At 34.5% G+C, this 72,089-nt stretch overlaps 1 protein-coding gene across 1 annotated transcript; it reads left to right on the top strand.

The window, feature by feature from the left end:
* Positions 1–20,586: 20,586 nt before the first annotated feature.
* Positions 20,587–68,256, top strand: LIN2 (Coproporphyrinogen III oxidase). The gene is made up of 8 exons (XM_089825406.1): positions 20,587–21,321; positions 50,269–50,344; positions 50,576–50,670; positions 51,223–51,306; positions 66,596–66,683; positions 67,334–67,458; positions 67,611–67,709; positions 67,838–68,256. The coding sequence occupies exons 1-8, from the start codon at positions 20,818–20,820 to the stop codon at positions 67,904–67,906; spliced, it is 1,140 nt and encodes a 379-aa protein (XP_089681532.1). The 5' UTR covers positions 20,587–20,817; the 3' UTR covers positions 67,907–68,256.
* The last annotated feature ends 3,833 nt before the right edge of the window (positions 68,257–72,089 follow it).

Here is a 72,089-nt window from a genome sequence, read left to right as displayed (position 1 = left end):
TCAACTTGCAAGAATGTCCTAGTAAAAATGAAGAAATAAAAAGTTAGTCAACCAAAAAATTTAGAATTGACATATTGCACACAAAGTAGATTGGAAAAAAAAAACATACATCACTACAAGTCTTGTTAGTTAACAGATTTTCCTTTGCTGAAATGATTGACAATTACTTGACTCTATGCCACTTTCTACAAGGGATTCTATCGCTAACAATTGAGCTATTTACGTAGAACTAGACTCTCTGCATTTATAGGTGTAACTTCCTCTAAAATGATTATTTAATTAGTTCTTATTATTAAAGAATGATTTTGAAATAATACTTTTCACCTGAAAGCATCAAAAGACATAAACATTCCACCATAAACATTGAAAGGAATGCTACAAATCTAAGATAATTTCACCAATAACAAGTCATCTAATAAAAGTAAAACAACTTGATTGGTTGCAAAGATCCTTTATAATGTATATTGCACTGAAAGTATTAATAGAAAAGACACAAATCACTACCACCTATAGTTCAATTCCACTAAAATCAAATACATGCATTCAAAAACCAACTGATTCTAGAACCGCAATTATTCGATATATGGAACCAATATTTTTTAGATTTTTTAGATTTTATTGCTATCAAGTCTTTAATAGTAATAGAAATAATAATAAAATTTCAATCTAAAAACTAGAGTACTAACCACCATAAACTCTTCAAATCAAAAATGTATAGCCACATAGGACTCATTTAATTTTTAAAACTAACTCCCTTAGAGTATCTTATCAAAAGAAAGTTCATAAATGAAAAATATAAAATCAATTAAAGATAAAGCCCTATTATCTCTTCAATAATTGGAATGGTCTTCTAGCTGGTGGTTGAAGCAGAGGATTCTTTGGGCTTCTCCTGGGTTGTCGACGCTCCACATGTGTTGCTCCACTCCTTGTATAATGTCATGAATTCCATTAGGACCTATTCATTAGGCATCGTAAAATGATCTATGCACTACTTCCATATCTCCTTTTCCTTTTGTATATGCATCATTTTCTTTTCATGTAGTTCAACATGGTCATGGTAAATTATCAACATTGAGTCAACTTTGGACACCCTCAAAAAATATCTGACTGACATAACCTTAGACTCTTTCAAGATATGCATATTCTCTTTGAAATGTTCAATTATATGTTTTGTGTTCATGTGAGCCCTTTCTTCATTTTCCATTAATTTAATATCTATGCACCTTATATATTTTCTCATAAGATCTTTAATACTATCTAATTCCTTAACAAGTATGAAACATTTTTCCATCTGCTATTCTATAACATAGTTCCTCCATTCTGCATTTTCTTTGGAGACAATTTTTTTTTTGCCATCAAGTCTCATAGCCATTTCCTTTTCCAAGAACTTCATTAGACCATACAGCTAAACTTCTTCCATACCCACAATTTCTTCATCCCAATGATTTTCTCTTTCTCCTATGCATCGAGCTCTTTTTTGAGTTCATTGGTAACTATAAGGGAATGTGTGTGGGTCTAATCAAGGATGAAAATATAATCAACTCCTTGGGTGAAATTTTCTATCCACTCATTAACCATTTTGGACACCATTCTATCCCTTGGGATTTCATCAAAACGTTTCTAGTTCAAAGGAGACTTTACATCTATACTCACAAGAGCTTGGGTTGAGGAAAAAGGTTCTAGACATTTTATTGTATGAATATACTCAGCCATTTTCTTTAGACATTAGTTAAAATCCCTCTTATCTTTCCAATATTTCTAGATCATATATGATATAATTTTGTTTTAGATTAATGCAAAAATAGGTTTTGAGGGGACCCGAAACTCCTTACAAAAACATAAGATATACGAGAAGGATCACTAGGTTTTACAAGGACCTGAAACCTGAAGTTCACAACAAAGCATAAAAAAAACCCAAGATTTACAAGGACCTGGAACTAGAAAAATTTTAAACAAAGTACTAACCCAAGCTTTACAAGGACCTGCAACCTAGAGTTAAAACTATAAAAAGCTAGAAACTACAAAAAAATAGGAAACCAGAACCAACAACCCGACTCTAGACCAGACACCTACAAACCATACCAACAACTAAATTAGTTCTTTAATTACCTTAGCTAATTCCTTACCATCCTTTGATGTACTCTGAAGGATATCTTTTGCATCAAAACCAAAAGCCTCAACAACTACCTTCTTCATACTCTATCTCATTCTATCCTGCAATACTCTTGGCGATACTAGAAAATTATTGCACACCTTTAGGAGAAATATTATGCAACACTTGAAAGTATTGCACAACAATAGTGAATTCTATTGTGTGACACTAGTAATGTATTGCACGATAGTAGTAAATTCTTTTGTTGCTAGAGTCAAAAAATTTCATATCCATTGCCTTGGGGGCTAGGCCTAATCTACCTTTTTGACTTTGAAGTCCTATAGCAATACGTTATCACAACACTTGTCTATGGTGGGCTTAAATATGTTTTGCACCTAGTGTCTTGTATCTTCACCAACTTCCATCATGGCCTCCACCTTAGGTTTCTTAATTTTGGGAGTCTTGTTGAGGTATGTTCTTACCATATCCTCAATAGGAACTATCACATGTACGACATTGTGTTTCTTATTCAAAGAAAGATCAAGCCATCTGGGAGTGCTCAAGGGGCCATTATTCTATGACATTTGGAAATTAGTTGAATTTCCCAATTTCAATGTTCCAGGGGTGCAAGATTCCAACTAAGGTTACTTGTCTTCTTTTTCCATTGTTCCAATTAAAAATTTTATTCTTGGGTCTTAATAATCTTGTGTGTGTCTTCCACAGCCTCTAGGTCTTCCACGTTTGGGATATCTTTGGACTACTTTTTTCTCTTTTTGTTCCTTCAATGAATGCTTCATGTTGTAGGTTGGACTTGAACTGGGTCTTGTTCCTTCACAGAAAGTTCAATTTCTAGTTCAAGTTCACTTGTAGAGGGACATTTAACAACTTTATTAGTACAAACTAGTGGAGGTTTTGAATTTGATACTATCACTTCTCTCTAAGGTATTGCTTCAACATCATTTAATATCTCTTATTTTCTTTCTCTTATCCATTTCTTAGTTCTTCATAAAACATTGAAGACCCTCAATTGTGTATTGTTTTCTTCTTTCTTTCTCTAGTCTACTTCATGTATAGGGAGAGATTTGATTTGTTCTAAGTACTTAGGATCTCCTTCCTCCTCATTTTATGCCTCCTTGAATCCTTCAATGTTCATCTGCAATCTAAGGGTGACAATTTTCCTCAAAGTGAACCTCAACCAAAGCCTTCTTCTTACCCCAAATTCATCAAGACAATCAAACCAATAATCTTCAGATTGAGGTTCATGCATAAATTTTGGGTTTACATTGAAATGAACTTCTGCAAAACCTTTGTTTTCAAACCTAAGGCTCTCTCGGTACAGTTTCAAATTCATGAGTTTAAACTTGGGTTCAAGGTTCAAAGCATCTTGTACTAATTTACAACGATAGTATCCCAGTTCAATGGGAAATACAAAGCCTGAACCTTTCTTGGGATTGAATTTTTTATCCACCTGAACAACTTGTCTATGAATTTCAATTAACACATACTTGTCTAAACAATATCTGGGAAACTTTAATGGATGATCTTCAAATCCTACCACTCTTAAGTAGTTGAACTTTGGGAATTGAATGAAAAACCTCTCGTAAATCATAATTAATTGCATGAATTCTTTATATAGATTTTAGTTATCTTTTTCCTTTAGTTCAAACATGAAATGTGCCAAAATTGTATTTTGAACCCTTCTAAAGTTTTTTTGGCTTCCTTTTTTGTTGCAAATGAAGATGGTATTCATTAAATTTCATGCATTCAACCCATGGTACATGTGGAAAACCTTCTCATTCTTTGAAACATGCCAAGGTATAGAACATATAAGTGGTCTTGTAGAATCCTTCCATGACTGCAGCTTGAGCTACCTCCTCATGCAACCGGTCTGCAATTATTTTGACCCAATCTACATATCTATTTTCTTCAAGAATCACCTAGATGAAAAAGTGCATCCACTCTTCCCAAAGGAAGGCATGCTAATTGCCCTTCACTCTGTTCAAGAGAAGGACCATAACTCTAATGTCTTTAACCATGTACTCCTTGGTCAAAGGTTTTGGTAGATGAGAGCCTTCTTTCTCCAACTTCAATAACTAGTTTCTAGCAATGATACTATTAAAGTCTTTCTTTTTCATGGAGAACTGGAAATGGGATAGGCTAATGGTCCAATCTTCATATGTTTCCAAAGGAGGAATCCTCATGGTGGCAATGATTGTTACCTTACTTATTCTAACCAATATCTCATGTGTATAGGTTTGAATGCACCTTTTAGCCACATCCTATAAGTTTCTACACTCAATTACTTACTTTGGATAGGGCATCGCATCAGGAAACCCAACAACCTAAATTAATCCAAATTCTTGGGCACTTTATGTGTTCTTGATTCATCCCACAACATTTCAATAGTTTCATCAATCAATATTGTATCACCTAACTTTCTAAGGAAACTGGTTAAACAAGTGGTTATGTTATGTTTGGGAATCTTAGGCCTAGACAAGGACATTTTCATACTTGATAGAGAACTACTAGAAATTCACAATATATGGAAAGGTAAAAACAAGAAAACCCCTAACTATAGAGTAGGGAACTCAAAACAAGAAAATACAGAGAGGGGTTTTGGGGCTCACGAGTAAATTTTACTCCACTTTCCTGAGAAGAGGACAATTTTACCTTTCCTTTTCTTTGTCACTTGCAAACACCAAGGTACTCATTATACAATAAAGCTTTGAATAATTATGATGGAAAGAAAATGAATTATAAAATTTTACTTGTAATATGCTTGATTGTATAATGGAAAGCTGCACTAGTTAGATGACATGCCACTAATTTAATTTGAATATAAATTACTCTCCACACATACAAGTTTACTTCCCCTAACACCTTTTCCAAATAATCATTAAATGTGTGTCTTTTCACTTTTCATGCGTACCAATTCATGATGACCACTTTCCACATGTATGTAGGAAACTTTTCCTTACTCATGAACTTTGAACCTTGAATAATGAAAAGAGATGTTCAAAGGTTCAAGTTCATTCACCATAGGGATTACAAAAGAAGATACTTCAAGTATTAGACATAGAAGACTAAATACTCACTACGACTCTATGAACTTTGAACTATGAACTATGACAAGAAAGGTTTGACAATTAAACTTCACAAAGGGTGGGTATCTTTATGACAGGGATAGGAGAAGCTTTATATATGGTCAATCAGGTTTCGTCATGAGTATTGAACTTTGAACTTTAAACCTCAAAATTGAAATTCAAGTTCAATCGTCATAACATGCTCCTGACACGATATAACAAAGGACAACAATGCAACCAACGTGACACTTTAGAATGATGTTGAACTTGAATTTCAAACTCTAAAAGGTTCAAGTTCATGGTTTAATGACTTAGAGTAGCTCAAGGATTTACCACAATTACTTAGTTTTTGGCATGAAAAATGAGTGGGAAACAACTAGCTCCAACTAGGGACTAGGACTATTCTAGACTAGGAGGAACTTAGTATCTCTAGTTTGCAATGGACAAACAAGACAAAATATAGGAAAATACAACCAAAAACTCCTACACCTAAAAAACAACAAAAAATTATGTACATGAGGAAAAACTTGTTTAGAATTGATAAAGCTTAAGATCTTGTCCATTAAAAGACAAGAGAAGTTCAATACCATCCGCATACTTTAGTTTGAAAGAATTAGGTCCCAGAACTCAACCGGTCTTGAAAGGTTCCTTCTATAGTGACTTAAATTTTCCATGTCTGCCTCGAGGTTCTCTCTATTTATCCCAGAGCAATACCTTAGATCACTTCCATTAATCTTTTTGGTCTATCTTTGTGATTAAACATCCTTTTTACTCTTTCCTGATGGTAAGTAATATGATCAACAATATTTTCTCATTTTTCTTTAATCAATGAAAAATACAAAATTATTTTCTTTAAGACAATTAGGAACATGTCTCCTTCAATATCCTTTTGTAATTTAGTTGTCGATAGTTCTAAAAGAAGAGATATTTGATCTTTAAGACCATACAACAATTCAAATGGAGTCATCCCGATAGCCCATTTCAGAGATTTCCTATCTACCCATAGTGCTTCATACAATTTCTTGCATCGATCCCTTGCCTTTTCATCTACTAGTTTTTTCATTATAGAAATCAAGTTTTTATTAGTGGATTTGGCTCTCCCATTTTATTGAGTAAAATAATCTGAGGAGTGTAATAGATGAATCCCTTAATCATAGAAAAAATTATATCTCCTTTGATGAGAAATTTTAATCTTTATCTATTACTATTTTTTATGGTACTCCAAAGCTAACCAGGATGTTCTCTTTCAAAAAGTTACAAACCACTTTAGAATTTGTTCTCTTCATCGATGACTCCACCCATTTTGCATGAAATAGTCCATGACAGTCAATATGTAGGCATGACTTGCACTAGATATAGGGTCAAGAGGACCAATAAAATCCAATCCCATTATTTGAAAAGTTCTTCAATAATTACTAGTTTCAAAGGAAGCAATTCTAATTGCGGCTTTTCAAAGAACAAATTTCATTTCTCACATTGGGCCACTCATTTGTATGTGTCCTTGAACATTCACAACTAATAATAACAATTCTATAGTATCTTGAAAGTAGTGACGATTAAAGAGTAGTGTCCTCTGCATGCCTCATTATGAAAATATTGCAACAACTATTCCTTTTGATCTTTATTCACACAACAAAGGAAAATCCCATCCAAGCCTTTCTTGTATAGAATGTCATTTACTATTACATACTTCGTAGCTTTAAGTCTTAAGCTCCTCTTCTCTTTAGCAAACATGTTCTCGTAATATTCTTTTTAGGTTAAGTAATAAACAACATTTGAAAACCCAGTGTTTGTTAATCCTATGAACAAGGATATCAACACCTCCTCCTCCTTCTCCTCCTCCTCTTCTTCTTCTTCTTTCTTTTTTCAGATATCAACCAACTTAACCCTTGTCCATGTACTAACTTGGTGGGCTTTATCTCTAAATCAAACTCTTACGCCTTCAACATCCAAGTAGCTCTATTCCTCAGTGCTATTTCTTGTTGAGTCAAGATGATTGAAATTGTCGTATTAGGTACATAGAAGACATAATAGGTATAGAGGATGTAGTGCTTGAATTTCTTCATAGCCTTGACCGTTGCATATGCCTATTTTTCTACAAGTCAGTACTTTAGTTCATTTTTTTTCAAGGGTACACTCACTTCTTCATTCTTCTGCAATTACACTCCAAACATTGTATGTTTAGAAGCATAAAAATATTATCAAAGTCCTTTCTAAAGTACAAATGTGCCAAAGTTGGCACTTGTGCTATCATCTTGTTGACTTCATCAAATAACTTGATTGCTTCTTCATTCCACTTGAAGGTTTTCTTTTTACTAAATAGATCCACCATAGGCCTCATAGTCTTTGTGAATTTGAGATTTATTTGGTCAGAAAAGGATTGTATCTCACTCCTTTTTAATGAAAATTATAATTTCTATACTTCTCTTACTCTCTCTGGGTCGATCTTAATTCCTTCTCTAAACACCAAGTGCCCCAGTAAATTTCCTTCAATTACATAGAATACAAACATCTTAGGGTTAAGTGATATTCCATGGTCTTTGCACCTCTGGAAGTCTGCTCTTAAATTTGGAAAATGTTTCCTTCTCCATTTTGAAAACATGGTCACATCATCTAGATAGATTACAATTATCTTGTTAATAAAATGGACAAATGATGAGTTCATAGCAAGTTCAAAAGCAACACATGTGCTTATAATTCCTTGGTTTCTACCTCAAAGGAGTATTTCTAGGCTTCATGGTATGTGGTGCTAAAATAAGTCGTGTTTGAAATTCTTTAAGTCTTCATATGGCCAAGTGAAAACACCCTTGAATTCTTTCAACAGCTCCAAGAACCTCATGCTCTCCTCTGAAGTGCAACAAACAGCCAAGCTTATGAACTTAAGATTTTTCTCATCACCAATATTCACCTTCTCATAATCACTAGACTTGCTTTTATCTTGTTCAATGGGCCAAACAAAAAAATAGTCTCTTCGATCAAAAAGACTTTCAAGAGGTACTAACCCCTTATGGATATGATTTCCATTTAGTCGAGTGATCTACTCTTCACTTTCAACTCTTAAATCTGGAAAAAATTCATAAGAATATGAACTTGACCCTTCAAAATAAGTGGAATAATATAATAATAGCCCCCTCCCCCCCCCCCTATATAAATTCATGCACAAGGAAGTAGAGGCAATTTTTTTGCATTCTACAAGAATGAGTTTACATGAGTGTCATCATTGAATACTTACCACGATTTGCAATTACCAAGTATACTAGGTTAATGGAAAAGATCAATAGTATAACAATCATTTTCACATTTGTGATGTGGAATTAATAGAGATTTTGATCTTGCTAATGCATGTACTCTAGATATGAACTATTTGGAAATGAATTCTATTGAGAATGCCTTGATCCCTTCTAGTTCATCCCATGTTTTATTCCTATAATGTTTTAATCTTTCATTTTTAAACCCCAGAGAGGTTCCTAACATGTTTCATGATCAACTCAACATCTCCTTGGGATTTCAGCAATCTAATGCCTCTTATTTTTGTCTCTTCTATTCCAAGAACAATGCTTCATACTCAACCATATTGTTGGTGTTCACAAATTTGAGCTTGAAAGAGAAGGCTATTTTTTCTCTAGTAGGGGATATCAAGACCACTCCTATGCCTGAACCAACCAAAAAACAACTACCATCGAACTCCATGACCCATAATCTATCTTTATCTAGAGATTTTGAATCAACTACATCATCTTCAAGCATAGTTACATAGTTAGCATAATCAGATTCTTGGTATAGAATATGTGACCTAGGGTCTTCAGAGCGGAACACCATGTATTTGGACTTTGTCTCAAGTTGTAAGGTAAACTTTTGGTTATCGATTGGGATCATGGCTTGGGACCAGACCATTTTTATTTCACCCCTAGGTCTCTATAGAAAGTTCTTAGCAACATACCATAACTTCTGAGTATGTCAACAACTAAAAAAGTTATTTTTAGCCTTTTTCTAGAGAATTTTTCCAATGATACTTGAGCATCTTTAATTTTTCCATTAAAGGAACTTTCTTGGAGTCCATTGAATAGCGTTTATCATTATTTTTTTCAAAGGTAAGTCCAATGCTTTAGATATGGAGGAGGGAACTATATTGTCTACGATTCTAGAATCTATAATACATTTTTTTGGTTTATGAGCATGAATGGAAAATAATACATAAAATGGTTTTGGCTTATCTTTGGAAAGAGTAGTGAATGTTGAGGTCTTTAAGTGAATCGTTGGTTCATCATCTACCATCTGGTTTATCTCTGGGTTTAATGGAAGATCAGTAGAAGATACAATATTTACTTCGCGAGACTCAATTCTAGGTGAAGAACCCTTAACATACTCAATGAGTTTATCTAACTCACTAGTGGTGTGTATTAAATATTCAACAAGAGATATTTGTATCTTTGAAGATTTACAAAATTTAACAATGTCAAAAATAGGTTCATGTTCTGACCTTTTCAATGTTTGAACCTTTGAGTGTCGAGGCTTCTAAATCCTTAGTTAGGGTTTAAAATGGGTCTTTTAAATATTGTGGATAAATTTCAAATATGTTAAAATTTGATTTTTCTATTAAGAATATACCAAGCCCATTTCATAACATAAGTCCCCTGATTAAATAGTATCCATAAAATATATATAGTTGACACTCTTTCTATAAGTAATAATATCAATGTCAATTAATACTCCTCATCTTATTGCCCCTACTATCTATAGGGCTTCGAGTGAGCCATCCTTCCTAAGATATTTTTGGTAACTCCATAGGAGATGTAGTTAGGTTTCCATTTTATAGGGTCTTGCATCACCATTCATGACCATGGCAACAACCATAAGTTCATCAGTTCTTTGCAAGAAAATAGGCTAGAAATTAATGGGTAGTTTGAGAGATTGAATCTTGAGACACACCCATCATTGGTTTGTTGATACAAGGGGAGTTTTAGATCAAGAGGAAGAGATATTATGATAATAGATCAAGTATTATGATGAGAAGGGATTATTCCTTATTGGCAATCTGTCTCCAAGCCAATAAGTAAGCGGAAGTTGGTCATGAATTCTATATGCAATTACGCTTTTATTTCTTGATCACCTTAGATATTGGGGCTTACTATATTGTATTTGCTAAAGTTGAGGAAAGCTCAACCCTACAACTCCCAAGAATCACTACATGCAAACACTTGTCATAGAAAGAGAGGAGCAAAGCTATGGAGGTTGGAATTCACATATCCATAAGAGAGGAGACATTCTTGATGAGAAAAAAGATAAATTTATATTCAATCAAAAAGTGTTGTTACAAACATAGATCTATCCTTTTAAATAAGATTAAAACCCTAATAATAAACTAACCTTGTATACATGAGAATAATTATAAAATATTTAATTATTATATGCCTACAATTTAGCTTAAGTAAAATAGAGTTAATAAGATACCACCTTATTACTCTAACAACTCCCCTTAAGATAAACTTAGGGAGTAGCTAAAAACCTAGAAACTACTACTGAAAGTAAATTTGGGTCCTGGTGATAAAGCCTGATGTGGTACCCAAGCACAACCAAATATATGTAAATAAGAGAAATAGAGAAAACCACATGGGAAAAGACCCTACTCCAAGAAGAGATGGAAAGAATGTTGGAAACTAGTAAAGGACTATAGAATCCTCCAAACTAGTGAATGTTCTAGAAGATAGGAACACAAGGATGATCATGAAGAACACCACTAAAGCATAAAGAAGTTGTAAAGCTCTATAAAAAAAGTAACTATTGATTTGGAGAAGCTCCATTGGAATAGAACCTAACTAGGAAAAGAGGACTATAATCTACATGAGTGCCCTTAGAAGCCACTACTTGAATCAAGAGGCACATAAAGGAAAACAATTGAACTAAAAGATACATATGGCATCAAATAGTAAAGCTTGAAGAGTTGATCAATCGAATATGGAAGGTTGCAACCAAAGTAGGAATGAAAAGAAAAATGTCTATATAGTAAATGATCCATCTCACTGAAATGCATAGGTACATAGCCACTACATTTTCCTAGTACATAGGATATTGAATACATAGTTCACTCCATCAAACCAAGGAAGTGTAAGAATGAACAGAAGAACCCTCCTAATGCAAACAAGGGTGGGATGACAAGTAAATGGGAAAATGGGCCAAATGAATTGTATGTGAAGGAACCACGATCAAGATGCACATATAAATACGTAATAGTATATTGAGGTGATAAATCTTAGACATTCCATGAGTCTAATATCATGGAAGGAACACTCATTGACAAAGGAAGATGACAAACAAAGATAAAACATCAACCCCCATGGCACATTAATTAGATTAGTGCATGTAATATAAGGCACATGATATGGTAGATTTCCAAGAATACAATAATATGCATGACTATCCTCAAATGACACTACTTGAATCAAAAGACAAAATAAGCCAAAACAACTTAAACAAAAAATACAAATGCAATATGGTACTTTATCTTAATATGTTTGTAAAATATATAGCAAAAAGATGTCAACAAATATCAAAAGAGACATAAGGCTAGTACAAAAGATAGTACAACCCATGACAAGTCGTATGAAGCAATGAAAATGATCCTTGGACATGAAACAACCAAGATATCTACTAGAATGCAAAAATGCAAAATAGTGAATAGAACGTACCTGGAGCATAATCTGACAAAAATACTAGCATCACTGCAAAGAGCATGAAAATACCTTTCCAACAATATAAAGAATTTCCAAATGGGAGATTAGATTCTCAAGATATGTCTCTTATAGTGCAAAATAGAACTCTTGATCACTTTAACAACAAAAAAGATATAAAAATCATGAAACCTAAAAAATATCTATATCATTACGACGGGCTAAGAACCATCTTTCCTATAGTATCTCGTTTGTGAAAAATGAAGACCATATGCCTAAGATATGAGGAAAAAAATGAAGGTAGGTCCAAATAGAGCCATAAGGGCAAACAATTGTGATGATGCAAGTGTTGATGTCAGTAAGTGACGAGCCAAAAAATTATGGTCAAATGGCTATTGTGGTAAAAAATGCCAAAAAAGTAACCCCACATTCCAAAAAACACTCGATCACCAAAAAAAATGGGGTCAATGTTAGAGAAAATTCTGGTGGCCATAAATCAACATGTATTTTAAAATAAACTATTGGCACGGCGTTTGAGGCAGATAGGACTATTGACGTCACAGAGTTGCTAACATGGCAACGAACATGGCATATCCCATACATTGTGGGGCCTCCGCAAAACATGTGAGGCCAAAAAGAATGTATGGGAGACCCAAATAAAAACTTTGGGGCCCATGTTGATCTCCCATGATGGCATGAAGAACTATGGTAATAGGGTGAAGACAAATCCATAATCCTACCAATGTGAACGTAGATGATCTTGAGGCATGATTCAAGTTTTACATTCCAAAGGATGGAAAACACTAAGAAATATTTGTTGTGGGACCTCTAAACCACCCACTCAAGGGCCAAAACTATCAGGCTGAGAAAAATAACCACTGATCCTAGGCAAAAACTGCCTAAAATTTGCCCATCAAGCTCCAAGAGTGCCAATTTTTCCATGTACCTTACGACAGGTGGTAGGGTTGTTCAGGCAACACTTTCCAAAGAATGAAGGGTCCCATAGGTCACACAAGGTACTAGGCTTGATGGGAATTAAGTAGCCTCCAATGAAAAAACAAGTGCAATCACAAACAAAAACTATGCCAAACCAAAAAGAAGGGCATGGGTACTTGATGCATCCTATAGGGGCTCGTGCCTCCACAATAATCATGTCTCCATAAAAACTAACCAGCACACTAAATAAGGTGAGCTTTGGTAGCAGATGCATGCAGACCAATAGTGGTGTAGTACATGCGCTTCTCTAAACAATAGGTTTCATTTCCAAAGGAGGTGGCCTATTGACATGGTTAGCTCTGATAGTGTGTTATGCATAGGCGTAAACCTTTTAAATCACCTCCCAATTTGTTTTAAAAAAAAAAAAAACAAATAAAAAATTACTCAACTTTTTGAAAAAAAATCATGTGCGTGTTGAATAATGTTTTTACAAAAAAAAATTACCAAACAAAAATTGGATAAAAAGTAAATATTGTTGTCACCTCGATATTTGTGCTTACATATTATTTTTTTGCCTAAAAAATAATGTTGTCTAAAATGAACGAATTTTATATGGAAATGCTTTTTGGCGCTCTGAGCTCAACGATGGTGTTCATTTGGTCTCAAAGTGATCCAAAACGAAGGCCACCTAGATCTAACACAAAATTCTCTCTAGAAATTAGATTTAAGTAAGGCCAAATCTCTCATGAAGAGAACTAGGGCATGAAAGTCTACAGCTCTAATACCATGTTGAATTTGATGAAAGCTCAACCTACAACTCCCAAGAATAACTTGCATGCAAACACCTATTATAGAAAGAGAGGAGCATAAGCAATGAAGGCTTGAAATCTGAGATCCACAAAGATGAGACAATCTTGATGTGCAAAAATAAGTATTGCAATTGTATTGAATGAATGAATACTTACAAAGAGATATAAATAAGGTGTTTGCATGCAATGATTCTTGGGAGTTGTGGGTTTATCTTTCCTCAACTTCAACATGGTATCAAGACTTTTTGGTTTTAAAGCCAATAGTTTCTAATATCTTGCACTTTGGAAGACGTTTTTGGCCTTTCACAGACAATTTTTGCCCTTTGATATTTCAAACTTGGATAGTTTTTGGCAACTAGATTTTATTTTCGGCATCGACCTCACATTTGTTTATGACCAACTTCCAACATCTTTGTCTTTTTTTTTGGTGATCATATATATTTTTTGACATGTAGGGTTATTTTTTTGGCATTGGTTGGCCTCAAAGGTTGTTTGACCATCAAATTTGGGCTTGTCTCTTGCTGATGTCAATGCCTACACCATCTCACTTGTTAGCCCTGTTGGCTCTATTTAGAACTACCTTTGGGTTTTTTCTCAAATTGCATGTGTATGAACTCTATTCTCCTACAAACAAGATATTGCTAAAAAGCTTGTAATGAGCATGTCGTGACAATATAGGTATTTTTCATTTTTTATACTTTTTTATGATTTTTTTTCTGTCAAAGTTAGGAATTCTATTTTGCACTCTGAGAGAGATATCTTGAGCATCTGATCTTCAATTAGAGAATTCTTTATATCATCAGAAAGTTCTTTCTATACTCTTTCCAGTGATGGTTGTTTTTCCAAATTTTGCTCTAGGTACATCCTTTTTCTTTTTCTTTTTCTTTTTACATTTTTATGGATATCTTGGTTGTTTCATGTTCGAGGATCATTTCCTTTACTTCAAATGATTTGTCTTGGGTTGCACTATCTATTGTACTAGACTTATGCCTTTTCTAGTCTTTGTAGACATTTGTTGTATTCAGTTTTGCAAACACACTGAGATGAAGTACCATGTTCCATTTGTATTTTAATTTCAATTATTTTTCCTTGTTTTGCCTTCTAATTCAAGTAGTGTCATGTGTGGGCACTGATGTAGATTATTGTATTCTTGGGATTCACCATATCTTGTGCCTTATTGTACATGTACTACTTTGATTAAGTGCCATGGGGACTGATGTTTTGCCTTTGTTTGCTATCTACCTTTGTCTAGTAATTTTCACTTATGTGACATTAGCCTCGTGACATGTCTGAGATTGATCACCTCAATACACTACTATATATTTATCTATGTATCTTGATTGTGGTTCCTTGACATGCATTCTATTGGCCCACTTTTCCAATTACTTGTCACCTTACCCTTGTTTGCATTAGGGGGGATTCTTTTGTTGGTTCTTATGCTTCCTTAGTTTGATGGAGTGAGCTATGTATTATTATTCATTCCTATGTACTAGGCGGATGCAATAGCTGGATACATATGCATTTTGGTGAGATGGATCATTTACCTTATAGACACTTTTCTTTTCGTTCCTACTTTGGGTGTAGTCTTCCATGTTTGATTGATCATATCTTTAGGCTTTAGTGTTTCATTTCATCTGTATCTTCAAGTTTAGTTGTTTGCCTTTGTTTGCCTCTTGATTTGAGTAGTGTCTTCTAAGGGAACTCATGTAGATTATAGTCTTCTCTACCTAGTCAGGTTCTATTTTAGTGGAGGTTCTTTAGATCAATATTTACATTTTTTACAAACCTTTGCAACTTCTACATGCTTCAGTGGTGTTCTTCATGATCATCCTTTTGTTCCTATCTTCTGTGACATTCTCTAGTTTGGAGGCTTATGCAGTCTTGCTCTAATTCTTTCAACATTTTTTCCATATCTTCTTAGAGTATGGTTTTTCCCATGCGGTTTTCTCTATTTCTCCTCTCTGCAAAGATTTGGTTGTGATTGAGTACTTCATTAGGCCTTGTTGTTGAGAACCAAATTTACTTTTAGTAGTAGTTTCTAGGTTTTTAGCTACTCCCTAAGTTTATCATAAGGGGGGGGTGTTAGAGTAATAAGGTATTTTCTTATCATCTCATAGGCCCCAACGAGAGAGCACTAGAATTCTTGTGTTGGAGGGCCCTTGGTAATAGCGTTGATGGGGAGGAGCCTATGGTCTCCAAAAGAGACCATGAATATGGTCTACAAGAAAACAAAACCAACCAATCATTACAAAAGTCAAAATGCTCATTCACTTAAAAGGCCAACCATTCACCAAAAAGACTATAAATTTCAAAAAAAAAAAATGCTCCCTACAAATAAATAGGTGCAGGCCCTAATGAGATCAAACATACATGACTCTCCACAAAAAAGGACGCAGTGAGAAGACTCCTATTGGAAAATGCACAAGCCTACATGTGGAGTACAATGTAGGGCTTGAGAGGTATTCTTTCATGTGCTCAAAACAAAAAAAATATTTTTTTGTTTTTGATTTTGTATAAAAACAAAACCAAAATACTATGATTTTTGAATATGCCTAGTAAATAATTAAAAAAAATTTGAAACAAAAATTATTTTATCAAATTTTTAAAATATTCTCACCTTGTGATGCACACCCAAGTCGTACGGCCTTGGTGTAAATTTCATTTTCCTCAAATTGCAAATTTATCCAAACATGACAAATTGTATGTGGAAATGAGAGTTTTGGGTGCTTTGAGCTCAATGATGATGTTTGTTTAGGCTTAAAGTGACCCAAAATGAAGGTCCCTCCATATCCAATACAAAATCCTCTACAAAAACTAGATTTGAAAAACAAAGTTGAACCTCTCGTGAAGAGAATAGGGGCACAAATATCTAGAGCTCTGATACCATGTTGAAGTTGAGGCAAGCTCAGCCCCACAACTCCCAAGAATCATTGCATTCAAACACCTATCATGAAAATAGAGGAGCAAAACTATGGAGGTTGGATTTCATAGATCCATAAGAGAGGAGACATTGATGAGAAAAAAGAGAAATTCCCATTCAATCAAAAAGCATTATTACAAAGAGAGATCTATCCTTATAAATGAGATCAAAACCCTAATAGGAAACTAACCTAGGTTGTATGATAATAATTAATAAAAGAATTAATTATTATATGCCTTAAGTTTAGCTTAAGTAAAATATAGTTAATAAGATAACACCTTATTACTCTAACAATATCCATTCAATTGCTTCTTTCAATCACATTCTAATTCACCTTCGAAATGGTAACTTATTGCATTTCCTTTCTTTTTATTTGTCCCTTCATCAATTTCCCTTGCACACACATTATCTTCGCTTATCCCCCCATTTTCATTGGGGAATCTACATCTATTTACATTTATAAAACCTTAATTCTTATCCCTTTACAAACTTATTATTGTTTCTCACCTTATTTAGTAACTTTATATCTCCTTTTAAATTTCATGCATATTATAGAAGGGTGGGACAAATAACCTTCTCTTGCTATTGGTGGCTACCTATGTTCTAATTATGTTCTCCCCTTAAATATTTCTTCTACCCACCATCTTCTTTATTTTCACCTATTTCTTGCAAGCTTTAATAGGTTTGTATACATTTGTATAATAATACTATAATAAATGGTGGGTTCCACCCTTATGTTACCTACCTTAGATATCATTGGATTCCTTTTACACTGATTCGACTTGACAGTTTCTTTTTTCTTAATTCATGTGTGATTCTCTACATACTTTGTTTACTCCTTTCTTCTTATCACCTCCCAAATGTCTTCACTTTATGCATGGTTTTCCCACATTTCCTTAGTTGCTCCATAGTTTTTATTGGAGGAGCCTTATGTCTCTTGCAATCTCCATATAGGGTGGAATGTGTGTGTGTGTGTGTGTTTGTGTAATGGGTTGAGGTGCTTATGTGGCATATTGTACAGTCACGACTTTAAGTGACTTCTTTGTCGGCAAGTGTGGGGCACCATTTCCCTTACAATTATATTAGCACCACTTCTTATGTAATGCTCTCAATCAGTTAGGTATTTAATTAGTATAAATGAATTGATTATTATTATTATTTCTTCATTTATGTCTTCAATCATGGACATGTTAGGGATTAATTATAAACCTTAACAAATTGATAAAATAGATCTAGCTCTATCCATTGCTTCCTTTGATTATTGATTATAGTTTATTACTTTATATCCAATTTAATTTGATAATCTTTATTTATATATTTACTTCTAAATAAAATATTGTGTGTGTGTGTGTTGTGGCTATTATACTAATTCATGTTATTAGATAATATTCTACTATTCATCATATAATTATATCCTTGTATACATTATAAATATTCTATTATCTATTATTTTGGGCTCATGACATAAGCATTGCTTGAACCTTATTTAATTTCTCAGCTTTTCTTTCCCTTACCCATTTCTCAATTCTTTGTATAACATTGAACGTCCTGAGCTATACATTGTCTTCTTCTTGCTCTAGTTTGCTTTGAGTGTAGGGAGGCTTTCAATTTGTTCTAAGTACTTAGGATCTACTACCTCCTCATTCTTTGCCTCCTCGACTTCTTCAATGTTCATCTGCAATCTAAGGGTGATGATTTTCCTCATATTGAATGTTGACCATAGTCTTCTTCTTACCTCAAATTCATCTAGACAATCAAACCAGTAATCTTCCACTTGGGGTTCATGCATTAATTTTGGGTTTACATTAAAATGAGCTTTTGTAAAACCTTTGTGTCGAACTTGAGCCTGGCTTGGTACAGCGTCAAGTTCACGAGTTTCAAGTTGAGGCCGAGGTTTAAAGTGTCTTGGATCAATTTACAATGATAGTGTCCCAGTTCAATCGGGATTACAAAGCTTGAACCTTTCTTGGGCTTGAACTTTTTGTCCACCCGAGTGACTTGTTTGCAAATTCAATTAACACATACTTGTCTAAATAATATCTGGGCAACTTTAATGGCTCCCCTTTAAACCTTCTCACTCTTAAGTAGGTGAACTTCAAGAATTGAATGAAAAATATCATGTATACCACGATTAACTACACACTTCTTCAGAGAGCCTTTGGTTCTCTTTTCCTTGAAGTTCAAACACCAAACATACCATAAATGTATCTTGAACCCTTTTGAAGTTTTTTGGGTTCCTTTTCCACTGCAAATGAAGATGGTATTCATAAATTTTCATGTCTTCAACCCATGGTTCATGTGGAAAACCTCCCCATTCTTTGTAACATGCCAAGATATAGAATAGATAAGAGGTTATATAGAATCCCCCCATGCCTATGGCTTGAGCTAGCTCCTCATGTAGTATATCTAGAACTATTTTGGCCTAGTCTACATACCTATTTGCTCCAAGTATCACCTAGATGAAAAGTACATCTAGTCTTCCCAAATGAAGGTATGTTAATTGCCCTTCACTTTGTTCAGGAGGAGGACCATATCTCTAACGTCTTTAATAATGTGCTTCTTGGTTAAAGGTCTTGGTAGACTCCTTTCTCCGACTTCAATAACTAGTTTCAAGCAATGATACTATTATAGTCTTTCTTTTTCATGGAGAATTGGCTATAGTATAGGCTAATTGTTTAGTCTTCATACATTTTCACAAGATGAATCCTCATGGTGGTAATAACTATTTCCCTACTTATTATGATCAATAGCTCACTTGTACAGGTTTGAATGCACCTTTCAGCCACATCATATATATTTCTACACTCAATTAGTAACTTTGGATAGGACACTACTTTGCCTTAGGAAACCCAACAACCTCAATTAAGCTACTTTTGAGCACTTTCTCTGCAATAGACCTGAGTTTTGCATTCTTGATTCAACCCACAACATTTTCCATATTTTTATCAATCAACATTTTATCAACTAACTCTAGGAGGAAACACATTAAACAAGTGGTTTTGTTCTCTTTTGGAACCTTGGGCCTAAACAAGGACATTTTGGTACTTGACAAAGAAATACCAGAAATTTATAATAGATGGAAATGAGAAAACTAGAAAACCCCTAACTATAGAGTAAGGAACTCAAAACAAGAAAATTATACAGAGACGGGATTTGGGACTCACAAGTTAATTTTACGCCACTTTCCTAAGAAGAGGAAGATGTTACCTCACCTTTGCTTTGTCACTTGCAACCACTAGTCATGTAAAGATTATGTAGTAAAGCTTTGAGTGATTATGACAGAAAGAAAATCTATTATAAAATTTCACTTGTGTGATATGCTTGATTGTATAATGGAAAGCCACATTGATTAGACAACATGCCACCGGTTTTGAATGTAACTTACTCCTCACACATACTAGTTTACTTCCACTGACACCCTTTTCGAAAAATCATTAAATGTACGTCTTCTCACTTTTCATGTGTACCAATTCATGATGACCATCTTCCACATGTAAAATCATTAAAGGTTGTCACTTGCGCAATTGAAGATAGGATCACATCATCTTAGGTGTGAGATTTATAGCTATGTAGACAATACCTAAGGAAACTTGGGAAGAAATAATGTCCATATTTTGCAAATAAGAGCAATAGAAACAAAATGACACCTTCATCATAGAATGCACAACTTACAAGGATATCCATACTCAATTATTTGACAAAATGCACAATTATTTGAGGAAGGAAATATCAACACAAGGACTAATTTTCTTGTCAAAATTAATAGAAAGAAGTCCAAGATAGGAAAAAGAATGAAGATAAATTAAGGATGTTTTTCTTGATTCTAAAGACTATTTAGTCTTGTAGAACCTTTCCTTCATTCACCATTTTATCTTCACCTTAAAAAAATACAAATAAAAAATAAATGAATAAATGATTAACATGAATTGACATAGTGATAGAGAACTTGCTCTCTTCCTTCTCTTTCCCTTGTCTTCCCAAAACATTAATTAAAAAAGACATTTTAATTCAAAAGCTAAATATTAACATTAAATTCATTTTAATTTTTGAAATTACACGCTGGCATATACCTCCACCTAAACCAGTTGCATTCCGAGTCCTGAAGATAGGGAGACTGTCAGGACTCTCAATCAAAACTTTGAAAGGCATTCTAACCATGGGCTTATCCGCACCCGGATTGAACACGCAGATTCATTCCTACTTACTGAAACGAGGCTCTCCAAACACAGATAAATTCTAGTGTTGACAAAGCTCATTGGAGTAGTTCTAGATTCAACTTCATTGCATTGATCGCTGTTTATTTTCCCAAATGTCGAGCGCCTTAGCCGTTTCTACAAGATTTTACCCCTCAAATCGCTTGTGTTCAAATCGGAGGAGCGGCAGCAGGCGCAATTCAAGGTTTACAGGCAGTAACATTTGTGTGAAGGCAACTGCAATCGAGAAAGAGTCGGTCATGGCGGAAAAACCAGAGACTTTTCTGCGCCAGACGGAAGAGTGGGACGTTTCTGTGCGAGCGCGTTTTGAGAAGACGATAAGAAAAGCGCAGGATGAAGTGTGCAGCGCGGTGGAGGCAGTTGATGGCTCAAAGTTTAGGGAGGACGTGTGGTCGAGGCCCGGTGGCGGTGGCGGCATCAGCCGCGTGCTACAGGACGGCAATGTATGGGAGAAGGCTGGGGTTAATGTCTCTGTCGTATATGGAAACATGCCCCCGGAAGCCTATCGCGCCGCCAATCCTGGAAAGGCTAATGCCAATGCCAACACCAATTCCAACAAATTGCCCTCAATTCCTTTCTTCGCCGCTGGAATTAGCTCGGTCAGTTTTTTTTTCCCTCCTTTAAATAGTTTTCTCTGTCAATTGTTGGATCAAAGACATGGCATCCACAAAAAACGCTTTGTCAATCTAGAACAGTCTTTGGTCAAAAGATTTCAACATTTTTCTCTATCAATTTTGAGATACAAGACATTGCATTTTTCTGAAAATCTTCCGAAAATTTCAACATTTGCCCTTCCCTATAGCATTTTTTTATCAACAAAGATTCAAGACTTTACATTTACTTGAAAAGCTTTGTCAATCGTAACGAGGCCTTGGCCGACAATCTTCAGTAGTTTCCCTTCCCTTTGGCTTTTACTTTACTACCAATTTAGAGATGCATTACCTATTGCTGTCCTGAAGAAATCAAGAAGTTTGTCCGTGAGAGATTTCATAACATCGTGTGGACAAAGCACATGGGGAGAAAAAAGTTCCACTATGTTAAGGGATTTAATCCCAATGCTTGTCACGAGGAAAAAGCGGATATCAAGTGGAAGGCCAAAATGCTCATAGCCCAGCTTAGGACTAGCCCTCACCACCTGAGATGCGAGATGGGAAGATGGAGAGTGCCAAAAGAGGAGTGGGAAGATAGGATCTGTCTATATTGTGACATGGGAGCCATTGAAACGGAATATGACTTTGTCATGGAATGCCCGATGTACAACGACATCAGGTCTGGGTATTCAGAGATATTAGAAAACAACAATTTAAGCCACCTCTTTGAGAAAAAACAGTTGTATAAGACCGCAAACTTGATCATCAACATGCACCAAAGAAGAGAAGAGTTAGTCAAAGAGTTACAGCTGGATTAGGTTGTAGTTAGCAGGTGGGTTCCACAGGGTGCTTTGGCCTTGTGGACGTTATTAAAATCCTTCATATCATATAATCTCCGACGGTTACTAGTGTAGTGAATAACTCCAAAAATTTGAAACTAACAGTTATAATTTTTCTCCAGAGAGACTTGGAACTTGTGGATCTAAGAATAAGCATGACTACACAACACAAAGTATTGATGCTTCGCAAATAATTTCATCTTAAACAAAATTGAAGGCAACAAATTTGGAGTTCTGAAACAGGTTACTTTTAAATGAATGTACCACTTTTTATACACTTAAATTCTTTGTTCTTCTTGCATAGACAAGTGCACATTTTTTTAGTTTGAAGGCCAGAATCCAAGACCTCATTTATTGGGATAAGTTAACTGTTATATGACCACTGTTAAGTTTGATGCCCGTGCTTTGCACACGATGCCCGTGCTTTGCACACATAATTTATAATGCAAACCAATTTTATATTAGGAAGGGGAATTACAATTGGTATCAGAGCATACTCCTCCTAGACCGTGAGACAAGCCTGCTTTAATCGCCATCTAATTAGGTTTAACTTTTCAGCCGTTCTTCTTAAGTTGGTAAAAAATAAAATCAAGTAGGCCAGCGTTGCATTTCTATATGTATGCACACTTAACTACATGTCTAACATGAACATTCATAATCTATATGTACTTTTCTACGTGTATTCTTTGTGCTTTTATGTACTGTTTCATGCCTTACATGTCTGACATGTATTTATTAATTTAAGTGTATTTACTATTGCTTCATGCTTTACGTGTCTGATGTGCATTTATGTACTGCTTCTCACCTTACTTGTCTGAAGTGTATTTAAGTGTATTGCTTCATGCTTCCTGTGTCTAACGTATGCTCATGCCTTATGCATATGACTCATGCCTTACATGTTTTCATGTGTAAGATTTATGCCTTGTGTGCATTCAGGTATGTGATTCGTGCCTTGTGTATGATTCATACCTTATGTATATTCCTGTCCATGATTCATGCTCTCTATGTGTATTTGTGTGTACGCTTCATGTTTTGGGTGTATTGTTCACTTCTACTTGCGTGCCTTCCATGGATACTCCATGCTTTAAGTGTACACTCCATGCTTTACCTGTCTTTATGTCTACACTCTGCATCATCTTGAATCTGTATGCTTGTTCCATGTATGTCGTATTTTTAGTGTGATTATTTGGTGTGTGTGCTTTGCATCATGTCTGATATGTTTTGATAACTGATTGAAAGGCCATATCCTTGCATTCAAATTAAGATAGGGTGCATGTCTCAGATTATCAAGGCTTTCCTTTGTGCAAACATGAGTTTCATGGTCTTCTAAATAACATTGGTAAGGCTATAGTAGAAACAACTTAGGGATTGTTGAACATGACAATGGCAGGAAGATAGGAAGGAAAGTGTGAGAATTCAAATGCTCGAACATCATGAAGTGATAGCATAAGATCTTTTCATGAGTATAGTAAGTTGCCTACAAATTGTCATAAAATGTGAAAGGAAATTTGTTATATAATAGCCATACAATCATGACAAACAATAAGCAATACACTACGTCATAGGACAATAACCGTGGAATCATGTAAGAAACAGTCTATAATAATTATCATCCTCTAGGACACACCCTTGACAAGAGAACATGGATTCATATAAAAAATCCACAAAATCAGTAACTACATCTCTCCAAACAGGACAGAATCAAATCAGAAAAGGGACACCCACAGAATATAATGAATCTGAAATAATAACCAACTTTAGGCCCCCATATTTATTAACAAATACCAAAAGGGATACCCACAAGTGCTAAGATTACCAAATTGTAGAAGATAAATCACACACCACAAGAGATATTGATGGCCCGAAATGCTCTAAAATTCAATCTATGATGCAAAAATAGGATAAACCTTGAGATAGGGTAATATCTTGAAATTATTCTTATGGAAGAAGCTACGACATGTCATTATCTTCATGAGATCCCAAACACACATCACACTCTTTTGTATATCCTTACAATGATGTTAACCTTCTTTACATAGGCCTCTTATTAATGCAATGGAGGAGTCAACAACCAACCCATATAAGCCTGTTATTTATCTAATATAATTCATATTACAATTTAACTAATTTGAGGGATGTGTCCTGCATTGTCAACAAATCCATGCCCCATATACATTATAATAAAATATACTTAGCTACATAATATGCTCCATCCTTGACATGTTTCATCCTTGAAGATGAAACATAAGAAGATAAACAACAAGATTGTTGCAAGTCTTTACAAACATTTGTGATCTTTGTGGTGGCTTTAGCTTGTCAATACCTAGATTGCATCATTGGTTACATTTTGTAGTACGCATTCGATAACATACTGCATTCATCCTTGAAACATAAGAAGATAAACAACAAGATTGTTGCAAGTCTTTACAAACATTTGTGATCTTTGTGGTGGCTTTAGCTTGTCAATACCTAGATTGCATCATTGGTTACATTTTGTAGTATGCATTTGATAACATACTTCATCATAGCATGTTCCCTTATTTTTCCATGTGCAACCGTCACCTCTATGATTCCATTAACCATTCTAATTGTGCCTTTGGTTTCATGTAGATCCAAATTGGTCGACTTGTTGATTCCATGTATTATCATTCCTCTAAGATGGTTTCTTTTTATGATTCTTGCCTCTCATAATAACATAAACTCCTATATATTGCACTCTTTACTATCCATGTAACCTTTGATATTTGTTTTGCTTACTTTTTATTGATAGGCAACTGGACGAAGCCTAGACTGATTATTAATATTTGTTGTAATTAATTATTATTATAATGTGTTAAGCTCGAGTGTACTTGAACCTAAGACCTCCCACTTGAGAGGCTCACAAGTTACCGATGTGTTATAGGCTCTTGGCTTGTTTTACTTGCTTTGTTGACAACCAATAAAAGGAACAAAATTTTCCTCCTTTTAAAAATTTTTCTTCTCAACATCTCCTCATGTTTGTCCTTTCATTACTATTGCGTTCACATGACCCCTGTGATTTTTCTCTTACCTATAAGGTGATATTAACTTACTATTATTCACAACTATACACAACAAGTTAGCATAAAAATTGTAGCAAAAAATGAGAGGAATCAAATACACAAACAACACAAATAATTTGGATAAACGTCCCTCAATAAAACCCCAATCTGGGGAAAACCAGTTTTCAACTCTGAGGTGTTTTATTAATATGCTTAGAAAATTGCTATTGAGTAATCGTTACAATTGTTTGCCTAGTATCGATAGTACTGCCAGTCTCCCCTCTGTCACTTGTTTAACTGCTAACAATTTCCTCTTTGTCAGTTGTTGAACCCCCATCTGGAACTCAGAAGATGGAAGTTTGTTCTTATTACACTGCCTCTTACCCAGTTTTCCTATACAACACCTTAATACAATAAATTATTTATAGTCTACATAATCTATTGGCTCCTCCGCCAAACTGCCAAACTGGGCCTTGTTGATAGTTCATGAAACCAATTGTTTGTTTGTTTGGTTCATGAAAATTTATTATTGGTCCATATATAGTGACTTGTATAGAACTACATTATATTTAGTGTGGGAGGCATCTAACCACTTTACTACAAATGAGACATAAATACCTTGGGACCTTTCTTTCAAAAACAAAATTTCTCAACCATTAGACTAACACAAGGGAATGATCGAGCTGAGGTGCTCAATATAATAGCAGCCTTTGGAAAATATGGGACACTATTCTTGTCTTGAATTCTGTTGCAACCTTCAATCTCAAATCCATCATTTCTCTCTTTTCCGATCTATTGCGGATGTCTTATGACATCTTTGTCAAGGGTGGGAATTGTGTTGGGAATTATTTTTATTTTATACCCTTGTAATATCCTGGGAAGAAAAATGAATTGTGGTTACAAACAAAACTTTGGAGAACTTGAATCAAAAGATGCAAACAAACTCTAGTCAATTTTCTAGGAGAGGAATTCAAATGGAGAGGTCAGTTATAAATGTAATCCTATTGGACATGTAAACGAATATATTTGATTATAACCTTGTTTTGAGTATCACCTTAGAGGAATAAATTCACCTTGTCTGGGACTATGTATCTCGAATCTGTTAGTTTATCAAATCCACATGGGATTGCTACTTATTAAAATCCAAATGTGTACACAAACAAGGATAAGACCAACTAGACCAAATACTTACAATTGAATGATAAAACTATGCTACATTATATAGTAGTATTAAATCCTCTGAGTATTTATATAAATGCTTGATCAATTATTTTTAAAATAGGTGACATACTTATGCTTCTATTATCACTAATTTGTATGAGAGAGAATATGATAAAGAGTTTGAAGTAGTGGTGAGAGGTCCATTCCTTTATTTTAGAATTTTTTTTATTCAACAGTTGTAGACTAAGTAATAATATCCACACATATAATAATAAAAATAATAAATTGTAGACAATAATCACACAGCACAAGAGATATTGATGGCCCAAGATGCTTTAAAATTTGATCTTTGATGCAAAAAGAGGATAAACCCTTTAGATAGGGTAACATCTTGCAATTATTCTTATGGAAGAAGCTCCTAACTGTCATTATCTTCATGAGATCCAAATACATATCACACTCTATCTTTAGAGTGATTTCAACCTTCTTTACACAGACCTCTTAATAATGCAATGGGGGAGTAAACAACTAACCCATGCACACCTCTTACCTAATACAATTCATGATAAAACTAAACTCATTTGAGAGATGTGTAATTCATGTTAACAACTCCATGCACTATATAAATTAATACTATAATATGTTATTGTTGTAGCTTCAATCGGATTGAATTGGTCTATAGTTTATCCCCTATGGTTATTGGGTAAGCATTATTGCAGTTGATTAATCATCAATTACACATACATACATACATATATATTGTTGGTAAAATGTTTAATGGAAATTAACTTACAATAACCAATATTGATTAACATAGAGACATGTCTCTTCTACTCCTATATATATGCATTCAAATCTGCACTTGGAAAACACATAAAACATATACAGTATCATTACATTTGTAGTGATCCTGATAAATCAACATGGTATCAGAGCTAGGCTACAGAAGTACAAAAGCTAGCAAAAGAAGAGATTATTAGGAGGGAATAAATAGGGATTGGATAGACATATCATAAGAGAACCATCGTATTGAGCAGAGTTTATATCGGTTACTAGGAAACTTTCATTTTCCTTGGCAGTCATTGGAAAGATTAGAAAAGTAACACATTCTATTCAACATGTCAAATCATATCTGCCGCTTGTACGTTGCATCTGTAGCCATTTTGGAATGAGAGCGAAAGGTAGCGACTATATAAATGGTGGTTTGAAGAGATTTTGATATGGAAGTCCACCACACATAGGAAGAGTTGATGATTCCCACAGCAATATATCGTGTTGGAAGATAAATAAAATGCAGTTGTAATAAGAACAAATGCAATTTAACTTTCCTCCGATGGAGATCTGGAAAGTAAAAAATATAAAAGAAAAGTGAGCTTCCTTATGGGCTCAACCCATCCAAAATTCTCACGTGGTTTACACCACGCTAGTGATGCAAATAGCCAGTCACTTTACACACCCATGACCAAGAAGATATCGTGGAGATATCTTTCCTCTCTGCAACTTGATATATCACAAGTTTATTCAATGGAAAGAATCCTTTATAAATCTCAAAAGATTCTCAAAGTATGTAGAGGTTTTCATTGAGCCCACATGCTTCAATTGCAACATCCTTCCAGCAATTGGGCCCGTCTGCTACAAAAACTCCTAGAAGTGGCAACCAATTATCTTGCCCATCTGGAGAAGGATAGCCTACACATTCTACAATAGATGAAAAAAGCGAAGAAATTGTCAATGATTGAACATGGACTCATCATAATTAAAGGCTATGAGATCTAATAACACTAATGTCAATATTAAAATAATAGAGGGGAATTTCCTTAAAGATCACCTTTTTGCGTGCACTCTAAAGTGAGTTACAAATGGCGCCCAAGTGCAGAATGGAAGATATGAAGAATTTAGTCAGTGTAAGGGGAAAATATTTAAATGGGACCGGTTAGCCTTTGAAGGAATAAGCAATCCGCCATCAATGATCAAACACCATCGAACATTAAAGTGAGGGAATCACGCCCTTGCTTGATTTTTCATATATTGGTTGTTACTAGTTGTAGACAATTAATATATTGGTCTCTATGAATTATATCAAGCACCTACCATTCTCACTAATATGGTTGGAAACTATAGTCACTAATATTTGGTCGATGGACTATCATTGCAGTATCATTAGATTGGATTGGCATTGATTAATAGTCCGCTATAGTCATGCCCAGATTAGATGTGCATTCAATAGAGATAGTGGATATATTTATAGAGAGAAGAGATTGCTTTTGTCGGTTCAAACAATTAGAAGCCAGCAAATAGACTGATCGATATTTTAATTACAAATCAAGCATCAACACATGGAGGGAATTTATAAGGTGAAGACTAAGGTAATGGGCAATGGGGCCGATAAGGTTAAGAGGACATCTTCACAGTTTCATCAAAAATGAAACGCAAGAAGGTTATAAAACAAATAAACATAGAAGTTACCGTGAAAGAAGAAGATGGAATGGCTCTGCCACGATGTGTCATCTCACACCTATTTTAACATTGAAAACCAAAAGGAGACCATATGCTTGACGCATGGACAAACTCGAAGGATATACACAAATATTAAAATAACATTCAGCAATCAGCAATGAATTGTGTGTTAACAATGAAAGTTTGATATGTGCGTTGAACATTCAAAGAGTCGGGGAGTCTGCAATTCTCGAGGGACCTAAATGAAGAAGATTAAAATCAAAACGATTAAGTTAAACCATTGTTGTTTATATGATATGAGTTACAAGTGTCTAAACCTGTTGAGTTGATGATCTGGGTTTATATTAAGATACTTCTTTTTGTGGTTCAGTTGTTTTGGTGGTATTGTCCACGATGGAGGTAGTTGGTAGTTAGTTGCTTTTATATATATATATATATATATATATATAAAATAAGCCAAGAGATATCCTTTTCGAGGCGCTTAATTTTATAATCCCATAATTTTCATCATCGCATATTTATGTAAGTCTAAGAGGCGTGAGGAAATGATTCGAGACTCTTGATCCGCCTCATTTTTTACTTCCATTTCTTCTCTGTAATTTTCACAATTTTAATTATATTTAGTCTATTTCTTTTTTTTTTTGACATGTAAATGAACATCAAATTTTTTTCAAAAGGGAAAATGTTTACATTGAAGATTGCTACCACTGTAGAAAGCTTCTCGGCTTAATAACGAAACAAAAACATCCCAACCTATGGTTCATCAATTGATTTCCTCTGTAAATTCATTCATATTCATTCCATGAGAGACAACAATATAGATGATTTGAAATGAAAGTCTAGAAGATAATATTATATAAGTGGAGACTAGCGAAACTCTGAAAATATGTACTACTGTAGAAGAATTTGAAGGGATTGGCTGGACTTTATTAGGGGACTGTATTTGATTTGGAAGGGTGTTATTCGGATCATTATAACAGATTGGGTTAGTTGATTGATATTGCCACAGAGATTTGATAAGACTGCCAAATGTTATATTGTCTAATATTGGAAGCTGAAAATTATATATGAGGATTGGTGGATGCTTACCAGGTTTTAGATTTGTTGAAGATTTTGCATGGCAATCAAAGTTGATGATACATGCAGCTTACTGGATGAGATGTTATACAAAGGTCTTAAGCCAGATGTTTTTTGGAGGTTTGGAATGACATGTAGAGTAGAGGCTTTTATATGTTCATGTCCGTGCAAATATACACTGAGATCATAGATGGATTATAGGCTTTCTCCTAAAGCAAATTGGAAGAAATGATCTAACTCTATAAAATGGAATGAGTTGGAATCTTACGTTGTACAGGGGATAATAATAACCAATGTTCCATTCCCACTTGAACCATTTGTAGAGGGGAGATGTCAGGGAAGGGACATCATCAGGGTTTCAAATTTGAATCATCCTTTCATTTGATATATGGGCCTTCATTGGAGCAATTTGCGGCAAGGATGTTGATGTGCATAGGGATATTCTTCCAAGAAAAGAAGAATGATGCATTAGGAATTTTGTTGAGTTATATTTGTGGGTGATAACATATAGGACTATGAAATAAAGACAAGACAAGGGGCTCTTCCATCAAGAGGGAGTCTGACACTTCTTCAAAGGGAATGTTGGACGAGGAGCTCAAAAGATTGATATTCAGTGAGAGTCTAAAATTAAATGTGAGTGATTGCATGATTTTGATGGGCCTACCCCTGTGTACATCATGAGGAAGTAACGACTTGTTACCACAAAGTCGGAAGTGATATCAGATTTAGAGGGAGTTCGACAATTTATCTCAGGCATTTTTGGACGAAGAGAGCTTATGAGGGAGCAACTAGAGTATCTTACTTTCTAGGATCTTTGTTCAGAGGGAGAATTTTGAGGTGCAATTCTTTGTTATGAGTTCTTCTCTATGAAAGAAAAGTTCGAGGTGAAATTCCTTGTAATGCATTCTTCTCTGTAAGAGAGAAGGTTGTGGTGAAAACCCTTGTTCCACCCTCTAGAAGTAGTTATGGTGGATCCACCCTCTGACATGGTTTATGGTAGATATCATGTGAGTTACTACATGATTTTGTTGGATAACATCATGAAAGGTGATGATCTTTCATTGATGTATTTGTGAGATTGCTATTGTAAGGTAATGATCGTAACAATGGCTTGACCTGTTATCATGACGGACTACATTAAGTTACTATCTTGGAATGTGCCAGAGATCATGATAACGAACGTATCATGATAGACTACATTAAGTTTTTGCCCCAGAATGTGCCGGAGATAATGATACTTGTCATGATGGAGATCATGACATCCTGATTACCTTGTCTCTTACAGAGAAGAATGCATTACAAGGAATTTCACCTCGAACTTTTCTTTCGTAGAGAAGAACTCATAACAAGGAATTGCACCTCAAAATTCTCCCTCTGAACAAAGATCCTAGAAAGTTAGATCCTCTAGCTGCTCCCTTAGAAGCTCTCTTCGTCCAAAAATGCCTGAGATAAACTGTCGGACTCCCTCTGAATCTGATATCACATTTTACTATTACATTCTTGCATTCTCTTATCCTGATGATGGATCATGGAGTTTGATTTGAAAAGTTGATGCTAAAAAAACACACACAATCAAATCTATAAACAAAATTTATATTTCAAATGGATTGTGGAAATCTGATAAGATTACTTGTTATTTCATAGACTACATTCAATTGCTGTCCTGGAGTGCGCCGAAGATTAGATAACACATTATTTTGATAGGCATCATGAACTTGATGCTAGTGCACATACCACAAGAATTTGAGAGTGATAAATATCATATCATTGATATTCCTTGTTGAATCATATTTCAAATGATATCAAAAGATAACATCTATTTTGATGGATATATGTTGATATCCTTAAATATGTTTTTTTTAAGAATATCATATTGAGATGATATCTCTCTATGTGCTTGAGAGTATAATGTGTTCTATAACAATCCTCCCTAGCTAAGAGAGTGTTAATGTTGCAGCCTCAGTCGGATTGAATTGATCTAGAGTCAATCCCATATGGTTATTGGTTGAACATATTGTAGTTGATCAATCATCAATATATATATTGTTGTTAATAATGTCTAATGGAAACTAACTTACAATAACCAATATTGATTAACATAGAGACATGTCTCTTCTACTCCTATATATATGCATTCAAATTTGCACTTGGAAAACACATAAAACATATATAGTGCCATTATATTTGCAGCGATCCTGATAAATCAACATAATATACTTAGGTACATAGTGTGCTCCTTCCATGACATGTTTCATCCTTGAAACATGAGAAGATAAACGACAATATTGTTGCAAACCATTACATAAATGACCAAGTAGTACCACCCAACCATCCATTTGTAATCTTTGTGGTGGTTTTAGCTGGGCAATGCCTAGATTGCATCGTTGGTTACATTTTTTGGTTCTCATTTGATTACATTTTTCATTATTATACACTCTTATTTTTGCAATGCACAATCATCACTTCTATGATGCCACTTATCATTCTAATTGTTCTGATTTCAAGTAGATCCAAATTGATTGACTTGTTGATTCCATTTATTATCATGCCTCTCATAATAATGTGAATTCCTATATGTTGCACTATTTACTATCCATGCAACCTTTGGTTATTCACCATTTGTTTTTCCTTTCTTTGTTAGCAACCAAGGAACAATTTTATCCCCTTTCTTCTACCAAGACATCTCTTCATGTTTGTCCTTTTGTTACTTTTTGGTGCACTCATTAGTAGCTTTTGGAACTTGCTCTACCTTGACTTTTTTTTCATCCTTAGTATAATGTAACTTTTTCCTCCTACTGAAAGTTCCATGAATTGTTACACTATTGTATCTTCCTTCTTTGAAGCTGAAGTGTGTGGACTTGTCTCCTTCATCTTCTTTTATCATCATTTTTTCTTCCTCTTTCCTTTTCTTCTATTTCCTTCTCTTCTTCTCGATCATTATCATTCTTAGCTTTTACTCTTTTTTTTTCCATCATATCCACATCAACTACTATTTTTTTTGGTACCAAAAATTAAAAAATGCTTGATCCTATATATCAAAAGAAGAAATGTTCATATGTTGACAATACCTTATTTTGATAAATGAGTAAGTATTTACATTATCCATAAAACATAATATCATACAAAATCACAAAAAAAAGGTGGGTGAAAGAAATCACACTCTAAATCTAAGTGAAGCCAAGCCCAATGTGTGCCAAAAAAAAGTTGTGAAAAATCTATCCCACTAGAGGTGGAAGTGAGTCATTGTACTTTGGGTTCTCCGTAAATGTTTAGTTTTCAATTCATGCAAGAGAAGCTTTCAATAAGAAATCACACCTTCTTATTTTCCTTCTATCATTGGCTATGTATCACACACAAGTAAAATAGCTAAAGCAAGCCAAGTAAGCTTACTAGAATTTGGTTATCCTACAAATCCATAATTATAGGCTGAGGGTAAATAAGCTTATCCCTAGACCTTCATGTTTGGAAGGTTCGGAAGCATGGGATCTCGACGTTTCTCCTTGTTTTCAATGACACTGCATAAAGAAAGGGTCGTATGGGAGAAGTGACATTTGCAATGTGGAGCCACACGTCATTCCACACCACAAACAATTCCTTGGGACCTCACACATATTGTATGGCAAACTAAAGAAGCAGTTCATTCCTGTTGACTAGGAGCTTGATTTGTTTAAGAAGATGCATGGGTTAAAGCAAGCAGGAAAATCAGTCTAGGAATATACGGAGGAGTTTTATCGACTTCTGATTAGAGCAGGGCATGCAGAAGCAAATCAGGAGAAGGTTGCTTGTTATATCAGTGGGTTACGACCTAGCATCCAAGAGGAATTAAGTTTGGTAAGAATGACCAGCGTTGAAGAGCATACCAGTTTGCCCTATGAGTTGAAGAGAAGCTAAATAAAAAGTTTGAGGGGAGACAAAGAGGGCGCAGTCAAGGAGGAAGGGGCAGTTGTAGGTCATCTGGAGGTCGAAATGAGACCTAAAGAAAAAATGAAGATGTGGGTACTAGCAGGAACCAGAGGAATGAGGATTTCAACCGCTCTCGTGATCAAAACTTTGGAGATCAGAGAGGAAGAGGTAGAGGATGTGGACAAGGTTCAGGAAGCGGAGGTTTCCGTGGTACTTGTTTCCATTGCAATGAACAAGGCCATCGTGCCTTTGAATGCGCCCAAAGACAAGGAAGAACAAATAGGAGAGCTGAGGGCCAAGCTAGGGTTGCTCATGTGGATGAGGATGCACAATCATCACATTCAGAGGATGCAAAAAGAGGAGGGACTTTAGTAAATGAAAGGGTTCTACTAAGTGGGGAGATTGAACCGGGACAAAGGCGGATTTTATTTTGTACCAGGTGCAAATGTGAGAATAAATGTTGTGATGTGATCATTGATGGTGGCAGTACTGACAACTTGGTGTCAGAAGAGATGGTCTCTAAGCTGAAGCTCAAGAGGGAGAAACACCCCCAACCCTATCGGATCGCTTGGGTGAAGGATGATCATAAGGTCCTGGTAAGTGAACAATGTTTAGTGAAGTTCAAAATTGGGAGTTACCATGATGAAGTTCTCTGTGATATTATTCCAATGGATGTCTGCCATCTATTGTTGGGAAGACCGTGGCAATTTGACAGGCATGCAGTACATGATGGTCATGCAAACACATACTCTCTAACAAAGGATGGAGTTCGCCACAAACTGAAGCCCATGGTAAAGGAAGGTGAAAAGGTATGTAGCAGTGCTAGGATCTGTCTTGTTGATGGAAGAAAATTTTTAGATGGCATGAAACATCAGCATATGTGCTATGCTTTGATTCCTAGAAAAGATAAGGAAGGTAGTAGTGAAATACCACTTGAAGTTTCAGATTTATTAAGTGAGTTTGGAGATATCATTTCTGATAATGTTCCAGAAGGACTGCCACCAGTAAGGCAAATCAGTCATCAGATAGATTTAATCCCTACAGCTAGTTTGCCTAACAAGGCGGCTCATAGGATGAATCCTACTGAAACTGAGGAGCTAAACAGATAGGTTCAGGAGCTATTGAAGAAGGGTTTGATTCGAGAGAGCCTGAGTCCATGTGCAGTACTTGCAATACTGGCACCAAAGAAGGATGGAGAGTGGAGAATGTGTACGGACTCTCAAGCTATAAATAGGATAATCATCAAGTATCGGTTTCATTTGCCAAGAATGGATGATCTTATGGACTGCTTGAGTGGAGCTCAGTACTTCACAAAGATAGATCTCAAAAGTGGCTATCATTAGATACGGATTTGAGAAGGAGATGAGTGGAACACTGCCTTCAAGACCAAGGAGGGTCTTTATGAGTGGCTAGTCATGCCCTTTGGATTGACGAACGCCCCAAGCACCTTCATGCGGCTTATGAATGAGGTACTTAAGAAGTTCTTGGAAAAATTTGTTATTGTTTATTTGGATGATATTTTAATTTTCAGCAAGACTTTGGAAGAACATTTATTGCATATTCATAGTGTCCTTGAAAGGTTAAGGGAAGAGAAACTGTTAATTAATCTGAAGAAGTGTATCTTTGCAAAAAGTCTACTTGGGGTTTGTTATATCACCTGAAGGTCTTAAAACGGATCCAGAGAAGGTAAAAGCCATCTTGGAATGGCCTACTCCAAGGTCTGCTACTGAGGTGAGATCATTTTATGGTCTGCTTAGTTTTTACAGAAAATTCATTAAGAATTTCAGTGGCATATGTGCACCCCTGACTGACACAATAAGAGGGGATAGAAAAGAGTTCAAATGGACTGTGGCAGCTGCGAGAAGTTTTGAATTGCTGAAGAAGAAGGTGAACGAACAACCTGTGTTGGCACTTCCTGATTTTAGCAAGGTGTTCCAGGTGGATTGTGATGCTAGTGGCAGCACTATTGGGGCTGTATTAAGCCAAGAAGGTAAGCCTATTGCATATTTTAGTGAAAAATTGAATGATGCAAAAAAGAAGTATTATGTTTATGATCAAGAGTTCTATGCAATAGTTCAGGCCTTAAAGAAATGGAGGCATTATTTATTGCCAAAGGAATTTGTTTTATATATTGATCACCAGGCATTACAGTATCTAAATAGCCAAGGTAAATTGAATCAGAGGCATATGAAGTGGGTAGAGTTCTTGCAGAGCTATACATCTCTGTTGAAGCATTATGTTCAGTTTGTTCTTGGGAGTGAGCATGCTGATTGGATGGTTGAGATTCTGGTGTTTGATAGAGTGATGCAGATGTGGAGGATTTGCACGTTGGTTTTTTTGTCCCTATTGAGGTGGAAGCCTTTGGTGAAGATGAAGATGGTGGTAGATCTTTCTTTTTGGCGTCAAAGTGTGGGACACACTTTTCTATCTACCAGGGGAGTCTGATGCAGGAGCATCTTGCATGAGAAAATTTAGTAAATTTTTTTTTTTAAAAATAAAAAATAAAAAATTGGAGGAGAGAGAAAGTGACGAAAATTAGAGGAAAAAAATAAATAAATAAAAAGGGAAAAAGAGAAAAAGAAAAAAAAGAGGAATTTCTATTTTCGAGGTGCACAGGTGGCATAATAGAAAAAAAAAAAATGGTTGCAATTCCATTTATCGAGGTGTGGGTAGAATTCTAGAAAGTTATGAATATTGTAGAAAGTTGTGGATATTGTAGAAGGTTATGGAAGTTGTAGAAGGTTGTGGATATTGTGTAGGAGGAATTCTAGAAGGTTGTGGATAAGTCATGCATTGGGTGGTAAGTGCCTATTTAAGCAAGGCATATGAGCATTTCTAATCAAGCTTGAGAAATAGAAGCTTGGAAAGGTGAAAGCTCGAGAAGGAGAAGCTCGAGAAGTAGAAGCTGTGGAAGGTAAAGCTTTGGAAGGTGTGAAGGCTTCAAGGTGTGAAAGAGGAGGAGGAAGTGAAGAGTGAGTTTTCCTGAGTGTGTGGATAGAGCGTCGAAGGTGAGGTAGTTTACAACAGGATTGTGATAAAGTTGTGAGTGTGTGCACAGAGCGCAGAACGTGAGGCAGTTTACACTTGGATCTTGGATAAAATTGGAGAAGAGCTAGTGGCTGCAGTTTAGAAACAAGGAGGTTGCTTGGTGGCTTGCGAGCACAAGTTGAGATCTTGGAGGTTTCTGTAGAAAGGTTATTGTAATTGCTAAGGATTTTCAAGTTTAATAAAATTTTGGGAAGCATTTTATCTCTCTTGTCTCTATATTTTGGCATTCTTGGTTATGAGTTGGTAAGGGTGGTGTGGCCCTTCATCAAGTGGTATCAGAGCAATACCTTCATCATAAGTTGAAGGATATACACTTTAGAGATTATAGCAATAAGCTTCTTGTAAAAAATAATTATAAATGAATATTATATAAATGATGATCATTACATTCTATAAAGTTTGTGTTATAGCAATGATGCTCACTACATTCTATAAAGTTTGTGTTATGACAACGATGATTGTCACATTCTATTTAATGTGTGAAATCCCTTCAAATGCTCTATCATGATTTGAATCAACAATTCTCGTCTTTATTCTATCAAATTGTGACAATGCACCATTTATTGTGTATAAAAAATTCACACTTAAATTTATACTCCTTATACTCTAGTAATGATTGCTACATCACTGTTAGGCAATTAATTAATTAATTTTTTGGGGACAATCAAGGTGAGAAAAGTTATTGATTTTTTGTGCACTTTAAGAAAGCTTTTGACATGATACTGTTAGAAAGTAAATTCCACCAACATAACTAGGGGGGGGGGGAGGGTGAATCATGCAATGACACAAGATTTGTTAACATAGAATCATGTACAATGACACAAGATCTGTTACCTATAGAAACCCTTTATCAAAGGGAAAACCCTAGTGGGAGTGATGCCCACAAGATGATGTACTAATATAAAAATTCCTTGTGAAAGGGTAAGAGTCTTTTAAGGGCCAATTACATACAATCAATACATGTAGTCCATGTAAGGAGACTTTGAATCCTTGCTAGAGGATTCCAACCTTGTTAGGAGTTGATAGGAAGTCAATTGAACCCATTGTCCAAATTGCTTCAGAACTTTCTTCACAAAACAATTCTTTAGGATAACATATCCAAGGGTGAACTGACAAATACAACAACTTGTTTTCCAATACAATTCCTTTGAAGTTCTCAATACATCCTCAACATCATCCTTGGCTCTAATCTCATCAAGTTCGCATCCTCAACATCAATACAATTACAATTACACATATGACACTTACAACCAAAGAAAACATCTTTCCTTTATACCAAGTCCTAACAACTAATTGAGTTGGCCTTGAGGCTTCCCTAATGTACAATGAATAATGTAGGACCTCATTAAGATATTACATTGTATATTACATTACATTTACAACTTCCAAAATAAATCCAACCAAATAGTCGACTAGCAGTGAATCAATCTTACATTAACCTTCAGTGGCCTTCACCAATTAAACTCTAGATTTTGCTACCTCGAACACATCATCATGAACATGTCTTCAACGGTTAACCATAACCCAAGTCCGTTAATTCAAATTTCATCTTGCTTAACAAATGCATTTCATTTACCAGTAAACAGTTTCCTTTGTACTACTCTATGACCAGTCTTCACATAATCAACTGTAACTCACACAATCCTTTAAATAACTTTCCGTGAACAAGATATAACATTAAGGCATATCCACAAACACGATTCTAAATCCCCAGAGCATAACTCTTCACTTGCTGACCTCGCTGATCAAATCTGCCTTTGCAACTTTGATTGTTATAACCAGAAAGCATATATGTTGACATCAATGACAAACCGAGTGATGATTGCAATACATAAGCACTCAATCATCTCCCCAATCATACTAACAATCTCTCCCTTTGGCATTGATGTCAACATATGATAAAAAACCATCAACCTAAAATATCAATCTGAAATGCTCCCCCATTGACATCAATCAACTACTAAAAACTTTCCTGATAGATATTACTCTCTCATCTGAACACTTCTCCCCCATACACACATAAGATTTTTCATGTATTACTCTTCACTATTGACATCGATGACAAAGGTGCCTTTATGCCACTCTAAGAAGTTCAATCATCTCCAATAAAACCTAAAAAAGTGAAAATTCCAAGTGCCAAAAGGCACTGTTATACAAAACTTTACCAAAGAGTTTTCAATTACTCTGCTGAAAAGTGACTACTCCCCAAAAGGAAGCATCACCAAACATATAGTCCAGGTGTAAGAAAATGCTCTAAATATCCTGCATCAATTACTCTAAAGAAGGTTGGGAAATTACCCCAAGCATGCCTCCAAGGTACTCAAAAGTATCCTTAGCCAAAGGTTTAGTAAAGATGTCTGTAATTTGTTCCTTTGTACTAACATACTCCAATATGGTTTCCTTCTCCGCTACCTTCTCTCTCAAAAGTGATACTTTATAGAAGCGTCTTTAGTCTTTGAGTGTAGTATTGGATTCTTTGACATACTAATTGTACTTGTGTTATCACAATGAATGATATTAGGCTCTCGAAACTCAATACCTATGTCCTTTAACGTTTGCTTCATCAAAATGATCTGATTATAGTTGTTTGCTGCTGCTACTGCTTCTACTATAGATTGTGATACACAGTCCTATTTCTTGCCAAACCATGAAACCAACCTTTCTCCCAAGAAGAATGCTCCTCCACCGATACTCTTTCTATCATCCACATTTCCTACCCAATTTGCATCAATGTATGCACATAAGGTAAAATCATGTGATCTATCATACCATAACCCATAATCTGATGTACCCTTCAAATATCTGAAACCTCTTTACTACTACTAAGTGTGTCTCTTTAGAATATGCTTGGAATCTTGCCACAATCCCAACTACATTAGCTATATCTGGTCTTGTGTGAGTTAGATATTGTAATCCTTCGATCCTTGATCTGTACTTTGTTTACATTGCACTAGGTGATTAATCTTTGCTTGACAATTTACATCTTGTAACCATAGGTGTTTGAATGATCTTACAATTTTCTAATCCAAACCTTGTCAAAAGATCTCTTACTACATTTGTAGTACTAATCTTCACAATATTATCAAAGTTTATATGACAATCTCTTATGCCACAACTGTCATCCACTTTAGCAACCAAACATGTCATCTCAATAGGATTCAATTGAAAAACATTACCTTTAGTCCTTGTACCTATTCCAATCAGTTTACCATCCTTATACTTGATTATGTATGTCTTCTTAGTGAATTGCAAAAGATATCCAATATCAACAAGCTGTCCAACACTCAACAAGTTATGTTTCAATATATCAACAAAATAGACATCTTTAGTGTTAGTTTGTCCATCAAGTGTAATAGATCCTTTTCCTTTAATAGGACATGGTGCATTGTTACCAACTCTAACTACTCCATCATAACTGTTAATTTCAACAAATTTATTCATGTCACGAGTCATATGTTGAGAGCATCCACTATCTATAATCCAATTGTCCTTTTCTTTTCTACATGTGATACTAATGCTTTTTCTTCTTTTTCAGGACTGACTTCCTTAATAGAAACAAATCTAATTTCATCATCCTCATCATCACTTTCTAGGAATTTATAGCTTTGAAATCAAATTCATCATCTTCATCAACAAAGAAGCAATTTTTTGTAATCTTAGATTTGTAGGGATTCTTAGGTTTCACCTTCCTTTCTCTCATAGGACATTGGTATGAAAATGAATAAATTCTTTACAAGTCCAACAAGCAAAAGATTTTTTAGCTCTAGGTTCTTTTTTCATGAGTAATGCAAGACCTTCATTAATCTTTCTTTCTTCCTCTTGCTTAATAGCCCAATCTCTAGCATAGTCTCCACTCATGCTTGCATTCTTGGTTAAAGTTCTCTTGTCCAACTACGCATCAGTTCTAAAAGCAATCTTTGTTCTTGTTTGATTCCGATTTCTGATTTTGCTTCAATCTCTATGCAAATGCTTATAACTTCACAAACAATGTTTCTCTATTAAAGTTAGATGTGACAGTAATGAGTTCTTCTACAAGTATTACCTTGTTTTCATAAGCAGGTGACAAAGACTTCAAGATCTTCCATATTACTTCTTCCTCTATAATAGTTCTATCACAACTCTTGATCCCTGCAACAATCTCTACTATCCTTCAAAATATGACCTTATAGTTTCATCTTCCTACATTCTAGCACTATCAAGCATATCTTTCCAATTTCGTAGCTCATATTTCTTTGCATACCGTTCACCTTCAAAAAGAGCTTGGAATATAATCTAAATGTCATGAGCAAGATGTAAGTTCTTTCCCTCAACAAATTCTTTCTAACAACTATTCGTGGAGGTGGTTATCACTAAAACAAGGGGTTGACCAAGGTAGACCCCTTCATAGCCATCCACATACACCAATTCCGTAACAGACTAGGAGGTTATCAAATTTGTGACCATAAATCTAGAAACTACTCGCCAAGACCTTTTTGAAGAATTTGGTCGACTTTTCTGATTAAATACATTTGGTACCCATACCCATCTTACACTTCTCATTTAATCAATTAGTTCAATTTTTCATTTATATTGCATATCTTTAACCGAATTACACTGCACGAAAGAGGCCTTTCTTTTGTACTTCTTTGGTATAACTTCTGTTTAGCATTGACATCCCTTTATCATACTTGGGTTTTGCTAATCTAACTTGGGTCATATTGAGAGTTATGCTTGGAAGCCTCTCTTTCTCGTATGTTTAATGGCTTAGGGAGAAAGTGTTAAATTTTTCTTATCCTATTTGTATTATTAGACTGATTGATGTCATTTTCCCCTTGAACATTTTGGTGAACTTGACGTTAACCCTCCTTGTTTGATTGCGGTAGTTAGATCTTTCCTTTCGTGCATTGCATTTATGTTTGTGCAGTTAGATTTCATAAACATGAAAATACACAAAATTAAATAAAATTGCTTTGTTAGATTTGTACTTCATTTTTGCTTAAGGAAAAAATTCAAAAAATAATTGCATTTCATTTCATTGTGAGTAGTTTGTTTTACTTTTTAGATATATGGTTTCTTTGATGAGTACTTTGATGATACGTTTGTTAGTAAACCTCGTGAGGTTTCTAGTAGTGAAGTGTTGGATGTAACAAATGAGATCTTAATTGCAAGTTAAGCCACCTCTTTGAGGAAAAATAGTTGTACAAGACCACAAACTTGATCATCAACATGCACCGAAGAAGAGAAGAGTTAGTCAAAGAGTTACAGATGGATTAGGTTGTAGTTAGCAGGCGGGTCCCATAGGCTGCTTTGGCCTTATGGACGTTATTAAAATCCTTCATATCATTCCTCTGTCATCTTCCTCTACATCTTTCTAAGCCAACCTTTATGATAGGCTTTTATCATAGCTGCCTTTGTGTGAGACTGTTTGTAATGTTGAGTTTTTTAAACCAGTTCTATTTTCTAAGCCTCTTATAAATCTCAAAGGGTGTCCTTAACAACCACTAATTACTCTCGAGGGTTGTCCTCCAAATAATGAGCCTCTTATAGTTCTTATTATGCTCATTGTTTGGAGGACAACACTTGAGAGTAATGAGTAGTTGTTAAGGACACCCTCTTCTTCCACTTTATCCAAGGATGATTGGGGTACTTTAGATTTTACTCTTACCTTAATTGGAGAATACCGGGTTTCTGACCTTTCATTTATGAAACCACAAAAACCTAAAACTGAAAAAGTTGTTTCCACTCCTCTTTTAGAATAGTTGAGTAATAACTTTGTTACTGCTTCATATAATGAGACTATTGAAACTATTAACGTGATTATTAAGACATAGTGACCTATGAAGCTCCTTTGACTCTTTCTGATATGGCTCTGCTCATTAGGGTCCTAGTTATCATTTTCTCGCTAAACATGGTTTTAATGGTCGAGGTTGTGGGAAGTTTGAACAAGAATACATGTTCCCCTAACAAATGATGGCTGTGACATACTTATGGTTTGGGATTGAATCCTTATAAGAAACCTTCCTTCTTTCCAAATGTAAATCACATTTGTAGCGGTCCTCTGAAACTAACAAACCCACATCTTAGCCTTCTTTGGATATCTTTTCCTCAAATGACACTGTAGAAAAATTCATGAGGGTATATGAGGATTTGCCTCCTTTTCATCACAATAGGAGAAGGCCATACTATTTGAACACTAATGGATATATTGGGGAAGAGTGATTCCAAACAATATTTTGATCCTGTAACCTCAAAAATTTCTAAGCCTTAAAATACTTTTTATTCTTGTCGAATAAAGTATGCTAGCTACTCATTCACATCAAATCGAAAGTAATAACAAGAATAATTGACTAACTGCATTCACATGATAAGGACTTACTATCAACTAATGATTAGCTATCTTTTGATAAGCTAGATGAATCGATCATTAGATTAGCTAAAATATATTGCACATGATAAAATACACAAGTTCTAACTACAATATTCTAACCACCTTTCCAAATATACAAAAAAGTATCTGCATTAAGTTGAACAACTGAAACTGAAATAAGATGCAATTGGAAAAGCAGAAAGAGATACTAACAAGGTTCAAATCACACCATGACAAGTAATGTTGAATCTGATTTGTTTTGTGTGTGCAAGTCTTGGCATTTAGAGGAGAGAAAAAGCACTAACAACGGCTTAACCTCCCAACCATGGACCAAGTGTAATCCCCACTCATTCTCAACTAAGAATGACCCTACCCTGCACGAGATAGGGCATGTATACACCATATCGTCTTGTTGCCTGAGCATCCTGGTGTTAGATTTGTCAACTACATAGTTGGCTAGATTGTGGGTACCTCCTAGCAGGCTATTCATTCGGATATGAGTTATTCTGACCTTTGGTGATCATAGCAGCATCATCCACCACTAAACCTACCCTAGCTAGGGATATCCGATGGACACTATGTGCTTGATCACCCACCGCTCAACTTGACAAACATAACCAATACCCAATACCACCATGAGCTGACTAGATTACTAGATTACTAATTTTCAAGTCGTAATTCTTCATAGTTCTAATGCATTCTTCCATTCTCTGCACGTTAATTATCTTGTCCAATTCATATGGGCTACACCACTCATCTCAATTATCCTTAGCTATCCTTAATGATCCTTGGTGTAACTTTCCAATGTACATTTTATTTGTTTAATGAAGAAAATGTTATCTTTACTTTCACAAAACTTTTCAAAAGAAAGAGAAATAAGGAATTATGACATCTATGTGACTTGATAGTTCTTTTTCTCTTGCCAAGGATAGACTTCGTCAATCTCAAGGACATATGAAATCGATGTCACCATATTGGGAAGCATAAACAACTTATTCAAATGATTCTTCTTATCAAGATACATAAGCTTTAGAAGGAAAAAATATGGTAAAACATAGACTTATTAGTAATACCCCATGGATTCTTGGCGTGATTGGTATGACAGTCCTACCCTAGTTTGAATGGACTCACAACTACTAGTTCTAGTTCGATTGGACCAACTTGAGAAAACTATGAATAGTAATTCTAAAATCTGTCAAGTAACATGATCAATTCAAGACATATGACCTCATAAGAGAGATTGTGTAATGTAAATTGCTTGCTTTGGGTTGCCAAAAATCAACAATCTCTATTGAGGCTTCTAGTGGATAGTACCGTTATGTGTATGCTAGCTGAGAATGGAAAATATATATATGAAGATGAATTGAACAATTGCAGATTTGCAGCTATAAAACATGAGTTGTGTGAGCAAACCCCTGCTCAACTGCGTCTGCAAAGTATATAGATGAAAGTTCGGCTATCAAAAGCACAAAGGAGAGTTACGTTTGCATGAAGAATACAAGGTGGCGAGACATGCGTTGAAAGTTGCAATCTTGACAAAAAAAAGAAATAAATAAATGTAAAAGGCCGAAAACAAAAAAAGAATTTATAAGAGGCCGATAGACTATGAGTTAAATTAAATTTAATTTGTAAATTGAAATTCTCCCATACTATTATAAGTAATACTCATATTACCTAAGTGTACATGTATGTGTTATTTATGTATACATACATACATACATACATACATATATATACACATATATGTTATATCAAAATATACGTATATGTACAGACATATATAATGTGATATGTGCAAATATACCTAAGTACTATGGGTATTTATTATAATATATCATATCTGTCATCAGTGGTACAGAACACCCAGATTCCAAGTTAAAGGTAACAATTTTATTTCATTTAATGTTCATATATATATATATATATATATATATATATATATATTTGTATGTATCTTTTTAGGTTAGATGACCTAGTCAGCTCATAGTGGACACTTGGTATTATTTAGTCTGTCCCAGTCTGCTTCCCCTTGGCCATAGTGGTTTAGACAAATACCTAATAACTTGGTGACAGGTTGGTGCTTATGCCCTATTCTTTCTCCGTCAATTGCTTTCCTACTTCGCTGCGCACTTGCAAGGAGGAATAACATGGTGAAAGCGCACTTCCAAATCATTCAAATGTAGTTAAAGTAATCATAACAAATGACCATATTAACCAACCATTTCCAATTTATATGAAATCATAACAAATAACCAATATTTCCAGTTCACATGAAATCATAAGAAATAACTAATTTAACCAACCATTTCCAATTCACATGAAATCTCAATGGCATTATAGAGCATTTTAAATTTAAACAAAATATGGGATGTAACAGATAATCTCCCACCTATAGAATATACTCAACAAAGAAATCTCTTAATCTCTAATACTATGGATGTGCCAGTTGATGCTAATGACCCCAAAAAAGTTATCAAGATTGGAAAATGTTTGTATGAAGATGAACGCAAGCAACTCATTGATCTTCTCGAATTCCTAGACATTTTTGGTTGGGTATATTTTGACATGCCTGTCATTGATCCTAAGATCGTCACTCATGGTTCAGTTAAGAAAATGTTTCATAAAATGAATCCTAGTATTGCTCTTCTTATCAAGGCTGAAATAGAGAAACTCTTGGATATCGGTTTTAGACGTCGTATAGATTATTCCCCTTGGACTTCTAACACTATAGTTGTTTTAAAGGTCGAAAATAAGATAAGGATATGCACTGACTTTCATGATTTAAATAAAGCTTCCTTGAAGGATGATTTCCCCCTTCCTAACATTGATATGATTGTGGATTCTACTGCAAGTCACGCATTATTAACTTTCATGGATAGATTTTCAGGATATAATAAGAGTTTCATTCCTTCTTATGATCAATGCAAGGCTGCTTTTTTTACCCCTTGTGGAACTTTTTGTTGGGTTGTTATGCCTTTTGGGTTAAGAACTACAGATGCTACTTACCAATGGGCTATGACATTGATGTTCATGATTACATTCATAAGATTCTTGACGATTATGTAGATGATATTCTAGCTAAATCTATGCAATAAAACGAACATGTTTCTGCACTTAGAAAAATCTTTGAGAGGGTATCTAAATATAAGATGCATTTGAACCCACAAAAGTGTGCCTTTGGGGTTGGTAGTGGAAAACTCCTTGGATTCATTATCTCTAGAAAAGGCATCGAAGTTGATACTAAAAAGATTGACGCTATCATTAATATGCCTCCACCTCGAAACATTTCGCAATGTCATAGCTTACAAGGGAGGATACAAGCTATTCGTAGATTTGTCTCTCATCTGACAGATAGTACTATCCCTTTCACTTCCTAGCTTAAGAAGAATGTCACTTTCTCTTGGAATGACACTTGTAAGCTTTCATTTGAACAATAACCCTCCTATTTTACAACCGGCTCAACCAAATAAACCATTCTTCCTTTACACCTCCGCTTCTTCAAAAGCATTCAGTGCCATCTTGGTTTAGCATGATAAAGATCCTAAGGAGCGTCCTGTATATTATATAAGTCGCACATTGATTGATTATGAGACATGTTATACCATGATTGAATGGATACTTGATAGATCAAAGATTCAAATCTACCTCCATGCCATTCCCTTAAGGATGATAAGTTGAAAATCTCTATCTATAGGACAAGCTCTGTTACAAGGTTGTCCATTTGTGAGTGTGTTTGTGTGGTGATGCATGCACAAAGGCATTGTGCTAGACATCAAAATTTGTGTCATGTGTAGCATTTTGATGAACTTATACGAGTTCAACTTGGTCCTTGGGAATATGTCTCCATTGATTTTTTATCTGGCCTATTAACAACTAAATATCAACACAACTCTCTGTTCACTGTATTTAACTGTCTTTCAAAGATGGCAATCATGGTTGTGTGTGAGACTATTAATGCACAAGACTTCCAACACATTTAAGTACACTATAGGGTTTGTAAGTGTCTCTCCATGTGAGTCATTTTTCACAATCTTTGTGGGGAATGTTAGATGTTCAACTTGACAGATTAAGCCTTCAACAGAAAGACTGATGGACAAGCTGAATTTGGTAATCTCGGCCTAGTTTAATTTCTGCGAACAATGCTGACCCTCAACCTTGATAATTTGGTGTATGTATATCATGCCTACAAACGAGCTGTCCTGTCCATATGTTTATAGGATGTAGTAATTTCTGACATGATATGAATTCCCACTTGCTGCGCCTCTACAGTTCTAGAAACATCACACAAATAAAAGAATTGGGCAAGGAAGAGAATTTCCTTGACATATGACAAGTGTATAATCAGGGTCCACAGATTCTGACTTGCCAGCACACTACATGTATTTTAGACAATTGACGAATTTTTGTTGCTTTTACATAAAAGATGATTCTAAGGTCCTCACTTCAAGATCAAGCCATTGCAATACAGCCCTTAGGCCACACTTAACAAAACTGGTGATGATGCATTGATGGTAGGTCTTTGACCATATTGAGCACACATCATGTGTTCAACTTCAAATTGAGATAACCGCTCAAGCCTTTCGTAGATCAGCTTTTATCGTATTTAAATCCTATGCACTTGAGTCTAGCAAGGAAGGATGAACGAATTGACAATACCTCATTTGTAATCACCTTGATACCCTTCATCTGTTTTGAGCTGTGATGAAGAGGCGATGCTCAAATAATGCTAAATGGTTAACGTTTCAGCAACTCAAAACTCTATAGCTTGTTACCTATGCAATGCAAACCATTGCCTCTAAGAAAGGTAGTACAATAATAGATAGATTCTATTATCTTTATTTAGTATCTAATGGTTATCTATTTTAATCTTTTGTAAATATTAGAATGTTTCTAATATTTAGTTAACTGTAGTTATTTGTTAGCTTTCTTCATCTTTCTTTTAGCTAGAATAGAATATTTCTATTCTTTATGATCGTTTCCTAAGGAAACATCGCTTTATTATTTTGCATATATAGACCTCTCGATCTCTATTAATAACAAGCAAATATTTTCCAATTACTTCGTAATATGGTATCAAATCCATTACTCTAAAATTTTCGAAAATAATTATAATTTCTTGGTTGAAATTATTTGCCTTTTATTTTCAAAATTATTTATATGCATATTTGCTTCCAACTCTCTCTATAATCTGACTAGGGTTTCCATTCTAAGAGATCTGAATCTGCCGACTTCTGACTCTTCATGGGTTTTTTGAGAGCTCAATTGGGTTGTCGTTAAATTTTTCTAGGTGCTTCGATTTTTGTGCCTTGATTTTTGAGCCAGCCAATCTAGAAATCAACAATATATTCTTTCTTGCTTTTTGAGCTCTCTTATGGTTCACCCTTCAAATTTTCTGGGTCTCTACTTTTTGAGGGTTGCATGTCCTTGCATGTTGTTTGCATGTGCTGCTTTACCATGCAAAGTCTCGTGTTTTGTCTCCTTTAAAAATTCTGGCGGGTTTTCATAATTTTTTCCCTCAATTTTTTTTGATGGATTTTCATTTTTTTTTCCCTAATTTTTTTCTCATGGGTTTCTATAAATTTTCCCTTAACTTCTAATTTTGTAATTCGCAAAGTTGTGTGGGATTCATTTGTAGGTTTGTAATTTTTTCCTCAAAAATTATCTGTTGGGTTTTACCCTTTTTCCTAAACAATGAAACTTTCTAATGTCTGGTTTTGATTAATTTTTCAACTAAAAAATCATGTTGGGTTTTGATTGATTTTTCACCCCAAAAATCGTATTCGATTTTATTGATTTTCTCCCAAAAATCATGGCTTTTTGCAGTTAGTTTTGGAGCATTATGCTCATCTGTAAAGTTTTGGAGCATTATCCAATTACCATCAGCAGTCTTCTCAGCAAACATCCTTTGCTCCAGATTTGGAAGGCTCCTGGAAAAAGAACATTCAATGCAACTATTGCCACAAGTATGGGCACATGAAAGTTGATAGTCGGAAGCACTTAGCTGCCCTATCTAAACAATCTGGTTCGCAGCCCAAAGCAAATAGTGCAGAGCCCCTTGAGCAGGCAGAATCTGCCTTTTACGCTTTTTAATAGCTTCATGATCTAGATTGATTAACCATTAAGGGAGGTTATTACGATAAGAGATAGTTTCTATTATCTTTGTTTAGTATCTAATGGTTATCTATTGTAATCTTCTGTAAATATTAGAATGTTTCTAATATTTAGTTAGTTGTAGTTATTTGTTAGCTTTCTTCAACTTTCTTTTAGCTAGAATAGAATATTTCTATTCTTTTCAATTGTTTCCTAAGGAAACATCACTTTATTCTTTTGTATACATAGATCTCTCGGTCTTTATTAATAACAAGCAAATATTTTCCAATTATTTCATAACAAGGTGAATGATATTTGCAAGATACAAAGTTATCGGCAGTATTGCTTTACAACTTGTGAACTTTCCATGTAGCATTCCATGTACATAGGAGAAAAAAGCTGGGGAACTGACCAAGGAAATCTCTTTAGTAACATGGCATTCAGCTTCCAAGAAGAAGCAGGTTGGGTAATTCAAAGAATTGGCATGAGTGGCACTTAGCATCCACTTGGGGAAGTGAAAGAATTGGCTCATCGATGGCTCTACTTCTTGGAATTTAACTGTCTTGTAATCGATTTGGGAATATATAAATCTCAACTCTAGATTCCCTTTGAAACATGATTGGACATTGTAAATATTCCATTCTACCTAACACATTCTTAATATCATACAATCTATCTTTGAATTCAGTTCACTACCAAACACAAATTTGGATTGCATGTCCACCATTTGTGCACACATGTACAATACCTTGCTCATGATGAATAGAAGAGATATATTTGCTATCCACTGTTATCTCTGACTGTGCAATAGTGCTTGTGCTTTTGTTTTTCATATTTTCATTTCACGCTATGTCCTCAGGTTAATTTATTAAATTTGTCTACTAGTTGGTCTGCTAGTTGTGCTCCTTGCAACTCTTGGGATCAGCAGGGATAAATAATCCTCTTATCTGTTTAAGCTTGTGTTTAATTAATACAATTTGCACTAAATGTTTTGTTTGATTCTGTTAATTTGCAGGTAATGCATCCAAAAAATCCATTTGCTCCAACAGTACATTTCAATTATCGTTATTTTGAGACTGATGCTCCTAAAGGTAGTATATCATAACTCGCAAAAATTTATGCTGATTATATTATAGTTGCAATAATTTTTTCTTTATCCAACATCAATTTCTAAATGCATACCATCACTATTTTATTTTATTTTTATTACATACCATCACTATTATTAATATTTAATTCACTGCACTATTTCAGTTTCCAATTAATATTTTGGGATTTAGTTTATGAATACTGAAATGCTTGTTTTTATTTCTGAAATTCAGATGTAGATGGAGCTCCTAGGAAATGGTGGTTTGGTGGAGGTACCGATTTAACTCCATCTTATGTTTTTGAGGAGGATGTCCGCCACTTTCACATGGTAGGGTTACTAAAAATTTGAAATTTCTGTTCATTAGACAATCTCAGAAAGATCTATATATTAGCCCACAATTTGCAAACTGTAAATACCACTGCAAAGTCAAACTACAAGTTTGAAGGAAAGGATTGAGATTGTTAAACAATTGTCAACTAAGTCACGCTCTAAGGAATGTTATTGATAGCTGTATCATATAATTTATCTTTAGTTTCAAGTCTTAATGTAATTTATCACGAATTCTAGGGTGCTCTTCTGTATTGCTTCATTTTCTAGAGTTTTAGGAAAAGCGACCAATTTTTTCTTTTCACAGTTCTTTATAAGCATCTCCTTCACCAGTTACATCTTCTGCACAAATTATGAAGAGCTGCAAAGTCCATGTTTCAAATTCTTCACTTGTTTCCTGATCTTGTTAGTTGGGATTCTTCAAGCCTTTATAGGAATGATGATGGATTTGGCATGATTGGGCCTTTGAATTAGGGGGAATTTAGTCATTTTTCATAAATAAAAAGAAAAACACTTGCTAAACATTTCTGATGCATTCTATTGTGTTTGCAGGTTCAAAAACAAGCATGTGACAAGTATGATCCAACTTTCTATCCAAAATTCAAAAAGTGGTGCGATGATTACTTTCTTATTAAGGTAAGTCCTTTACCCCTTTTGCGACATCATACATTTTAGTTTGATTCTGATTTAATTGTGGATCCAGATTTATGCCCATGTGATTAAGACTACAGTAGAAGAAATTGTATTAGCAATAAGAAAGATAATCCTTAATAGCCTGGGTACAACATTACAAAACATTGAAATATATCTAGTTCTCTTTATGCACCTTAAACATTTAGGCCATGATTGTTTATGTGAACTGCAGGTTTAGTTTTATGCTATAATGTGCTTTTGCCTTATATTCATTTTTCCAAAATACTTATATATGTCATGTACTTGCTTCTGATGGATATCATTATGGTTGTTGGCATTGTCGTATTGATGTTGAATACTTTGTTTTCATACATTGTAAAGCATTTGATGGAACTAATGAAGAAGTGATTGTGGGTTCTCTGATATACTAAGTATGGTTACACTTTCTATTATTCTCACATGTATTAAACTAGTTACCCTATGGGGTAAACATTTGGCATTGTTGCTGATACGAATTTGAGAGTGACAAAGAGTTATGTCGCAAAGGTAGCATAATGGGCCAACCAATGGATGAAGGTACAAGGAGCAGTGAAAATGAGGAATTGTTCAAAGGTACAATGGACTTTGTATCCATTTTTCAAGCATCTATTGGAACCCATGTACAAAGGGAAGCCACACGAGAGGAAGTTCCAAAAAGTGCAGTGTCTGCTACACTTGTGTGAGCCTCATCATAGATTGGTTGATGTGCCATTTGCCTAGACTGCTGGCACAAAATTTTTGTGCCTTGCAAAACTTACGAGAGGAGACCAACAAAGAGAATGGTCACCAACAAATATTGCAGCGATCTAAAGAGAATAAACTTAGGGAAGAGGAGGAACGTGATGAAACCAAAAAGAGGAAACACACCCTAAACCCATGGGAATGAAACAATTAATGTTAAATCTTTTGAACAAAGATAAGAACTGCACACAAAGGGATCGGATAAACAACTATGAGGCTATCTAGAGGGCCTTACGATTTGAAGAACAAGCAGAGTGAAGGCGAAGGTTGAGAAGACTTGTCGAGGGATGACTCGAAGGGGTAGGAGGGTCAGACCAACAAAGAGAATGGCCACCAACAAATCTTGCAGCGATATGAAGAGAATTTTAAACGTAGGGAAGAGGAACGTGATGAAACCAAAAAGAGGAATCACACCCTAAACCCATGGGAATGAAACAATTAATGTTAAACCTTTTGAAAAAAGATAAGAACTGCACACAAAGGGATCAAATAAACAACTATGAGGCTATCTAGAGGGCTTTATGATTCAAAGAACAAGCAAAGTGAAGGCAAAGGTTGAGAAGACTTGTTGAGGGATGACTCGAAGGGGAGGGTCATTTAAAGGGAATCAAGGGAGTATTGAGGTAAGAGAATTGTTCGAAGGTGAAGGGTGCGAGAATGGTGCCAAAGGAGGCAATTGTATGGAAGGCAGTAGTGTACGCGACGGTGAAAAATTGATTGAAGATACAACAAACCATTTAAGGCATCTCACCCTTACACCACATACAGAGGCATGAGAAGCGTGGAGGGGAGCAAAGGAAAGTGAAAACATGAATGTAGGGGATACCGATGCAGTCGAGAGTGTCAAAAGGACACAGGGGCATGATAGTCAAAATATCTAGTCTGGTTCTATTATACCCAGTACCGGGAGTACACACAATATGGATTACATTAAAAGCTACAACAATGGCGAATAAACAAAAGTTGCCTAAGTTCACTAGAGATAGAAAGGAGGATCTGGTATCATACATTCAAAACAATCTAGTCCGTCAACGAGGTGACCGACTAGGATGAATAAGTGGTACAGTTCCCCGCAACACTGCTTACAATGGCCACTGATTGGTTCTCCAAGATCGATAAGACACATGTAAGTGGGATGGCTTGAAAAATTATTTCATGTAGATTTTAGACTGCTTCAGGGTGATAATGAAATCTTGGTGGAAATCTACAACATGAAGCAATAGAAGACTGTGAGTGTAAGAGCATGAGACCGATGACTGAAGGAGTTGTTGGGTAAATTGGAAAACCAACTGGGGGGCAACCTCAAGAAGCATTGGTTCATAGAGATGTTGATATCATCCCACATAAGAAAAAAGAAGATTGTACCTACTACACTGTAGGAGGATGCGTACAATAGAGCAATGGACATCGAGGGTTAGAGAAAAACCTCTCAGAAGAAAAATAACATATGATCAAATGAGGATTCCTTGAAAGGAAGCCACAATGATGAAGAATCTAATAAAAAGGTGCGAGCCCTTTAGAAGGACATGCACCAAATGGTGAAGGAGTTTAAAGCAATGAGAGGGAGCACGAGAAAGAACAAAGGCAAGTTATGGTGTACAGATTGTAACAAGGTTGGTCATACCAAGGACTTATGCCCGAAGAAAGCCTTCTGCAACATTTGCCAGGTGATGGGACGTTCCACGAAGGAACACCCATACAATATGAAAACAAGGGGTCCATAAGTACTCTTCACTCAATAATCAACGTCCACAATATCGGGCACCTCTTATACACAAACATAAACCAATTCCATTGCATCATAAGGTGGATACTGTAACGCTCAACGCGGCGGTAAAGGCAACAATAACAACAACAGTGATCAAGTTGGATTTGATATGATGTGAAGGGTCGCCCCATAATTTAGTGTCAAGCTTGCAACCAATGGAGGAACTTTGCTCATGAGTGCCCGAAGGAAGAAACCCCACAACATTTATGTCGATGGTGTAGTTCGGGTGACCATGAGGATGCCAATTGACCAAAGCTTAGAGTCAGCCTACTGAATGTTGATAAGTTGGGCAAGGACAAAGGGGTATTGGCAATCACTTGGGCACATGCCAAGAAGGTGACATACCTATACCCTGAATGAAGAAAGAGTGGGTACGATTAGCAAAGGTAGACATTGAATGAGAGATGATGGCGGAAAGAAGAGAGACCCACGACACAAGTACATCTTGTATGCGTACAAAAACCAAACAAAACATTATGAAGTAAGTGATACAGATGAAGGAACCGATTAAAATTGAAGACCCTATGGAGACAATGTTGTAGTTGAGGGAAGCCATACTAATCACTGTATCAATACCTACTTGTATGGTAGAGTGCGAGATGTTCCTATCATCCCTTTGGGGGTCCAAATTCTACTGGAGGTGAACAATAGCTGACCCACAGTGGTGGCAATGGGCATCCTCATAACGATCCCCACAGACATTATTTTTGACGGAGGATTAGGTGTTAATGTGTAAGCAGAGGAATCAAGGAAGAAACTTTGGACATCGTCACTGTGGCCACCAACCTTCATTCTAGAGGGTGCTAACCAACATGATATCAATTTGATCGGTACTTTGATGGCGCAACGGGTCACATTTAGTACCCAACCCTTCGTCCTAGACTTTGTGGTGATTCCCATAAAGAAGAAAAGATATGATGCCATCTTGGGGAGAGAGTGTCTCGTCACGACCAAGATAAATCACAACTAGAAGCATAATCGCTTGTCAATGGATTGTGGAGGAAGAAATTTTGCGATCGACCTTAGAACTTAGATGGTGAATGGGGAACTTGCATCATCTTCTAAATCAGAATCAAAATCAAAAGGAGAGTTGAGTGGAGTAGACGAAGGAAATCGTAGGATGGATCCGAATGACAAAAGCATTTTGAAACTTGGGATGCTTTGAAGATGACACAGATTCCTTGAAATGAGCTCTTCCACTAGGAGATGGAAGGTTATAAACTATTTCAGTGTAACATATTGCAAGTTGATGAGGAGTTAGAGGGGTTTTTTTTGCCGGAGTTAGAGGTATACAAGGAAGGAGAGGCCCGAGTCAATGTGACTCCAACATACAAGTTTGACAAGGAGAAGCCCATAAAGTACGAAGAGCACTCATTGACGGTAACAAACATGGGTGATGCAACAAGCCCCAAAAATATGTTATTAGGGGATGAATGGAATTCAGTATTGAAGGCTGCGTCGTTTAAAATTTTCAGAGTACAAGTATGTGTTCACTTGGACCTAAAGGGAGTGCCACTTGATTTATGTGTACACTACATTCTCTTAATACTTGGAGCCTAACCAATACGAAAGAGATTGTACTAGATGAATAAAAATTATGCCACCAAGGTAAATGAGGAGATAGAGAAGATGTTGAAGGCAAGCATCATCTTCTGACTCTAAACGAGGGAATGGGTATCATCCATTGCAATATCACTAAAGGAGGCAAACCAAATCCACATTTGTGTGGACTTCCGATGCTTGAACAATGTCATCATCAAACACCCCTTCCTCATAGCATTCACGGATAACATCTTGAAGGAAGTCACTTGACACGAAATATATTCATTCATGGATGGGTTTTCAGGTTATAACCAAATCTCCATCATTGATGAGCGCCATCTTGCATTTTGTCATCACAAAATGTAGGTAATAGTACGAAACTTTTCCAATTGAGTTTCATGTTTCTCTGAGATAAATCATTATTTAATTGGCTAGGATTGATCAATCACTTGTTCCTGGTTGATATAATGAATCCTTTTATTGAAAGCTACTGTCAATTTTTTGACGTTTTTTAGTTTGTTAGTCTATATTTGATTTTTGAAGACTTCAAAGTCCATTTTTGCATTTACAAGTGTTTGTTTAGATTGTTTTAATCTTTAGGTTTTCATCAATTCGATATCTCCTGGGGCTTAATCGGAGTTATCAGTCAAAAGATATCAAAGTTTTAGTGTCTAAAAAGTGGGTTCTCCAAGTCCAATTGCATATTAAAAATATTGATGTTATATTCTAATGTTGAGTTGCACTTTTTGAAAAATATAACTTAAAATAACGTTATGTTTTAAAGTTACTTTAGCACTTTAGATTTGTCACTTTAGTGATTTAAGTGACTAGTGCACTTCATGTAATAATTTAATGTTGAGTTGGATTTTGATTTTTCACTTAAGTGACTATAGTGCACTTCATGTAATAATTTAATGTTGAGTTTCTTTTTGATTTTTCACTTAAGCGACTATAGTGCACTATATAGTCTAATTTAATGTTGAGATTACTTTAATGTTTTATTTTAAAACATTTAAGTGAAATGTTACTTTTTGAATATATTTACACATTATAGGTAAACTATATAGTGTAAATATTGCATTTGACCCCTTTAAGTGATAGTTGCTCAATAATCAATTAGACATATGTGCTAAATAGAAAACTTAAGTAATGCAACTCCATTACATGTCTTTGTTGAAAATAGAATACATGTAAATGCATCTAGAGAGCCCAATTTTGGCTTAGATATGCAAATGCATTACATATTTAAAACTTGCGTTTGCATCTAGAGAGTGTGATTTTGGCCCAAGTGCAAATACATGACATGTAATCACCTCTCAAGACCCCGATTTTGCACTACATGCATGTTTGTTGACTTTTTAAAACTTACATTTGCACTTAGAGAGTGGGATTTTGGCTTGATGCACATGCAAATGCTCTCCAAGACCACGTTTTCCACTTGAAGGCCAAGAACACCCAAAAGCATGTCTTTTCCTTGCATAGTTAAAACATGCAAATGCACTTGGAGAGTGCGATTTGCCTCGTGCACCCAAAAATGTAGTATGTCATTGCATCTTGAGAGTGCACTTTTGCTCTTCAAGTGATTTTTTTTTTGACTTGTTGCATTTTAGAACATGCAAATGCAGCTCAAGACCTCGATTTACATGAAGGACATGTGTTTTAGACAAAATGCTACATGTAAATGCACTTAGAGAGTGTGATTTAGGTCAAAATACATGTTATATGCATTTTCCTTAATTCTTCTCTACTTGCATTTGCATCTCAAGACATCGATTTGCCTTATGCAAGGAGGCATTTCATGCTATTGCATCCCAAGACCAAGTTTTTCCTTGAGAACATTCAATAACACCAAAAATGTTTCATGCATTTGGTGTTTGAGACCATGATGTGCCTCTCAAAGGTAAAAATGCCCATGTATCAGGGCTTTCCAAACCCGATTTGGCAAGAAACTTTCAAAGGAAGGGCCTTGCAATAACGTTTTCTCAATACTTGTAAATGCATTTGCCCTTGGATACCACGATTTGGAGATAACTTCAATTTTTTTCAAAGATCTTTGGTTCTCGTATGCAAACACACTTGGCGAACCCGATTTTGGAGAAGACGAGTTCATCCTAACTTCTCTTTCTTCCACATTTTTCTCATTGATCTCCAAGAAAGTGTGAGGATTCGATTTTGCTTACATTTCTTGCTTGTTTTGCTAAATTGCTGCATTCTTGGGCTCATTGCTATCCATTTGTTCAAATGCAGCCGTAGTTTTTTGCATTAAGATTTTAAATAAGCTTGAACTCTTTATCTTTGTTGCAAATGCAAAACTCTTCCATCTCAAAAACGAAATTGCATGCAAAGAGAAGTTTTGGAGTTGTTAAAGTTTGAGTGAAAGCAAGAGGTATGTCTTTCTTTTTTATTTTTTATTTTTGTATATATCTTGTTGTTTGTTTTGGTCTATTTTTGGAAAAACATTGAAGAATTTCACCTAAGAATGCAGGTGCATATACATGCTTTCATCTTCTATGCCAATCCATTTTTCAAATACATTCCAACTCCATTTTCGTACATATGCAATTGCATCTTTAAAACTCGATTGCATATTTACCTCAAGTAAAAATGATACATTTTTACCACATGTAATCACCTCTCATAAACCCGATTTTGGTGAAACGTCATTCTTTTAAATACCAAAATTATCATCTTGTACATATCCATATGCATCCAACTTGCATTCTTGGCCATTCAAACAAAAGCCCCGCTTTACCTACATGCAATCCATCATTCTAAACCCAATTTTGGCCCTTTTTGTCCAAAATACATGCTGTCTCGTTCATTTGCAGCCATCAAATGTGTTCCATAAGTATCTAATCCATACTTCAAACACCCATTCTTCATAGATCCACCATTACATTACAAAATCTAAAGCCTTCATGGATCCAACCCCTTCAGACGATGTGTTTACTCTTTGGAATTTCCATGTGGAGCACGAGATATGTCCACACCTCCAAAGGCTAATGGAAAATTGAAGTAACAATATGCTAAGGAGCTACCCCACGCAACTCCATCTCATGTTTCATCTACCCTTGATCAAATCTCAAATACAGAGATTGGTTATGTTGACATAGCCAATTTCTTGCAAAGGTTTGAAACTTTTTCCAACAAAGATATACAATGTATCAAGAGGAGCCCTATCCATCTAGTATCTACTTTTCCTATGGCAGCCCTCGAACTTGAGTTCATCTAGGAATGGGCTAATCATTTTAGCATCAAGTCAAAGACAATTAAGGATGCAGATGGTAAAGTACTTTTCAGCTTGGATTCAGATGTAATTGAACGAATCTTCAAGGTTCCTAAAATTCTAGAGTGTGTAGATCTGCCCAAGGAAATATGTGTGCAATTGTGGAATCAAAGCAAGACAGATTATCAAAGGCATACAAATGACAAATGGTTGATCAATAAGGAATTTCTCTAGATGGCTGAAGATAATACACAAATTTGACTTCTCTCCAGAGGTCAATGATTTGATAACTCTTTTCAGTAGGATCTGTGGTCTCAAAGAATCCAATCACTTTGAGATCTGGAATGTTTAAATTCATCTATCAGATTCTTGACCACAAAGAACACATCTATTGGGGAGAAATCATAAGCACAACATTGTGCGAGTAGTTGATTCATATGGAGACATCATCCTCATTCCACATGAATTCATACTTGGTTTATATTGTTGCAGCTATGGCGATGTTCTCTGGACTCTCTACTAAGAGAGATTGTTCTTGTTCCTATCTGGAACTCTTATGATCAGCTCATGCTAACACAGAGCAAGCATCACCACAATAGGGTACTGGATGCATTTTTTGGGCATTTCAGGTGCCTTTTCAACAAAGAGTTGGCGATTAAAAGGGTATCAAATAAGGCATGGGAGAGGGTAAATCAATATGGGTGCATTTTCATGCAATTTCCAACTTTCACCTACCTGAGAGTTGGTTATTATGAAGGATAACCATACACTCTGCTGAGATATCCTATTGATAGGATAATTCTCATGGAAGCGGCCAAACAACTCATGGAAGTGCAAACATACCAAACCAGCCAACACATGCCAAGATTTGGCATTACCACCGCTATACCTCTCCAAATTGGTCGATATGCATATACAATATATAGGGTGAAAGCTATGGAGTTTGAACTTCAACTCATTACCCTGAAGAAGTCCAAGGTTAGATCCGACTTTGACTACAGAATAATGCTTTCAAAGATAAAAAGGTCATTCACCCATGTTCATCGCATGGAGGATGTGTGGATTGACTTATGCACCGAGGTAGATATCATCAAGATGGAATTCTGCAGGCTTACTTTACAGAAAATCAGCGACCTCAACATGATTCAGATTCCAAAAGGGGTTGAGATTGAATATGATGGTGTGCTCTTGGATTTAGAATATCACAGTACCCAACTTGAAAAGCTTTTTCCCATTCCTGTTCAATTGCAACAAAAGGGGAGAACTTCTATCTTTGATAGACTCCAATTTATTTCAGTAAATACCAACAAATGGATGAAAAGAAAAGGTCTTAAAATAGTTCATCCAAAGGTTGGAGTAGGTTGCTGTAATTTTGAACCTGTTTGAAAGAAGTCTCAAGTGGAGATCAAGAGGAAAGACGGTTTACCCTCCTCAGAGCCAGCTAAAACTCTCAAATTTACGCTCAAAGGTGGAAAAGTTGTGATTCCACTCTCATATTCCTGTCAAGCATCCCTGCAAGTGCAAGAATCAAATGAAGAAGAGGGAGAGGGAGAGATAATGATCATAACTCCTCCACAGTCGCCAACAACCAAGAACCGTCTACCCAAGAGGAACCATTCTTGGATGCCGTGAACAATGATGTAGATTCATTCTCCACCATATTCATGCCTACAACTCCCATTTCAGAAGTGAAATTGTCGGCACTTCCTATCTCTTCTACAACTCCTACCCTCACAACAAAACAATGTGAGAACCTAGGAAATGTGTTTGACAATTTTCCAACTCTCACAAAAGGACAAGTTTCTGAACTTGATACCTCAGCTCCAGGGTTTGAGATGTTCATGAGGGAGTCATCCAGAAGGACACCAATGGTTCTAGCTGTGCAAAATGAAGCATGCACAATGACAACAAAAATACAATCAGGATCAATGTTTGTCATAGCCACCATTCCAATCTGATCAGATGAAGGTTTCATCCTGCTAGCATGGTTAGGAAACAACACCATGAAGAGGAGAAAGATCAAGTTGTTCCCAAGTTATCTCACTACAAAGAAAAACAAGTCTAAGCTTCTGAAGGTAAATGTTGTCTCAAGAATCCTTGTCAATTCTGAGAAGATCAAGTATGCTGAGATTGTTGAATCTCTAGTGGATAAACCATCCAAAGAACTTAATCGCTTTGACTACAAGTTCACCAAAATTGAACCTGGGAAACAATCGTAGTTGGGATGTGCTGTCCTCAATTTCACAAAATTTGGGCAACCCTACACAATTTTCTCATGGATTTGTAAGTGCATCCTCTTTGTTTTAACACATTGATAAGGTATCATGAAGACAATTTGTTATCCCTGAATTGTACTCTATGTAGTCTCATTTGTGTGTTCTTTTGAAGATTTTCGTCAAGTTAAATCCTTAATTGTTTGTTAATAAGAGTTTTTCTTCTCTAACTGCAAACACTCAATTTGTGGCAATCTTTGTTGATGTTTGGTAGCTTTAGTCGAATAAATCTATATATATAATTGTATATGAGATATAAGTTTATTAATGCCGACAGGCATTCTACAATGGCAGAATGGATGGAATGGGATGCTGTGAGCATGTTAATGTTAACTTTTATTCTTCTAGGTTAAATTTGACAACCATCTACATGTCAAAAATTTAAATCTTATTATAAATAGAACTTACTTTTTAAAATAATTTAATAAATACCACATAAAATATTTATTTAAATTATAATATTCGGAGATATAAATCATCCATTTTAAAAAAATAAAAATAAAAAGCTTAAGTGAGTAAAAAACTAAATAAATGAAGATTAAGGAAATATAAATAATTTTAGATGTAGTAAATTAAATTATAATTATTTTATAGTGGATATCTGTCGGCATTTCTTTAGAAAGATTTATTTAAGATATCTATACTAGTTATTAATACAATAATGATATATATATATATATATATATATAATTAATTTTGTTGTTATTATATATCTAATTATCAAATAGACATGTCCCATGAAAGGACATGTCTCTTCATAGCTTATGCTCATTATAAGTACAAGAGGTTGCTGCCTTTGGAACACACATACCAAAGAGGCAGTGCTCAGTACATTTGTAGCTATCCTAAAAAATAAAATGGTATCAAAGCCAAGTTGATTAGAGATGGTTTGAAGTTTTTAGTTTGAACACGCATAATACTTGCATGACAATGGCATGACAAGCCAAAAGCATATGCAGAGTTCAATTACATGAGTTTAAAATAGAAAGAGCATGATAAATTAAAAACCACTAAAATACTCATAACAATTCAAATGTTATTTCATGTCAAATAGACTGTGCGGAAAAGGAAACAGAGTCCAAACATCAATTATAAGACATAAATAAACTTTCAATGTTGTCAGTTAATCTCAAATTCCCAATCTATCAATTTTTAGTCCTAGAGTACGTGTTATAGATTAATAAGTCATATACAAAACAAAATTCAAATTTTTAAGGCAACCATGGCCAGATGTGTAAAGCAAAAGTTGATACCCCTAAGTTTGCAGCCATTTGGTCCAAAAGAGAATAGTAATGATCGTGCAAAAACTCATTTAGGATATGCAAATCCTCTTTAGGCTCCTCCTCAACCTACCTGCGGTCCATTCTAAATCAAGATCAATCTCATCTTACATCAATTGGCTGATATCTTCAACACTTCTTGAGATCGGCAACGATACATGCCTTCCAAAGCTTCTTGTGTATGCTACAGAAATAGAAAATTGTGGAAATTTCATAATTTAGAAGTTTCTAGCCTTGAGTTGACTTAAAGCAAGGACAAAATGTTGTTGTGGACTACAACTAAAACATTTATCTATTGTTCACTCATTCTATTGTATTCTTTGGGGTGTATATGCTTAAATGCATTTCAAGATTTCTTTCAAACAAAAGAACTGTATGGTAGGGTTAGAATTCGCATTGCCATCCAATAAAGTGATTAAATCATTAAGCCTCGTGGCCAAAGTATTTCCACAATTGTGCTAACATTAGATTACTTACAGAAACAAAATTTATTAATAATGTAAAGTTATTTCTTTCCATTTAAAGCATAATAAATTAGATTGTAAATGTCCAAGAAATTAAGAGTTGATGTTTTTGTCTTCCTTGATTCCATTGCACATATGTGAAAGAAGAAGCCCATTGGTTACTTGTGCAATGACAACTTTACACTTCATTTGAACAACCTTACACTGACTTTATCCTTCTGGAATGATGGACTATAACAGATAGAAGGATACAAGTGGTCCATGACATTGATGTGACAGAACATTTGGCAATTCCATTTAGCATCAATTATCTCTCAAATTGGCATTAATCTCCTCTCATTATTTTCCTTGTTGGAGGATAGTGCTACAGTTACCTTATCAATACTATCTAAAAATAATTTAGGGGGGAGCTTTTCTGTCATGCCCAAAATATAGGGCATAAACACACTAATTTTTATTTTTATTTTTAAAAGTGATAATAGGATTAAACGTAATACATAAGTATTTGAATAGAATTACTTAACTTCCTCATACTCAAGTATAATTACGAAATTTAAGTACCAATCAAATGCACATTTTCTTAACATATTTTAAAACTTAAATTGCATAACTATAATTAACCTCAATCAAATGAATAGGATTTCGAAACATAAGAATGTCGCAGGAAGGTGAAACATCATTACATCTGATTTCAAGAAACATATGCATAAACTGAAATACTAGAAATATCATAAGTAGGAATATTACTCAGTTTTTATCAACAAACTTGGTTCAGTCATTTCTCATTCATTTTATTGAACCACCTGATTCAAGGGCTCCGCCGGGAAAGAACCAAGAAGAAAACCTGACATCGTTGTCATTTCAACAATAAGTTTAAATATAACATTTTTACACAAGAATAATATTCTGAGGAAAAAAACTCCCAACATAATTGAAATCCAATACAATTCTGAATTTCCTTCTTAGCCCTTAACAAGGGATTCATTACGAATTTTGCAATACTTCACGGTGATCATGGAGAGAACAAAAATTGACCGAGAGACAACCAATCATAACATGAAGACAAAATCAAATATTCACTTCTATCCCGGGTTTTTACAACAGGGTCAACATTGAACCAAACTAGGGAGAAGGTGGATTTTTCCAACAGGAGACGTCGGACAAAACACCAAACAGGTGCCCTTTCGGGGTTATAAACTCAAGAACTTTCATTCTTCCATTCTTACATTCCAAAACTCATACATGGTTTGTGCTGACGAGTAGGGGCCAATAACACCCTACCCTCTCTCCCTCTTCTCGTCCTAAGAAGAGACTCTACACTGTCGGAGTCCAACTAAAGACCTTCTCCCGTACATGGCCACTTCTACCCTATCCGAGGGTGAGTAATGCCAATACACCCATAAAATTCCCTCAAAGGAAAGACATTTAAGAAAACCTGTTTCAATCCCTCCCAACATACTCAACACACACACAAACATACATAAGCAATAAAACTGAAACATGAAGCACAACATGAATAAGATGAGGTGAAGTATTCCTACCTTCAAAAATCGAGTTATACCGAATGAACAAGTTTGAGATGAGCTTGCTTTCCTCTCCTCCTTCAATTCTAAATTCCACTTTAAAACTAGAGGTTGGGTGAACACACAAACCCTCTCAAATTTGCCTCTAAATAAGATCCTAAACTCAACCACCTCTAAAAAGCAATAACTCCCCCACTTGCCTAAAATTCTAGAGGCTTCTAACACAACTAGACTTAAGGCTAACCTCAAAGTGGAGTTAAAGTTATCCAACCCATGATGAAATCAATCAATTTTCGCAATAAAGCAAAAATTGGGTTTTTGAGTGACTATAAAAGTCAACAAAAGAGGTTGGGGGGTGGAAAATGCCCCCCACCCATACCCATACCCCTTGGGTATTTAGATTTCATGATTTTAGGCCTTTCGGATTAATTAGGGACCTATCAAAAGCTAGGAAATATTAGGACTTCCTAACAACTTTCAAAAAAGCAGATTACTCCCTAATCTTAATTAAGGTAATTAATCTCAATTACTAACCGATTAGCAAACAGGTCACTAACCTAGTCCAACTTAGATCTTTAGGTTACTCGGTTAACCCTAACTATCATGCTGGAATGCATATACAATTCATGAATGTCAAGCGATACTGAAAAATCACTATTACAAAACATTAGCACTTATTGATTATAGAATGATACATTGATACATCTCACGATACAAATAAAATACGAACGACGGAGTTTGCATCCTCTATTAGACTCAACCCTGGTTTTCACAAACAATACATAGGGTTCAATTTCATTTCTCGATTAGAGTTTTTGGCTAAAATATCCTGCACACTTATTACAAACATCAGTAGCTCAAGAAATCACATACATATATTCAAAACTTATCTGGATAGTTACATAAACAAAAACATGAATCTTTCATATAATTAACTGTTTAATTCATTTCTACTTACATTTAATCATCAGAAATCACATAATCAATATAACATAACTTATTCATTAATTCAGATTAAGTACTAGAATAATCATTGTTATGCATGCATATTCCTAAACATCATAACATCACCAATAGGGCATACTGAACCATCTGAATACATATAACCTAATCATCGTGGTACCAAAATCAACATCCTCGTTATTAGGTGAAAACACCTCGTATCATTGTCAGTGAAAATTTAATGTTTAAACACTTGAGATAATGTAGTAGTTCTCGAATCACTGAGTATTAAAATATGGATGTATCAACTGATCTCAATTTTCATTAGGATATTCACAACATAAAACATTACTTCATATCTGTTTAAACCTCCTATAATGGTTTAATAGAGAAATTCATATTTAATAAGCACATGCGAGGAGGGACCTTACATTTTCATATCAAACACAAGATGTGAATTGATGATACCATCTAACTACAAAAATGTAATAACCTTACCAAGCAATATTGCTTACACGCATGCAAACAATTTCTGATTTTTATCTTACTGACATTTTATGAAACATTTTGCATACAATCAATTATGAGGTTCTGAATGCAAACACTGAGAAGCGCTGCTACTTCTGCCCCTTAACTATCATTCCTAGATTCTAAGGTAAATAATAATCAAAAGGGCCCAGTACTAGTGTATGACACATCTTTAAACACTCTGTATGGGTGGCTTATATTAACTCCAACCGTTTTCAGTTTTGCCTTTCTATCCTTATCTTCTCTATTTTGTGTTTTTCCCCCAAGTCCTAAGGAAAGACTACATTTCCACAATTCCTCAGCTTCTTTTCCAGTCTTTATCAACTGTGTTGATTACCTTCCTATTAGAATTTTTTTTCTAGTAATTTCTTTTGAAATCCAGTCATAAACTTAAAATTTTACTCCAAGTGCTTCTCATCGCGGATTGTAGAAGCTTGTGGTGAGGGCTTTAAGAGAACCTGCTTTCTATGTCATTTGCTGATGCAAAGCTGCAAGAAGCTAAAGATCTGCATATTTTCCCTTCTTTCATACCAATTGAACCATACACTGTTTAAGTAGGTCATCAAGAAAAGGAAAATGACAATTATTTAGATTCAAGCATAGTATGACAAACAAAAGAATCTGTCACAAATGAAACTGTACTAATAAAGAGCGAAGGGTTTACATAAATATTGAGTGACAGAGTATGGATGGGAATAATCCATATTAGTAGCTGTCAACTGTAAGAGACAAAAACCATATCCTATTGTCGCTATTGATGTACATCTCTTTGCTTTTCAAGGATTGATCCTCCACGACACTCATATTTTAGGTTTTATATAATAATTGCTACATGTAAGAATATTTTACTATGTAGAAACTCAAACCTATAAGTTATGGATGTGTACATTAAAAGTTTAAAGCATTTTATAAGTGTATATGACATTATTCTTTTTTCAGTTTTAATAACAATTGTTACTTTGCCAGCATCGTGGCGAAAGGCGTGGACTTGGAGGAATATTTTTTGACGATCTTAATGATCAGGGTCGCGAGTTTTTACTTGAATTTACAACAGGTGAATTCAGTGCTTTTTGCCCTTTTGGATTAGCATCTTGATAAGAGAGCAAGTTTTTGTCAGATTCTTGTAGTTCGTGTGTTATGATTTTAAACTAACTCTTGAAATTACAAAAAATTATTTAGTCATTTTTAACCGTATAGCCCCATATGTTCTATATGGAAGAGCTTATGTAATATGTGCATTTGGTTTATCCAAGGGCTGTTGGGTTCTCCAAAGCCTTTGGAAGCTCTAAAACCCTGGGTGGTTGACTGTATATGCTCATATGCGCAGACCTTTAGACAAGAATATTAAGTAAAAACCAGAATCTCTATGGGAGAGACTATAAAGGACAAATAAAGGAGTACAGTTTTAATCTTTCCTTATGTGGTAATTGAAGTTAAGCAACCGTTGGATTTAGTGGAAAATATTTCCTACACTATACAAAGCTATGAATGTAGACTCTAGAGCCTTATTTCCAATATACTGAATTTTCAAGCTTTATTTAATTGTTAGGAGTTCTCTTTTATGCCTCTGTGTGTATAAAGTATAAAATACACAGAGATATGCATGTATATGTGTGTTCGAGTACACATTTATTTGTTACTTCTGAGTATTTATTTTCAATAAATGACTACAACAGTAAAAAAAATTGCTTTCAACTTTTGCAGATTGTATGAACTCTGTAATTCCAGCATACATACCAATAATAGAAAAGCGTATGCAAATGCCATTCACAGAAAAACATAAGTCATGGCAACAGCTGAGAAGAGGTCGTTATGTTGAGTTCAATCTGGTAAGTTGTCTTTGAGAGCTTTCCTCTTTAAAAGTTTCATTTGGAACTTAGTTGGCACTTACGACAATCATAGACAAACATCCGAATTTGTCATCAATATGATCAAACACCTATTGACTTTCAAGTATAAGTTAATTCGTTTCTTTGACCAGGTTTATGACAGGGGCACCACATTTGGACTTAAGACTGGAGGGCGTATAGAAAGCATCTTGATGTCTTTACCCTTGACTGCACGGTGGGAGTATGACCATGTATGCTTTTAACTCTTGGATCTATTATTGTCATGTGTATCTTATTGTTTCTTCAATGAAATTACAAAAGGCTCTTGCAACTTAGTTTACCCTAAATATCCTTGGTCATGAATTGTAATTTCTTGCAGCAACCTGAAGAGAATAGTGATGAATGGAAATTGCTGGATGCCTGCACCAATCCAAAGGAGTGGCTGTAATTTCCTTTCATTTTAAGAGACTAGGATAGAATAGATAATTTGCTTTTACGAACAAGAGGCGGATTATCGACATGGGCAAGGGCCAATTTTGTGCCTAGGTTTAAGGGGTGTACAGGAAATCACGTATAGAGAACTTAAGCCGTTTGGAAGATGCTTCTGCTTCTTTCTCTAAGATATCCTGCCCCACATTTCAGTTTTGGTCCCCTTGTCGTTGTTAATAGTTATCAGTTCCAACTGAAAAGTTGTATTGTATACTGAAGAAGTAAATTGTGCTGTATGTCAAATCCGGAATAATGTTTCTACCATCTACCGAAGCGAAGAAGCATAAAGTAATATTTTTGTTTATCAAATTCTAAATAAATTTTGTACTTGTACCGTATTCCGAAGAAGTTAAAAAAAGTAGTCACATTTACTGAACTGACAACAATGATGTATAATATTAGTACACTGGCTTTTGGAGTTGATTATTACGGGATTGATGCAATCTCTATTTAGCACTTGATATTATACACATTTTTTTTGGCAGTGGCTACGGTGCAACATATTTGCACCTAGCCCCTGCCCGCCTGCCCTACCCGTGCCAGATTGTGACAGGGGAAAAAGACAAACGTTTATTTTAATAGGAAACCAAACCATTTTTATATATTTTAAGGTTTAGTTTAATTTCATAGATAATATTTTGTATGTGAACATTTAGAATGATACATTAAAAAAAGTTTGATCTTAAATTATTTTAATATAAGGAATACTTAAATCTTTTTTTTTCCTAATAAAATATTGAAAATAATAATAATATTAGAAAAATAATAATTTAGTTGTAAGATTATCCACAACTAATTTCTAATTATTTTTTGTCAAATTTTTTATTATTATTTTATAATGTTTCGAGTATTATTCATATTTTTATGTATTAAAATAATTATATTATTGATTAAAAAAATTTAAAAATATTTTTAGTACTTTTTATTTTGATATGCACAATAACACTCACAATTTAATTTAAACTTAAATTTAAAAAAAAAATTAATTTGTTATAATATTATAATTTAATAAATTTAAGCTAGCTAAAAACTTAATATTAAATAAATTATTTAAAAGTAAATCAAATATATTTTTACTTTATAATTTGACTAAGATTTATATATTATTTTTTAATGATTTAAGTTTTATTTATACATCTATAAATGAAAACTTCAAGAAATGACATTTAATTGACTTATTAAATATGTAAACTTAAATTTCAATTTATTTTTTAAATTACTTAAATCACAAATTAGAATAATAAGAATTTTTTTAAATCATTTTATTAATAAATCCTTCAATATTATTATTTAATTTTTAATAATATAAATTTAATTATATTAATAAATAATTTATAAATTGTAAGGTTTAGTTTATTTTATAGATAATATTTTGTATGTGAACATTTAGAATGATATGTTAAAAAGAATGTTTAATCTTAAATCATTTTAATTTTTTTTATAAAATATTAAAAACAATAATTATATTAGAAAAATAATAATTTAGTTGTAAGATTATCTATAACTAATTTCTAAATTTTTTTGTCAAATTTTTTCTTTATTATTTTGTAATGGTTTAAGTTTTATTCATATTTTTCTATATTAAAATAATTATATTATTGATTAAAAAAATCTAAAAATATTTTTAATACTTTTTATTTTGATATGCATAATAATATTCACAATTTAATATCTTTAATTAATAAATTAAGTATTTTTAATTTATTTAATATTAAATATGTTAAATATCTTTAAAAAAATAATTTGTTATAATATTATAATTTAATAAATTGAAGTAAACTAAAAACTTGATATTAAATAAATTATTTAAAAGTAAATCAAATATATTTTTATTTTATAATTTGACTAAGATTTATATAGTATTTTTTAATGATTTAAGTTTTATTTATACATCTACAAATGAAAAATTTAAGAAATTTTTTTTTTTTTTTAAATAATCTAAATCACAAATTAGTTTTATTAATAAATTCTTCAATATTATTATTTAACTTTTAATAATATAAATTTAATTATATTAATAAATAATTTATAAAATACAACTTAAAAAACTTTTTTTTATCTTAATATAAATAATATAATTATTTTAATATATAAAAACGTGAATAAAACTTAAATCATTAAAAAGAATTATAATAAACTTAGATTACATAACTCTAATGAAATCAATTTTTTACAATATAATAAGAAATCAATATGCAAAATATATTGTATGATATATTGATTTCTTAGAATATTGTAAATAATAAAATAATTTTCTTGTCAATCAAAACTACATAACTTTCTTTAAAATTTTAATTTAATGGAAAAGGTTTATTCATAAAAAAAAACTACATAACTTATACTTCATATATAATTTTTCAATAATTATTATACTTCTTATTAAACTATATATTATAAATCTTTCTACATATTTTTCATATGTAGAATATTGTTTTTCAATATCTAATTCTTGACTACTTACAAGATTTATATGTAAAAGAATCATACTAGTAGTAGTTACATTTAACTTCAGAATTTAAGGATATTTTTGTTGTATATAGATGCGATTTAAATGCTTAAACAATATATTCTAACATATAGATAGTAATGATGCTTTATACATAATTCATTTTATCCAACACCCATTTAAAATAGTATAAACTACACTGACTACCTTAAAATTTCTCAATACTTATTTACAAATGTCCCAATACTTGTTAAAAAAATACCAATACTAACATGTCCCAATACTAATAGGAAAACACCAACATTAGAACTGAACTACTACTGATATATTATTTATTTTTAATAGTAAACTTGAAGTTTTTTAATTCCTTTAAAATGAATAAGTCGTGCGATATTCCACCAAGATCTGCAAATATTTCATGAGGCGATTAAATAAAATGTTTGGAAGGATGAGTCGGCCTTTCCAAAAGACCAAGTGCCTACTCGCCTTTACAACTATTGTGATATCGCTATCAGGATTTAACTATGTGATTTTGAGTTAAACTTAAATCAGACAAAAAAAAATGTGAATAAACTATATAATATTACTATATAAAAACAATGGGGTCAAAGGATTACTTTTTCCAATGCAATTGAAGGACGGTGGGGTCAAGGCATAGGTAGCGGTTGGGTGCAAATATGTTGCATCGTAGCCGTTGTCCTATCCTATGTGTTTTTTTTGTTTATCAAATTCTAAATAAAGTGTTGTAATAAAGTAGTCGCATTTACTAAACTGACAACAATGATGTATAATATTAGTACAATGGCTTTCCAAATAATTATTACTGTATTGACACCTCTATTTATTACTTGATATTAGAAACATTTTCATGGGACTTGAAGCACATACGATTAACAGAGGGCTAGTGAGAGCAAAAGCTAGTTGTGCATGATAACTATGCTACCAATTGAATCAAGGGATTCTTATTCATGAAATAATGGTCCATGCACGAAAAATCAACTTAGTAGAACATTACTAATAAAATTCCACAGTCATTTAAAACATGATACTTGAATTGGTGAAATGATTCAATAAGAAAAGAATGAAACATCTCAAAAAACATCCCGAAGACCTAAAATACAAAACAAAAAAACAATAAAAATTGATTGATAACTAATTTTTAAAAAAATTGAAAACAATAATATTTGTTGAATTGAACAATCCAAGCTGATGCCACGTGAGCTTCACCTAATTGATAGATAGATCAACGACTAAGAACTAACTATATCATATAATTGTGCATGAATAAAAACTTGTATTTCAACTAGTGTTGCCTTGTAGAAGTTATGTATTCTTCCTTCACAAGCAAAAAGTTGTCTCCCCCTTATTCATTCTAAGCATTGTGTCTTCTCCTTCCTTTAGTAGTTTGATACAAAGGACTGGTGTTATGTGCCTCGTTCCTTAAATTTGCTCCTATGATCACCTCAAGTACATGCACTCAAAACATTGATTACATTTATGTGCCATGTAAGTCTTTCTTCTTGTTGACCATATTGCACCATTAAGTGACTGAAAACTAAAGTTATTTTTGCTTTCATTTTTATAGATTTTTCATGTTTTAAGCTTAGAAACTTTAATTTCCATACAATAGTTTAGAATATTGTATGTCCTTTGGAGAAATATCATACAACCTTTTACATAGCCAAGGTTTATTGCC

Source organism: Cupressus sempervirens, chromosome 4 (genome assembly GCF_028749045.1).
Source record: "Cupressus sempervirens isolate cs-2001-9-10 chromosome 4, ASM2874904v1, whole genome shotgun sequence".
NCBI lineage: Eukaryota > Viridiplantae > Streptophyta > Pinopsida > Cupressales > Cupressaceae > Cupressus > Cupressus sempervirens.
The sequence above is the reverse complement of the archived record's forward strand: the minus strand, read 5'-3'. Positions and strand labels throughout refer to the sequence as shown.

Excerpts from the sequence above, each read along its gene's own strand:
- LIN2 (XM_089825406.1), top strand. The coding sequence starts at position 20,818 with ATGTCGAGCGCCTTAGCCGTTTCTACAAGATTTTACCCCTCAAATCGC. Across the intron at positions 21,322-50,268 it reads TCGCCGCTGGAATTAGCTCG|GTAATGCATCCAAAAAATCC; the intron begins GTCAGTTTTTTT and ends GTTAATTTGCAG. Across the intron at positions 67,710-67,837 it reads CACGGTGGGAGTATGACCAT|CAACCTGAAGAGAATAGTGA; the intron begins GTATGCTTTTAA and ends AATTTCTTGCAG.